At 35.3% G+C, this 72,089-nt stretch overlaps 5 protein-coding genes across 5 annotated transcripts in view; 4 read left to right on the forward strand and 1 right to left on the reverse strand.

The window, feature by feature from the left end:
• Nucleotides 1–17,974: 17,974 nt before the first annotated feature.
• LOC124634476 (homeobox protein 10-like) lies at nucleotides 17,975–20,036 on the forward strand. The gene is made up of 3 exons (XM_047170076.1): nucleotides 17,975–18,613; nucleotides 18,854–18,944; nucleotides 19,120–20,036. Exons 1-3 carry the CDS (start codon nucleotides 17,975–17,977, stop codon nucleotides 20,034–20,036), a joined length of 1,647 nt encoding a protein of 548 aa, XP_047026032.1.
• Nucleotides 20,037–21,038: 1,002 nt separating this feature from the next.
• LOC124634701 (homeobox protein Hox-D1-like) lies at nucleotides 21,039–22,248 on the forward strand. Its single transcript, XM_047170360.1, has 4 exons — nucleotides 21,039–21,110; nucleotides 21,191–21,343; nucleotides 21,459–21,567; nucleotides 21,659–22,248. The coding sequence occupies exons 1-4, from the start codon at nucleotides 21,039–21,041 to the stop codon at nucleotides 22,246–22,248; spliced, it is 924 nt and encodes a 307-aa protein (XP_047026316.1).
• A 4,662-nt stretch (nucleotides 22,249–26,910) lies between these two features.
• Nucleotides 26,911–29,092, forward strand: LOC124634491 (homeobox protein Nkx-3.1-like). Its single transcript, XM_047170088.1, has 3 exons — nucleotides 26,911–27,029; nucleotides 27,164–27,230; nucleotides 27,457–29,092. Exons 1-3 carry the CDS (start codon nucleotides 26,976–26,978, stop codon nucleotides 28,014–28,016), a joined length of 681 nt encoding a protein of 226 aa, XP_047026044.1. The 5' UTR covers nucleotides 26,911–26,975; the 3' UTR covers nucleotides 28,017–29,092.
• A 3,054-nt stretch (nucleotides 29,093–32,146) lies between these two features.
• Nucleotides 32,147–33,374, reverse strand: LOC124634702 (homeobox protein Hox-A5-like). The gene is made up of 2 exons (XM_047170362.1): nucleotides 33,246–33,374; nucleotides 32,147–33,142 (listed from the first exon to the last, which is right to left on the reverse strand). The coding sequence occupies exons 1-2, from the start codon at nucleotides 33,372–33,374 to the stop codon at nucleotides 32,147–32,149; spliced, it is 1,125 nt and encodes a 374-aa protein (XP_047026318.1).
• Nucleotides 33,375–68,547: 35,173 nt separating this feature from the next.
• Nucleotides 68,548–72,089, forward strand: part of LOC124634703 — a 12,980-nt gene continuing 9,438 nt past the window's right edge. Inside the window, exon 1 of the mRNA XM_047170363.1 lies at nucleotides 68,548–68,750. The gene's annotated coding sequence lies outside the window, so the exon portion shown is untranslated. The remainder of the gene's footprint in view (nucleotides 68,751–72,089) is intronic.

The raw sequence follows: 72,089 nt of genomic DNA on the forward strand, positions 1-72,089 counted from the left end.
GAGTGATCCTTGATTTTCATGAGTGTTATCAGGAAATGAAACCTTTTACGTTCAAATATCCAAAAGCAATAAATATGAGGACCGACATCAGGTTTTATAGTCAAAACTCAAACCAGTTTCATAAACTAGTTCTCCTGAAATTCACGTGCAGCACAAAATACTATATTCCGGAATGTTCGACGTATTTCACTAGCAAATCTCGCCGATACCAAAGAAAGTTATTAGGAACGTTCCTAACTTTCAGTGTTTCTAGCAAACGGTGCTGGGCAACTTTTATTCATTCGCTTTTGTGTTTTACATTCATACATATTGTTTTAAAGATTTTTGGTTGCGTTTTTGCAATATTTTCTATATCTTTTTACCATATTTTTTTGGACTGGATAAAATAAAATTGCAAAAAATTATTTACTTTAGGTTTATCGTTTAGGATTAAACATAGATTTTGCACTAGCGTGTACATTATGTTTTTGACAATCATATGAATACCACTAAGTGACTAAGTTTTAAAAACACTACAACAACAAATCAATCTTTATCTTCCAAACTTCTACATTAACATACCACACTATTCCCACCAAAAAACCCTAATCCTAATTCCCACCATAAAACTACAAAAAAAGCAAGTAAAAAGTTCCAAACGTTATTATGAATCTCATATCAGACTACAGCGCGATTCGGAACACGTATCTTTCATTCTGCAATCAGTTGGACCGGCAGAAAGTTCCGAAGCAATCAGTGAGCAGCTGCATGCGCTGCGATATGGAAACTCTTTGCCAAATAAGCCAGCATCAAGCCGTCATGGAATTTATTGGAACTACGGAAAAGACTTGGATGGAATTCAATTTGAGGATTCTTGTCTGTTTGTGGGGATAAAGTTTTATGTTAGCAGGTGAGGTTTGTAACTGGAATGTGTAGGGTTGGGTGATGATGAAAATTAGAATTGGTGACATTTAAAAACTTTTAGGTACTGTTTTTTTTTTTCAGGACTGCAACAGAGAAAAACAGCAGTAAATTGTAAACGCTATTCAGCCAACAACATTGCGATACTTAATTTAATTTATTTTACTAAAGTGACACAGACAAACATTACCGCTAACATTCACATGATTAAGTGTAGTAGGTAACATAAATATAAATAAATACCTTCGGAAAATTAGTCCCATCTAAAACATCCGTGTCTCGCATACTAATGCAGTTGCAACATTAATTTTCTCCATTCTTCCAGTCAAACCATTCTTCGAGCCCTCCAATCTTTAAACATCACGAAACACCTGAAAAATAAAACTCAAGTAATTTTGCAGAAAATTAACAGTTTAAACTCTGCTCAAATTAAAACGGAGAAAGGCAAATAAATCACAAGAAAAGCTAATAACTATTCAGATAATTAGTTTTATGTCGCTACGGTACTGTTTATATCTGCAAGAGTGCCTTGCAGCCTGAATATAATTGGGAATTTATGACGTCATTAAATTGATGCAGAAATAGTGCAGTGCAAACATCAAGGACGGACAGCATAGTCAGGTTTGAAGTTTGTGGAGTATTTACGGGTATTTTTACGTTTATGAAAGGATCTGTCTCATGCTAATATACTTCTTATTGAGTTGGATAGTAATCGTTTTGGGTAACTAAACATTTTAGACATTATAAAATAGTGGTGAACACCTGCCCTTACTAAATATTTCTTATTGCTTATTTCTATTTTTACTAAATTACTTGAAGATTAAAACACGACCCACTAACCTAAAAATCAATCAAGAATAAAATACCAGTGGGGTTAATGCAGATTCTTAATCAAAAATAAAGTTCGACAGCACAAATTACTCGTGCTCACATACCACATACACATAAAGCTATAAAACGTTTTACACCCAAAACATCACGTCACAAACACACACGTCACTCATTCTCACAACATAATTGCGACAAACATAATCAAGTCGTGATTACTACAGCAAAATGTTACCGTTTATATTCTGCAAACGCTACCTCGAGCTATAAATCAGTGCGATAATAATTATACACCGGCCATTTGTAGCCTTATGGCTACCAACAGAGATATATCTGATAATATTCGACGCATGACTACGACCACGTTCACCTACAAAATAAACGTCCGTTTTCCTAAAACAACCGTTTACGAACAATTTTCGAAGTAAACAGTTGTTTTTAACCGACTTCCCGAAAAGGAGGAGGCTCTCAATTCGTCGGCCTCTTTTTTGTGGCCACCGATTACTCGAAGACGACCGTTTTGCAAAATATTTTTTTTGTTTAATAGGGTATACTTTCCAGGTGGTCCCATAATGATGATTAAAAAAAGACTATTCTTAAGTGCATCAGCCTAGAAGTCGGTGTCTAGCTAGCAGATGATGATATATGTTTATTTCGTCACAGACTTCTAGGACGATACACCTAAGAATAGTATTTTTTGCTTTTGCGTTTGTTTTTGGGAGTTGGTTTTATTTTTTTGAACGTCATGAACGTCAGTTCTCTTAAAACATGTATATTCAAGAATAATTTTCGAAGTAAAGAGCTGTTTAAAGAAAAACGGACGTTTATTCTGTCGGTAAACTCAAGCCTTAGTCAAATAATACAATTATAGTTCGGCCATTCAGAGAATGCGTTCCTGACACGTCGCGATTGAACTGACTGAATTATAACATTCATTGATTATTGATATAATAATGTTGTTTTAATGCTCCTCAATTGTTAAAACGGTAAACAACCAGCAAAAATATTTTTATCGTAACTGCAACGCCATTGCAAAGTTACGTCGTCAGTTCAATCGCGACGTGTCAGGAACGCATTCTCTGAATGGCCGAACTATAATTGATGCGCTGACAAACAACGGTTTAAATCTGTGTTTGAGGATTTGAATTTCGAATTGTTGGTTTATGCCAGTTTGCGTTTTAAGCTGGCGCGGGAAATATGTCGGATTTCTTTGTGCTTACTATGAAAATACGTGCTTAATTTTTTTTATTTTTTCCATTATTTTTACGAAATATCACGACTTTGTTTCGTACAGGCGGTGTCGAGCGTTTTTCACACAATTGACAACTACCAGTACAAATCGAGACAGATTTTTGCCGCTCAAAATGTGTCGCGCATATACCTACGTGCAGAAAATCCGCAAGTGCGAAAGCATTGTTATTGTTGGTCCAAAAGAGAAAAAAGCTAACCAACTTCTCAGTCTCATCTCGATTCAGAATCAACATTTTTTCCTACAAGAAAAAAAACCTTTCCTATACCAAAAAAGACAACATCAATTACCCAACATGTAGAATAAGAAAACCTTGGTAGCCGTCAGTTCGTCGTGTCGGGCACGGAACCCTTTTCCGAGAGATTACGCGTATCATAGGCTAGCGAGTAAATAGCCACCCTCCTTACATTTATCGGCCGGCCATGTAAATAACAACGGCATTGGAATTCGTGTCCTTTCATATTCCCGAACACTGGAACTTATCATATTGTAAATAATTCAGTGTGTATTGTTGTGTGGTGTTAAATATTGTTTTAGGGGACAGTTCGTAACTTTTCTTTGGAATAATGGGCAACTATATTTAAGAACAAATTTTCCTTGCAAACACGGTAATATTTAACATGGTCTCTGTGCAAAACCCCACTGATAAAGATAGACATTGAAACGATCATTCGAAATTCGATAGATGAATGTAGTAGTTCCAGATTGTAAGCCATGCCGTCATAGAAAAAGGAACATCTAATACCCTCGAACAAAACGATGCCGAAATACAACAAAAGATCGTTCACACCAAACCATATTCATATCTAAATACGCACTCAGTTAAAAGACAAATCGTAAGCGTTGCCCGATCATCCCAGCGTCACATCCCCGCATTATTGCCCCACTACTCTCACCCTTTTTATCAGAGCCCAGTCGACCCTCACCAGCTTCCTCAGGAATCATCGCCTCAATCCCGCCCTTTAATATTGTTACATAATATTTTTAAGATAATCCGATATCTGTGCAATTTATGATCACACGAAATCAGTAGACCGAATAATGGTCTTAGGATATAAGCAGTAATATCGTCCTCCATTTTCCTGGTGGCAGGTACCGGACCGGATCTTAAACAAAATTTCTCATTTTACAGGAATTTCGTATCAATAAATAAATTCTCATTAAATCAAACACTGATATGATAGCATCTTGGAAAATAATTCCATATGAACCGTTCTTCTATCAAACATGCAATATATTCTAATGCAAGCAACTTCTTCTTTTTAGACTAAAGCTTTCGATAAATATCTACGATCAGCGCTTTAAGTAGGGGTAACATTCTTGAGCGATTTTCTTTGAAGCGTAATGTTATTTGAGCATTCACATAACAAATAATGTCACGATATATCTCAGTCAGCCATCATGCGCGGCATAACCGCATGTTTCCTCGACATGTCAACGTATTACTTCTTGCAAATACCCGCATTTTTATAGTGATGTCTGTCGGATCGACCAAATAGGAAATTGTTGCCACTCCCAAGACGCGTTCCATGTCACGAGATATGTACGCGAATTATTCAGTTTTTTACCTCCTCGAGGGATCATCCGTGTCGCATGTCAACTGACGTAACCATTAGCGCCTCGATATCGAAATGTAAACTCTAATTTTGGGCCGATAGGGAAGGAAATTCTTTGCTGACGACCCAAAATATACATGTTTGATAAGTGACGAGTGCAGATTCCTTGTTTTTACTTCTTCGGTGGGATTCCAAGAGCTTTTGTTAAGTGTTCAGCCAGTAAGAATGATGGAACGGGGAAAATCCTGGCTATGTAAAACGTTGACAAAAAAAAAACAGCCGATCCTTCATTTGAATTAAATTTGGAACGCTTGTCAGTAGCTGCCTATTGAATTGGTAATTTATTCTAAATAGCTTTTAGCGATTGAGATGTTCCGAGAGACGGCAGAGAGTTATACAGGATGAGTAGGTACTTTTGTTCTATCCATAAGTAAAGAAATCCATAGATGGATTTTTTCGTTTTCGCTACGGGACTGTAGCCATCAGAATCGATGGGAGCGGGTAATAAATCGGGCAGCTTCGTGCCCGCACTAACTCTTCGATTACTAGCGACCCGCGAACGACCTTAATGTAAAGCTTTAATGAACATATAAAATTGGATTCGATTCACGATCCTGGACTATGGCAATATAAATCGCCAAGAGATACACACGTCATTAAAGTAAATGCGTAAAAATAACAATAAAGTAGAAAACAACAGTGGCCATCGTAAAATTATTTGGTACAGCAATGGAGGACAGTAAAATGGTCCTATTTATTATTTGTTTTTTAAACGTTTCCTTCCTATTATTATGTACCCAAAACACATATTTATAATCTGAAACAAAAATTACTGTTATAAAAAACTACAACTAACTATTTCGCAGCACAAAGAAAGTAACGTTAAATATTTTTGTCTCGCAACGGACAAAAGTTTCATTCCCGCAATAAAATGCTACTTTTCATTGTGCGTCTGCAGAACAGCGCAACGTTTTTTCAGCTTGCTCAGTGTACGTTGTACAATAACCGTATGTTTTGTATTTTCGTGACGTACCGCCAAGGATTAGATTAAACAATTTGCGTTAAACAACCCGAAGACGTTCGCTCCCCTATTTTCTCAGACGCCCGACTAAAAATTTAGTTATATCACAGCTTACGACGCCGTGAACATAACTAGCTCTTATGTTTCCATCCTGTCTCACACCTTTTTATATTACTTGGCTCGTTTTAAATGTAGCAGCGCAAAGTATGCGTGCGTATTTTTTACTGTACAGTCTCGCATTAATTCGCGTTAATCTCAACTCAAGCCATGCTTACAAAATATCGCAGACAGGCTACCTACAAAGTTTCGGCACACCTATAAATCAACGCTTATATTTCCTGGAGTTTTTACAACACAATTTTTATGCACGCCATGTCTAAATAAGTTTTAAGAACCTTTTATAAAAAGTATTTTTTACGGCGCTGTATTAAAGGGATAAACGGGTTTACCTTTAATTTTTGACTGCTTTGGTTAAATCGTCTATTTGTTATTTTAATTTCTGGCGAAACGAAGCAGAAGTTCAATTAACAAAATTAGCAATTAAATGTTTACACTCCGTAAAATAATTTTAAACGCTCGAGTTTTCATAATCAAGCATTATCTCTAGGCCGGGCGTAATGACATTCACCACAAATCGCTAATCGCTTTACAAACATAACGTGCTCGGCTAGAACTCTAAAAGGTTCACACGTCAAAGGACTCGGGGAAAATTCGCAACTGAAATCTGTAACGTCATACGACATATCGAAACTGTGATACGCTGCTCCGACTGACAGAGACCGACGTATAAACTAAGTGAGTAAGACAGGGACAGCCTCACCTTTTGGTAGGTCTTATTGATCTTTCACCCGCCATTTTAGAGCGTGCCATTTTCGCTCCGGGCTTCACATGTATACCAAGGCTTGGCGCGCTGGAAAAAAAGAAAACCTTTTATTCGCCTGTCATTTTGTGTTTTAATGAAATATTCTACAAAAACGAGGATGAAGGTGGAATTTGATGTACAAAAATTAGCATTTTTGATGCTGTGAAAATGAAGGCTCGTCAAGCTTTGTGGCGTACCTAACTAGAAGAATTTACATAAAACGAATATTCGTTCCACCTAGCTTCTTTAAAATAAACCTTGCAGCTTACTGCACTAGCATAATGTGAATAATAAACAAGTTTATCACACTTAGAATTATTTTAAGAATAGAATAATAATCGGTTCCTAGAATGACCGCTTGAATGACTGGTTTCTTGTGATGCGGGACTCATAAAATGTTCACTTACCAAACTTGGGTGTGATGATATTGTGCACCCTTTAATTCACACTTTAGATAACTTTATAATTTATTCCTACGTATTTCAATTCAATTTTACAATAAACATTTAGCCATCAACTGAACACACAACACCGAAAATCAATTACATTTAATATCGCAAACGTGAAGAGTTATATGTACTTTAATACTGATATCGGACGAGTTCAAATAAACTGGGGTTAATAAAAAATAATGCCAATATTAAACTGGTAACACCGACTCATCCCGTGGGAGTTCCCTCCGCTCGGCTGTAAGCAATTTTACATTCGTAAACTCAAAAAGGTGTCTACAGTTTTAAAATTTATGTAAACTCTATGCTGTGCGTTTTTTTTTTGTTTTAAAAACAGCCTTAACATTAATCTCGTTTGGAAATGGAATGGAAAAATATATCGACTCGACTTTGTAGTTTATTGCTCGAGTTAAGGAGATATTTTAGAATTAACGTTTGATTTATTTTAGAACCTGAATTTTTCAGTAGGTACATGCGTTTATTTATTATAAAGAAACCAATATATTGATTCTTGGCCTTTGTTCTGGCAGTTCACAAAAGAGTCTTGCTCTAATCATTAGCAAAAAACTGTTTTGGTACAACCTTCTTCATAGACCAACATTATTCAGTTTAATTCTTACGCTGTGTCGGAAACACTCGGAAATATCCGAATATTTATCTCCTAAGAGGGTTATTAAGCGGGATTTCATCGCTATACACAGGGTTCAAAGAAACAGCTGCCATATTGTATTAATACTCTTAAGAATACAACAGTCACACGAATTTAGTCCCTACGCCTTGGTAATAAGAAAGCAGAGTTTATCAAAATATTGTCAAGGCATTTGCAGACGTTTAGGTACAGGATTAATTTATATCTGCATCCATTAAGGACTGCAAATGGATTTTTCCATTTGCTTTACGCATTACACTTCGTGGTGACACTGCCAAATAATTCAAACTCGAAACTAAATTCATGATTAGCATTTGGCAACTGGTCAAAGTATTGTGGTATTACTATGCTAATAACCGAAATGACCGCTAGTGTCCATGTTAGTACAGTGCACAGCTAAAATGTTATTACACTATATTATAAAGAGGCGATATATAAGCTGTTTCCAATTTGCAGCGGGATGGTTTCGCCAGCAGTTGCGACTATTAGTCGTGATTTAGCGCGACTAATAAACATAACGTTCGATACTGCGATGGGACAGTACGTGACGTAAATAGGAAATGTCCTATCCGAGCTATTAACGGTATCGAACTAACATAATTCAATTAAATTGCTTCAGTAATTGTAATTACCTATACATTACTGGTTCATCCGTCAATTGTTATCAACGGCGACCGTCACTCTAGTCTTGAATCTTCTTGATTCAAATGCATTCATCCGTCTTCATCTTTTCTCGTACGACGTCTTCCTCAGTATTTGGACGAGATGTATGTGAATAGATCAAACTATAGTCGAGTGGAACCAGCCATTTTTAAATGTGAACTGTTGTCATATCTCAGCCGTCTTCTCTCTTCTGCAAATAAGACAAAATGTTGTTAAAAATAGGGTTAAACATGTACATACAGAGACACTGGATGTGTGCATTTGACCAATTTTTTTCTAAACAAGATATTGTCATAGTTCCCTACTATACACACCCGTAATTACAGTTCAACTTAAAACAGGCATAAGTAACATTATTTGCGGAAGTTTAGTTTCAGATCGTTGAGTACAAACACTAAAAAAGGTATAAAGGTTGAACGCAGTCCTAACAGAAATGACCAGTTTAACTTGAGCTGGCAAACTGTTTGCTGCCCCTTATGTTGTAGGTACATTATATTGTTATAAGGGCGGTGGGGGAGGTCTTTGTCTACTGGTGAGATGGGATCTACATTGGCTGGGGATGTGACCCCCGGATAATTGTCGCCGTCAATGGGAACAATGACCCGAAAATATGGTTTGGTTATTTAGTAGCAACCTCTTGCTATGGGTATGGGAGTCATGTTTGTGTTATTTGCTCATGGAGTTATACTAAAATAAAAGTAATTATTGTTTCTATTTTTTATTGCAGTTCTACCTGTATCATAAGATAAAGTGAATTGCAATATGTATGATGGATTCTTCTCAAGAGTAAATCTTAAAAACATTCAGTCTTTCGTTATTTACTCTTCGGGTTAGCTTCAGACATAAAAAATAAACCATCCCTTGTATAATTGGATGATAAATTTTACAGCTGTCGTAAAATTACCATGCAACACTGTTAACGGAGAATCGAATTAAAGTTTTTTCCGTAGTCCAGTCTTTAAACTAAGTAAGTAAATATTCTGCATGTTTGTTTTATGAATGATGTCTTTTTGAAATAGCTACATATTCAATTGGTGACCATGATAAATGACTAATATTTTAGGTCCATTATTACTAGGTGTTTTATTTAAATGTAGGTGTATTTCAGGTGTGTCGTTCACAATTAAATGAAATCCGTTGATAAACCTATGTCGATTAACACAAAGAAAAATACGTAAAGATAAAAAAATGAATTTTTCAAACAAAGTAAATAGAATAAAAATGTGCGATAATTAGAACACCATATAAAAGACCCCCTTGAAAACTGACAACTGTCAACTGATCAAAACATTCGATATTCCTAACTTTATCTCTGCTTTACACATGATGTTGTAAAATAAAAAAATAGGAAATGACTCCTGTGGTTAAACCACTGAATGGATTAGGTTATTTTTTTACAATTCGCCATAGAATATCATAAAGTATATGCGATAGGATTTAATGTGATTGTGAACGACACATCCTGTACATTTTGAAATAATTTACACATTATATACTTAGTAACAATTTACATGATGTTTAAAATTAAACTACGTCACAGCCTATCTATAATTTCTAGAAACATCTACAAATGTGCCCCAAACCATTGACGTACAAAACGCTGGCATAAGTTCAGAACTAGGCGTTAACAGAACATTCACAGCATCTGTCTGCGAGACTCGCAAACCTTTTTAATATCAAGCCTTTGTTATATGCGTCTGTGTGCGTCTGTATGCGTAAACTACACGCACATACGCTCACGAAGTTGCGATGGCTTCCACAATTCCGTAGCTAGTTTTCTGGTGTTCTTTTTTTAATCAGTACCCGCTTGGTGTGGTATTTTTTGTATTATGAACAGTTTCACGAAATATATACGACCTACATGTTCAAATACTGAGCTGCAGAAAAACCAATCGGCACTTTTTTTTTCGCTGCAGTCCACTGAAAACTAGGACTGGTAGTGGTAGCTATGCTGGTGAACAAAAACTATTGTAATATTATTCTACCTTTTCTTAAACATCTTATATTAATAATGTACGTTATTAAATTGAATTATTTAAGTTATCGTTCCCTAGATAGTAATAAATTAGTTACTATAAGACTGTTTCAGCGTACCTATGAGGCGATGTCTTACAATTACAGAATAGACTAAAAGATAAGAAATAGTAGACCGTCTTTGTATATTTAGAAAATTTGAAACAAGTTTCTCATGAAAATGATAAAATCTTACCACGATTTCAGCCTAGAATTTTCGAAGACTCTGGGGCGAATAAAGTCATTTCTTTTGCAATGTGACTTTGAACAGAATGTAGCTACTATATCAAAATGAAGAAGTTGATTGAAGACAAGCTTGAAGCTAGAAGAGGTTATACATCTATGGAACATATGTATACTTATTTTCCAATTTAAAAGGATTTATTCTGCCTGTCTAATGTGTAATCTAGCACTATGCAATCATGAGACGAACCAACGTAATCAACACAAGTTTTACCCATACAGACGCTGAAGTACCATTCCAACTTCCATAGACTAGAAACTCAACACAACTTGTACATTGTAAATTTTCTAGAACAAAATTAATTCAGACGCCAGCGGTTTTACCGACCACTTGAAAATTTCTTTCGCGATTTATGTACAACGAGAACGGAGCAACTTGTACAATTATTGTGCCAACTCGCAAATCTAGCTGCAGCCGTACGGGGAAAAATTCCAAATATTTCTGCTTGTTTTGAAAGTGACGTTTGTCATCGGGAGTACTACACGGAAGTATTACAGCACTTAGGAGCAGTTTCATTGATTTGAGTCTGATTTGTTTCTTACCAATTTTATAGTACCTAGTAAATTATAAAAATAATTTACGTTCTAAGAACTGGACTGGATGGACGCAAACAGTTGTACTTATCTACAATTAGGTATATATGGACTGCCTATGCACAAATTATATGGCTTTTTCTATCAAAACTAAAAAACATACCAATTTTATATCTTGCTGAACTAAGAAAACTTGATAAGAACATCCCAGCAATAGGTATCTACTCTACAGATTAAACCTAAAATAGTTATTAGAATAAAATAGCTAAGTATTCCTGAAGGTAATTTAAATTTCATTTGGCCTGAGAGCTGCCGTGACAAAGGCAGCCAGACGGAAGCCATTTCAAGGAACGTACAACTGAAGTAGTACCTAGCTATAGAACGTCGATTTGGCTAGTCGCTGAGACTGTCTAAATGTCTACAGCTAAGTACGAAGTAACTATGCATATTTCTAGCTATGTAGGTTCTTGTGTCATGTTGGTTTTGCATACAAATCTCTTAAGGAATAGGACATGCAAATGCATTTTTGAAGATAGTTTGTGAAGCCTCATGCTTAATATTCAGAACGCTCCAAGAATCATTTCAGCAAGGTGATGAAATGGAAAAAGTAGTGGAAGCAAATTCTGGTTTGAAGGTTCTGCCTCATCAATACTGATTGCAAATATATGTTTTTTAAGGAGATATTTTACCCTGACAAAAAAATATCGACATGTGTTAAGGCGACTTTGAAGTCAACATCTATGCACATACCTACATACGTTACCTACAAATAAATAAGTTATATAAGCAGCTATGGTACTTTTAGCAAGTCGGCTAAAACCATCTAAACAGCAAAGTATGTATAGGTAAAGTTTACGCAAAGAGCAGTGCAAAGATCCTTGTCGTCCACAAGCGAAGCACTCCGCCCCATTATACGTAAGTAGTATGATATCTAACATGATTTTAAGTAAGTGCATACTTAAGCAACACTTACCCGTTCACTGAAATGAAACGGGAAATGCGATCTCGTTCAATGCTCAATAATGCTGCAGACAGTAGATAGCGTTGGTACCTAGAATCTTCTATGATTGGACAGTCATTTGTTTTGTTGCTGTAATTATTATGTAGGCGGTAACTATGACATGCTGTATACGTAATGTATAGTAATTTCAATAGGAACATTTCAAGTTCCATCAATAGTTTAGTCAAGCCATTAGCCTGAAAATCACATTCCTTAGACCAGATAATTTTCAAGGAATGCTTAACATAATATATGCCAATATTATAACGTGGTAATGTGAGTATTGAGTGGATTAACTTGTAAACATTTTCATAATAATTCGTCTGGTAATTAAACTAGATAATTAAGAAACTCCATAATTTAATACATTATGAGTTATCCCTAGATAACACAATCCTGTAAATAAAAGAATCCTAACACAATATGATGTACAAATATAAAACAAATAAACAAGTAGGTACTTACAAAACACACATCAAATGATGTCGTAGAAAGAATATAAACAACATAAACCGTAGAATATAACCAAAAGAGAATAACTACTCACATAATAATAACAGGCAAAACAACTATCAAAAGTTTTCCCAGATGGTTAACTTAATTAAAGTTATATTTTTAACGTATACCCACACGGTAATGTCAAGTTCTATAGAAAGTTGAAACAGAGGCGCTGCGTGGTTACTATGAACTTACTGCAGATGGCGCTTCGAGCAAACAGCATTAGGTTATAAAAATACTCAATGTGAAATACTAATCCAACGACAATTTTAGAAATATAATCGAAAATATATTTGAGGAAACATAAAATAAATCAGAAATAAAAATAAAAGGAGAAATGATTAGAACACTAGTAACGCCATCTTTCCAAACAATGCAGTGACTACAATGTACCCCAAAAGCCTTCAAACCATGAAAACACTGGTCTGTTTCATAGTCAGATTTCATTGGAATCCCACGGAAAGATTATATTCAAGTTGTTAAAGATGGCAGCATTTTTTTGTATCCACTAGTAAATATAAAATCCCTTTACAAAATTAAATATATAGGTAGGTATATTCACTTACTTGTCTTTTAAACATCCTTGTTAAAATAAACTTAATGATTGTCTTCCCAAAGGGCAAGTTATATAATTCCATCACTATTTCAGTAGATATTCACATAACAAACTTTAAAGCACAAGAAATATTTTTATAAATACTGCCACAAACATCACTAACAGAAGTCTAAAGCAAACTGTTGATAGCGATGCATACATCAGCTCAGCTTGAATCACTTTCCTCTTTGGCGGGAAGAGATACGAACAGATCCTCCATCCTCGTCTCTCTCGCAGGACTCCCTAACTCCGTCTCCCTCAGTGTCGATTAAAGTAAAACCATTACGGGCAGAACAAAAAAGGGTCCCCTTTGAGCAAATCGTAATATATCATCGCTTTGACGTTATGAGCTTGGGGTCTTCGGCCGAACCAGTTGGCATTGTCCAGGAGCAGTAAATTTTATTGGAGTTAACGGTTTCTATTCGATAGAAGCAAATTTTGGAAACGGTGTGGCTGTGTTCCCACAGGACTCGATGCATTTTAAAATTATCTACGAAATATAAGTTTTAAACGGTTCAAGTAGTGTCTGTAATTATAATTAACCTATTTTAGAACTGTGATTATCTTTATTTTATTGTATACCTCCTACTTAGTATTAGCATTAGCAGCGTAAATCTGTGTTATTTTAATTTACGAAATTATGCTTTGGAAATGAAACTATTTTATTTTGCTTTCATAAGTATGTACTTAAACTTTTATTTCAATTGGCATTTCACTATCAATATCAACACAGTTCAAAAAAACCATATCAATTGTACCAAATAAACTGCTTCCACATCCAATATTTCCAGCGACACACAATACAAATTTATGAGGTCATAATCTGTCTACTCAGGGTCGGAACAAACGTAAGCTGCGAGAGCTTCCATCCCTCACGGATGTAGCTCATCCATCATCCAAGACAATGGCCAGGGTCGGTTCGATGCCGAAGCAGCTGATTCTCGAACGAATACTGTAGCTGCTTTTTCGCTATTGTTGTGAAGGTCATAAACTAGGATTTTTGGATGTTTGGGATTTGTTTTGTAGTTGATGTTTTTGGAGATGACTAGAAAATTTGTATTTGTTTAAGTTTTAGAATTTATAATCTTTTAATTTATATGTACCCATTTTTACAAATACTCGTAAAATTTTAATAAAATAGCAACCATCAAATCGGTCATATGACGAAATAAACTCAATAATCTGAACACTTTTTTTATTTTTTATTTTTCCCCCATAACTCTAATAATTGAGTTTATAATTTCTGCAAATTACAGTAACACTTCGACACGCGCCATCTCGTTAAGTATCTGATACAAAGTCAATAGGTTTCTGATTGTCTCAACGACAAACATTTTTAACTATATTGCTTAGCACGTTACCATAATTGTTATGACCATTATAATCCATTTTAATTTCTAAACCACTTATTGGATTAGCGAAATCTAAACCATCGTTACATTCACACTTTACAATGTCATTTTCTTTTTAATTAAATACATTTGTATATTTTATATTATTCTATCTTTGTTTGTGTGGATATTTCACTTCATATCTTAATGAGTTTAGTATCAGGAGGCACTCGTAGGTAGGGACCTACATAGCCTACGTAAAATCTTGTGGTTTCAATATCATCAGTACTTGTGTAGCCTAATTGATCGATGACGTCATTATTAACATTTATTAAACCACACCTATTATTACTAAAAAAAATATAATTTAAAAATTACTATTGATGTTTATTAAACGCATCGAATATACCATGGTAACCAAGCCGAAAAACGATGGATATATTAAATATGCAGGACTTAAGTTTTTTAACGATCGGAGATCAATTTGATCTTAATAACGCCATCACAAGTGTCAGCAAAGATCAGATAACTATGTTAATAGTTTCTTGATAGATGGGCCAGTTTAACAGTAATAAGAACTGTAGCACACAGCGTAATAAATAACTTAAACTACTCAGCGGCGGCCCTAGCCATTGCGAGGCTACGTGCGGCAGGTCTATGCGAGGCCCTTTGTCTTACGTGAAAAGTATGTGTTGCCAGAGTAAGCTGGTGTTTTGATTTAGCTAAACGTCATGTTTGAGGAGAAATGCTCAAGTTAAACAAATTAATACAATTTTATTTTTACTACAGTTTATATGTCTTGTGTCATCGAATTCCTTAAACATGTTGTAATATTTTTAAGCCTCGAAGAACTGCTTTTTCGATATTATTATTTTATTATTCGAATTCTCAAGACTATTTCGGTAGTGGGATAAATTTCAGTTAAATTATTTTCTAATATATATTTCAGCACCGAGATAATATTCAGCTCTTCGTATTTCTGATTCAGGGCCGACAAAATAAATTAAAGTACTTAAAAATCGTGTACATATGATTCATGATGCTTTTTTCTAGGTTTACCATAAAGAAACCGGAGACAGATCACTGCAAACTTTTAAAGCGCTAGCGAAGCGAGCCCGTAATTTTTGAGTTTTGGAACAGTATCTAAAGTACCAAAACGAATTTAAAAGAGGCCGCCGTAGGTAAAGATAAAAGGCGCGAGCGTAGCGAGCGCGAAAATACATATTTTGGGACGCAATGAAACCTAAAGATTTAAGAAAAAAGTTACTGAAAAGCGCGAGCGCAGCGAGCGCAAAATTTTTGAGTCTTGGAACACAAAAATACTCAAACAAGTTTGAAAAAAACCCGTGGAAAGTTCGGTGCTTTAACTTTTTATTAGCTTGAGGACTCAAAGAGTAAGCGCAGAATAAATGAGAAATTATGAAAAAACCGCGAGCGAAAGCTAGCGGTTAGAGTTAATTTAAGTAATCATATAAAAACAAAAATAAACAAGAAAGAGATGGGTGACAGCCGGACCGCCCCCTCCGCCCTTACGCCGCTACTGCCCGCCCGCGAGCATAGCGACCGCAAAAATTTTTGAACTTTGGGTCACTAAACCACCTAAAGTTGTATAATAAACAACAGTGCAGGGTGGCGTATTTACAGAGTGTACATAGCCAAAACGCATCCATAGGAAACTGCTCGCTGATATTTTGTAATGCTGTTTTTTAATTTGTGATTTCAAAGTATACACGAATTTTGCGTACTGCTCGCGTATAATTCGTAGCTTAGACGTGCACATGCATCATTCCAATTTATACACGGTCATATTTAACTATACAAAATTTATATTGGGTAAAGCATTAAATAAAAATGGCTTTGAATCTGAGTTTGTTTATTAAAAATGCTAATTAAACAAAAATGTATGTTGCCTTCTAAATTATTAAGTCAGCCACAATTAAAGAGCATCTAAATAATACTATCTTAGCCACTATAGTTATCTTCTAAGTAAACCACTCTAAATACAACTCGGCATGATGGTTATTTTTTAGCATCTTTTGTAGCAGGCATTCTAACAGTAAACTTCTAAAATACTATTAAATGACATCATAAAATATATTTAATTAGCTTCTAATTTTTCAACTCAGTACGTTTAAAATGTAAGCAAGCAACATGCAGCAAGCATAGCTTCTGTCACGGCTCCGGTGCTGCGGGGCTCCGGCGGTCCCATGCGAGCTTATCGTCGCAGATGGTTTTCACGCTCACCACCGCAGCTTCGGCTTGCTGGCCGGCTCTGCCGGCCAGCCTTAGCCGCGTCGGCGGGCGGTAAAACTACCTGCGCTTCAGCTCGCAGGCCACCTCGCCCCTCCGCGCCTACGCGGTTTTGAATTGCACTCTAGGGGTAGGGCAGACAAGACTACGTGGAGTCGGTTTTGCAGCGATTCGTTTTCGTCACTAACTTCAATTTTTAATACAATGTTTTTTAATTGAACGAGCATTATTAATATTTAAATTAACATTAAATGCTAGGTCGTGTTTTAATCAAAATGGCGAGCATGCAACTGCTCGCGAATAGATTGGAATCGTAAAGTTTTTCGCGCCTATTCCAATGTATACACGATTAGTTTGCATGCGGACTAGCACTGTATATTATGGAACAAAGCAAGTTACTTTGGCCTCTACAAAATATATGCGAGTATTTGCGTACTGCTGCTGTATACATCGGAAGACTATGTATAAAAAGTGAATTCCAATCTATTCGCGACTAGTTTCACACGCTTGCGTACTAGCCATGTATATACTGTAAATACGCTGCAGGGTGAAGTCGCGAGCGTAGCGAGCGCGAAAATTTTTGAGTTTTGGGACATAAAAGTAGTCTAATCAAGTTAGAAGAAAAGGTCTGGTACTGTCAAGTGAACAACCGCGAGCGTAGCGAGCGCGAATTTTTTTAAATAGTTTGTTTAAGGACTCTCAAATTAAACTCGGAATTAAGCAAAAATAAAAGAATCCGTGACTGGACCGAGAGCCAGTTGTTTTTGTTACTTTGGTGTTGCAAGTTTTTGTTAAATTGAGGACTTAAAAAGTAAACGCAGAATGAATTAGAAATAAAGAAAAAATGCAATTTTTTTTTCTTGGACCAGATGTATATACACATTATATTTTTTTATATTAGTGTGGGTTGTAGCGCGAGGCCCCCCCAAGCGCGAGGCCCTGTGCGATGGCACAGTTCGCACACCCCTAGGGCCGCCACTGAAACTACTTAAAGTAATATAAATAGTTGTGACAGGCACGTTAGCTACCGAAACAGATTTCAAACTTTTATCTATTGTATGTCCACTATCGGAAACCCGGTATGTTCCTCTTATCTGTTGCACACAAATGCACCAGCCCTTTAAAATTATACACACAAACAAACAAAGTCATTACCAAATTAACGACGTACAGGTGACGAAAATGCATTTTGTAAACAAGTCTCATTCTGTACGGTCGCCTTAGTTATTGATTGCTTAGTGATTGAACAATTTTACGTGCTCCCATTAACACCAATCATAATTGTAACAAAGTATGTATTTGTGATAGTCCTGTTCGTGGAAGGATTAACAACATGTCGACACCCACCCCATCACCGCCAAGCCTGCACTCTGATCAAGATGACTCTAGAGATACTACTTCATCCGAATTCTCAAATCCGGGTATGCCAAAGTATGATGCTGTTGAACTATCCCGTAAAAACGATTGCAAAACAAGTGCAGTAACATCACATGGCGTGGAAGACATATTATCAGAAGGTGTCAGTTATAACGTTAATGACAATGTGTTTTCCGATTGCAAGCCAGAAGTCTTGTCTTCCATACCAAACTCATTTGTTCAGGATTACAATTCAAGAGATTCGACAGGATTTAGTATTCAGGATATACTTGGCTTGCACCAATCCTACAATTCAACTAATGCTCAGGATGACTTGGAGCCGAGATATGAATATCAGATGCCCAACTATGAGAACATCAGTAACAACTCCAACAACTATGGTTCAGGAACGGAAGAAGTGATTACCGATGATTGCATTGACAAAAGTGACAACATGTTTAGTGCAACCGCAACGCATATTGGAAATCAAGTTATTTACACAAGAAGCTACACCGCTAATGAACTTGTTCGATACCATGAAAGAAGTGGCAGCGATGTCGCAAAGGATCCAACAAGAGAAATCAATGAATTGCACGATTCTAGTTTTCCCGGTCAGGTAATGCTACAGTAAAATGTGCTTTAACTACATAGTCTTAAGATCGAAATGCATAGTTTTACAATGCCTCTAAAACAGACAGTGACTTTTGTGATTTACCGCAGAATAACCGGATTCTTAATTGCATTTTAATTTTCTTGTAGAAGTACCAATTAAGAATTGGGTCGAATTTACCTTATTGTAGTAGTGCAGTTAGGCAAAGTTAGACGTATTATTTATTTTTCTTTATTTACTTTTTAGAATCTATCTTGGACTAACAAATCTGCAGCGAGTACTCCTATCAGAGCTTCTTCTTCTTTATCAGCCACCGGTAAGTTCACTTCAACACCCCAAACAATTTTATGTGACGAATCAAAGACAACGTAACTTAACTACAGTGCATTTGTTTTTCCTTTCAGTAGAATCATATATCAAATAATCTTTATCAGTCTGTATTTTATGGTGCAGTGTTTTATCTCCGTCTATCATCATTTATTATTATTTTTCAGAAATGTCAACCGACACAACTTACCAAAAGGGATTTACAAAACGAGCTCGGACTGCCTACACCAGTTCTCAACTGGTTGAATTAGAAAATGAATTCCATCAGAACCGATATCTCTGCCGCCCAAGACGTATTGAACTCGCCAACTACTTACAACTTTCGGAGAGACAAATCAAAATATGGTTCCAAAACAGAAGGATGAAATACAAGAAGGATAACAAACACAACAAGCCATCCTCTTCTGTAGATGACAGCAGTCCATCAAGCTCTAAGGAAATGTCACCTAGTCAAGACCATAAGATGAGTCACGGAAGAAGCTGTGGTGGACACGATCGACACAGGCGCCTTCTCACTGACAATCATACAGCTCACCATAAAATATATCTTCAACCAAACGAAACCATTACAAGACCTCCGGAATACTCGTCAATTAATTCAATGAAATCTGTTATAAAAGGACCTCAAAATACCATTGAGCTCCCGTCATACACGCCGAACTTGTCTTATTCATCGTACTACACGGGTCCAAGCAGGGCTGCTTACTCACCGATGTCTGAGGTTTATCGATACAGTAACGATGAGTCACTGCCGTCGAATTCTAACACACTTCCTTCGCTAGCATCTGATAGCTACGTACCGAATGGAGGTAACTTGAAACTAAACGATGATTTAGTGAGGTTTAGTGCTGCGCCAACGTATTACAATCCATTGTCTAGTAGTGTAGTTATGCCTCCTACAACCACAGATAGCTATGCGTTTGGTACAACAATGCCGTCTGCATCGATACCTACTTATGAGGATAGCGGTCTTCCTACAAGAGCGTCTAACTTGGCTTTGCCTCAAGATCCGTACTTCTCATACTTGACGCCATCTGATCCATCAAATCAACATTCCTCTGCATCGACAAGCAAGTATTCGTCGTCTTATATATCTTTATAACATATCCTTTTCTATTTTTTTATATTATGTTATTTGAATTCGTATTTTATTTACTGTATCCTACTGTTTTATGTGCAACATATATAATATATTTACTTCAGTATAAATGTTAAATAATAATTATTTACAATAAATTCACAGATAAATATTTTTCTACTGTAATTTTATCAGATTTGATATGATTATGATTTTTTTGTTTTGGTACTTACTGCTGCTAAATTAATGTTGTAAGTAACAATAAATTCTAATTATATACTGTTTCTGTTGTCATTTTATTTTTTTGCATTGTGTCTGGTTCATGGAGAACCAGAGAAATTGTCTCGAAAATACCCACTGGCTAAAAGTAAACTGAGCGTAGATACCTGAAATCATAAACTTTTTCTACTATCACTCTATACATACTTATATGAAATAATGTCTTGTCCATATACTGAACAATAATTTGATTAAATTTAATATAAAAATTACTTATCACTTCTGATTAGGGACTACCTAACATCACCATAGGTCATACACAGATTTCTTCCAGGTATAAGATTACTGTCCTAATTATTGTTTACCTAAGCTTTGGCATCCAGTACCATTAGAAATTAGCCATACATATGATGTCTTCGATGTGTCTGTGTGCGATACGCAAGCTTACGGAAGCTACATTTATATGATTCATATTCTCACGATGCAAGTACATGAAACCATAAGAAACAAATACTTTCAAAATATAGCCCTTAGGTAAGTATAAACACGTTTACTTACACAATGCAAAACCAAAAATTGACGAAAACATATTTTCGATTTTTTAACCCTAATTAGGCACAAAAATAAAAGGATTAATGACAGCCAATAGGATAACACCTCACCTGAGGAAGGGGTAGCTAATTACTAATTAGCCCAGGATAGTACACATATAAATAGGAATGGTATATAGTTAATAGATATCATTCTATCCCAGTACGTAGAGCTAAAATGAGTTCCTCTCCTAGTGCAATGTACTGCGATACCAGAATGGATAACTACATTGAACAGTGTGAAGATCCAAATGTATACCAAACGATAAACCAGTACCCAAATTATCATGTAAATATTCCCTACAAATAATATCATTTGCCCCAAAAATTTTTGTCCACGGTTTTAATGATTCATATTTATCTCTGCAGGTCTGTGGAAGCACTTATTCACCTGAACATTGTGCAAGTCAGGTGCTTTACCCAGCTCTGATTCCTGAAGGCAGTAATTATGATATAACGTACGGACAAATAATTTACGAAAACAGACAGTTTTATGAAAACTCTCAGTATAATCCAATCCAGGTAAAAATAACAATTGAACATTATCAGACCATTGTAAAGTTTGGATCAACTTCGTTGTATATATTACGGTAATTTGACATTGTATTTACCTAATTGTATTTCTGTTCCATTTCAGTACGCACCACTAACGCCTGATCCAGTGCCGTATCCAGTATTTCACCTAGAACCAAGACCAAAACAAAACCAACACTATATGGATAAGAAGCATCGTGCTCAGATTACAAGTAAGTATTCTAAACATGACAAGCAGTTGTCATTGGAAAATTATTCAATCTTACATAAACATTGGCTAATATTCATTTTCTTTCTTTTCAGTCCTGCCATCATCGAAAGGAACTTTCAAGGCTGTCGTCAAACGCAAGCGCAAACGCACCGTCTTCACAACAGAACAATTGGAAGCTTTAGAACAAATCTTCCAATCGAAACAATACATCACTCGTGAAGAAAGACAAGTCATCGTCAACAATTTACAGCTTAACGATAAAGCTGTCAAAATCTGGTTCCAGAATCGACGATTGAAAACTAAAAGGATGCAAGATCAGGATTTAAAAGAACAAGAAGATTATAGTACTACAGAATATTTCAATGAAGAAAGAAACTCTCCAGAAATCGCTCGCCTCGACTCAGTAGAATCTGAAATTCGTCAAAAGACTGATGAATTTGGTTTTGTTACACTTGATGATGGAGTAATGGGAGATTTAGCTACTGTCATTGATGATTTTTTAACAAAGCGCAATGTAGAGGTTTCTGTAGAAGAAATTACAACAGACAGTAGTCCTGTATATGAACCTATTTCACCAGCAAGCAACACTGATAGTAGTGAAGATAGTTCTGTGTGTTGGAGGCCTTCAGAACCAAACGAATCGTTGCAAAGACTTTTTGATTTACAAACTATGTTGTTGTAAAATTGTGTGTATTAATTAATTTTAATTTTAAGTTATGTAAAATTGTAAAGATATTTTGATAATAAATGATATTTTAAGTAATTTCTGTACTTAATTCAATCCTGTTTTAGTATAACAAATCACACATCATTATAAATAACAAGCATCACAAGGTTTCTAATATCAAGTACAACTTATGGCTAAACTAGCGAAGTAGTGTGCTATTGCTTGATATAACTTTGTAGGCGTCTACGACTATCTACGTTTTAATTACTTTAAAGAGGACATGTATCTACATAGATATTTACAGAACTAGTATTTTACAATTATATTTTCTTTTACATATTTACAAAATATTCATCTTCTTTAAACTCAATTTCTGCTACTTAAACCTTGAATTGTTTAAATGGCAGAAAATATCTATGCGGTACTACAACTTTATAGTCCCCAGGCCGGCGAACAAATTTTTTTTTTGAGACATATACATTTAAGACTTTGTGAGTGCCTTCCTTACGATGAGTCCGACAAAGTTTTCGAATGCGCACATTTTGGTGCCGCTGCGTTTTTTAATGCTTGACTCCTGGAATTGTCGATATGATGTCACTATGACTCTTCGTACATACCTGTTTCATTTTTTTGAGATTCGTTTAATAAAGTTAACTAGAAAATGGTGGTCGACTTGTCCGATAAAGATCGTGCTGCGTTTGGAGTGTCCACCATCCTGAAAATGTCGATATGGCGTCACTATGACTCTTCGTACATACCTGTTTCATTTTTTGAGATTCGTTTAATAAAGTTAACTAGAAAATTGTGGTCAACTTGTCCGATAAAGATCGTGCTGCGTTTGGAGTGTCCACCATCCTGAAAATGTCGGTATGACGTCACTACGACTCTTCGTACATACAAGTTTCATTTTTTGAGATTTGTTTAATAAAGTTAACTAGAAAATTGTGGTAAACTTGTCCGATAAAGATCATGCTGCATATGGAGTGTCCACCGTCCGGAAAATATAGATATATTTTAAGATTTGGTATAAAGTACTGACAATTGGTGTGAAGTGTGTTAATAGTAAATGTTGCATTTAGAAAGTCGTTTCGAATGATATATATTAACTACAGGAGAGATTTATTAACTCGAAAACACCTATCGATAAAATAATCTTATATAAGCTCTAGCTTCTGAAATACTAACAGTTGCCGAAGTTTTTTTAATATGAAATGTTGCATTTAAAAACGTCTTTTGAATTATGTATAACTCATTACTAGAGATGGGATTTATTTAATTGAAAACATCTATCAATACATAATTATAATTTTAAATAAGCTCTAGCTTCTAAACTGTCACGCGGTCACTGCACTAACGTCTGAGATTGCTGATAAGGTTGATAAGGGTTATAAATGCGTTGCAGTGTTCCTTGATCTAAAAAAGGCATTTGACACCGTATCTGTTTCCATTCTTGTGCAACGACTAGAGGAAATTGGAATAAGAGGGAAGGCTCTCTCCCTTTTCGACAGTTACCTCCAGTCAAGGAGACAGCTAGTTAAAGTAGGTGACTCATGTAGCGAAGAGGAAAACATTGCATTTGGAGTTCCACAGGGCTCAGTCTTGGGCCCCCCACTGTTCCTGTTGTATATTAATGAACTCTGCAACCTACCTAACAGTGGGGGGAAAATCTTCTCTTACGCAGACGACACAGCCATAGTCTATCACGGTGAGACGTGGGAAGCTGTGTGCTATCATGCCGAGCAAGGACTAGTAGTTGTAGACAGATGGCTCAATGCAAATCTACTTACCCTAAGCGTTCCTAAAACAAATTACATTTGCTTTTCCCCCAGTATACGGTCCAAACCAAGTGCAGAATTTAAAATTAGAATACACACATGCTCTGACTCTATAGACCAAACATGCAGTTGTCAAGTCATTAAACATGTCTCTTCCATAAGATACCTGGGAGTGATGGTCGATGAGTGTTTAAATTGGCACTCCCACATTGAGACTATCACGAAACGAGTACGTAAATTCATATGGATATTTAAAAATCTCAGGTATGTGATGCCACAGGAAACACTCAAAAGGGTCTATGTTGCGCTCACTCAATCGGTTATTGCATACTGTTTACCAGTGTGGGGAGGGGCCACTAAAACTAAACTCCTTGAGTTAGAAAGAGCCCAAAGGTCACTTCTCAAAGTAATACACTGTAAACCATATAGATATCCCACATTCGATCTTTACAGAGAAAGTGGCCTACTCTCAGTACGGAAATTATATTATCTAATTACTACCTTATATTTACAAAAATCTATTCCACCTAGTCGAGATGGACGGGAAAGAAGAAGGGATGCAGTGGCTTACTCCCCAAGGGTCAGAACCACCTTCGCCCAGCGCCAATACGCAACCCAATCAGCCTACATCTACAATAAAATTAACACTAAGCTACGGTTCCACAATGAGCCTGCATTCGTGACTAAAAAGTTATTAACTGAGTGGCTAAAAACACTCACCTACGAGGAGACTGAACTTATTTTGAACAGACTTCAGTAAGCGATTTTTTACTATACATACATTTAATGAAGACACGCACACATACGACTCATAACATAATAGGCAAACACACTTACGTTCCACACACATACACACTTACACACACACACTCACACACGCACACACACACAATCACTTTAAACACAAAGAGCTGCTGCTACTCAAAATCTAAGATTAAGATTAAGATTTTTGCTTCATATTTTAAGTTTATTTTTTAATTTTACTTTTACTTTATTTTGTCTGTATTTACTTTTAAGTCTTCAATTGTAAAACCTAGTCTCAATTTTGCTACATAAGGGAAAGAGCGAGATAGCCCCAACACAAGTATTATTAATTACTTACTGGGGTTGTCTCATTTATAAAATTATTGTGACAGTTTGAGACAAATAAACATTTTTCATTTTCATTTTCATTTTTTCATAAACTACTAACAATTTGTCGGAAGTATGTTTACACGAAATGTTTCATTTGGAAAGGTTTTTCAAATAATATATAATTTGTTACTAAAGAAGTAATGGATTAGCTTGACAGAACCTACTGATAATATAATCTTGGAAAAGCTCTAGCTTTTAAAGTACTAACAATTTGTCGGAGTTATGCTAATACAACCTTGCGCTTAAAAAGATCTTTTGATTGAAATATGGCTCATAACTTCAAGTGAGATGTTATTCCTTAACACAATGTAAAGTATCAATAATATGCCTTAGGTCAGTTATGTCTTCCAAAATACTAAGAATCGGTGAGTAGTATGTTAAGACGGAATATAGCGCTTAAAAAGATCTTTCGATTGACATATGGTTCATACCTAGAGGTGGGACATTATTCCCTAACATAGTAAAACCTATCGATAATACGCCTTATTTGGGCTATATCTTCTAAAATACTAAGAATTGATAAGTGGTATGTTGAGACAAAATGTTGCGCTTAAAAAGACCTTTTGATTGATATATAGTCCATTAATAGATGTGGGATATTATTCCTTAACATAATATAAACTATCAACAATACGTCTTAGTTAGGCTACTTTTTCTAAAATAGTTATTAAAATTGGTAAGTAGTATGCCAATTTAATATACTTAAATAATGCACGTGAATAAAATTGGTAATTAAAATTGGTAAGTCGTATGCCAATTTAATATACTTAAATAATGCACGTGAATATTTAAGTCAGAAATTGACAAAAAGAATAAACTTCTTCCAATTGTAATATTTTTTTCTAATTTTCTTGTCGAACTGACTATTTAACTCAATGTATTTGTCGGACAAGTCCATATTTGCATTTAGAATAATGTTATCTATCATTGTTATTCTTGTCCGACATGTATGTATGGGGAGACACAGTGACGTCATATCGACATTTTTCGGATGGTGGACACTCTAAACGCAGCATGATCTTTATCGGACAAGTTGACCACCATTTTCTAGTTAACTTTATTAAACAAATCTTAAAAAATGAAACAGGTATGTACGAAGAGTCATAGTGACGTCATATCGACATTTTCAGGATGGTGGACACTCCAAATGCAGCACGATCTTTATCGGACAAGTTGACCACCAATTTCTAGTTAACTTTATTAAACGAATCTCAAAAAATGAAACAGGTATGTACGAAGAGTCATAGTGACGTCATATCGACAATTCCAGGAGTCAAGCATTAAAAAACGCAGCGGCACCAAAATTTGCGCATTCGAAAAGTTTGTCGGACTCATCGTAAGGAAGGCACTCACAAAGTCTTAAATGTATATGTATCAAAAAAAATTGTTCGCCGGTCTGGGGACTATTAGAAAGAGACAAAGATGTCATTATTTTTGTTTGTTTGTTTGTAATGGACCAACTCAAAACATACTGATTCATTCATCATTGACTTTACAAATTCTTTCACTGTTGGAAAGCTACACGCGACTAACATAGGCTGTATTTTATCCCGGTACGGGCAAAAGTTCCCACGGGACACGATTGAAAACAAAACGGCTAGTTCAATTATACGTCAGAACATTTAACATTCTTAAACTTTGGAACATGAAACAACGATACAAAAGATAAAAATTTGAAGGTATCTAGAAAAAAATATTAATAACGCCACCTTCACAATTTGTCATAAAGACGAGTGACCCGATAAGTTAGTCTTTGGACCAGAAAGAAGTGATCGTTAGCCGTGTGACCTGTGATTTCGTTATAAATAACATTACATTCGAATCTTGTTCAAAATGATACAAAATTTGCTTTTAACTACATTAGCTCCTTTGAAGAATAAGAATGAGGTAAAGATTTTTATAAAGTTTTAAGTTTTTTCGTGTTTTGTGATACATGATGACGCAGTTAGTCACGTTGTGTAAATGTGATACAATGGCTAGTTGGAAGTGAAAATTATATGCATATTTTTTGTAATTTCTAGATTAGCTGCTGGGAGAACCGACCGTTTACTACAGTGTGGCCGGAAAATACTCAGGAGCGGAAAAGAGGTTGGTAATTGTCCACGTTGTTATAATATATTTTTACACTGACCCCGCAAATATTTTTAGCAAAACTATTAACTTCATTGGATTTTTGTTTAGTTTTAGAAAGTGAAATATAAAACTATATAATTTAGTTTGTATCATGACCCCATTTTCACCCCATTTTTTATCATTTCTGTAAATAATCTGGAGTACAATGTGACACCAAGTAATGAAAATGATCACATTTCAGATATAACCAGAACAATCAAAAAGAGACAAAAGCGAGTGCGTACAGCCTTTTCAACTGAACAGTTGAGAGCATTAGAAAGGGCGTACTCTCGCCACAAGTACATCAATTCAGAGAAACGTGCCGAACTATCCAACACCTTGAACATCGGTGACAAATGCATCAAGATCTGGTTCCAAAACAGGAGAATGAAGGAGAAGAGGGAATCATCAGAGTCCAGCTTCGATTCTTCGAACGAATCAGTTAGTAACGAACCTAGTATACCCGCCTCACCCCCGTTAGAAACGCCTGAAATTCCATCATGCGAAAAGTATCAAAATTATCCTCAATACCCTAACCAAGGGTATGTACTACCCACTTATTATAACACCAATCAAATTTCATCAGGCTATACAATGCCACATAACTACGGGGCTTACTTTTACAACGATAATAACGTTTATCCAACACAATATTACCCGTGCGATGTAAATTATTCCAATGAAGGCAATGGGTATAGCCAATATGGCAATGAAATGAACAATTGTTGGCCAAGTCATCATCAATATTACTATGATATATAGACTTTATTTATTATTTAATTAATTTAATTTTATGACATATTTAAAGTATTTAATTAATTTTAATATATTTTTCTACAAACCTGCACTAGACAAGTGCGATTCAGCTTTTGAAAGAATAAACCCTAACATTGCCAATTGTTTTTACACACAAAAACTCTGGTTAAATGCTTAGTTATATTTAAAATTAAATAATATTTTTTTCCTTATTACTTTTTTTTCTATTTATGTTTCGCTATTGGTGTTGTAGTGTGTAGTGTGTTGTTTGTGTATTGAATAGTAGGTAGGTAAGGTGTGTACCTTCTTATTAAAGAAATATGAGTATTGTTAATACATACATATATAATATTACTATGTGTTCTTAAGTAGGTAAGTCGTGTAGTTAAGTGAAAACATGTTTATTGTGCGGATAGTTTAGTGTATTAGTTTATAGTTTAGATTTACAAAGCTACATCAAAATTTACGTATTCTAGACTATTTAGGTTATAGTTTATATATAAGATTTATATTTACAAAGTGAACAAAATAGTTTAAGGTTAACAAAATGTTCCCTTTCTATTTAGGTTAAGCTTTATTTCAATAAGTGTGAGATATTTTTATGAATAGAATTAATATAAGTATGTACATATTTACATGACATAAAAATAAACTTATTTATATATATAATATGGCATCAAAAAACTCCTCATTCATATATTATTCCACATTCCTTGTACTCGGTGAAAGCGACTGGTACCGGGAAATTGAAATATAGCTCATAAGTTGTTTTAGTTAGGTAAATAAAAACGATTTAATTTAAACAAATTCTAAATAACTTTGTTATCAATTTATAGTTTATTCTTTTGTGTAAAAAGCATTGGTTACTAGTCCTATATAGTAGTTATTATTTAGTACCCACTGCTAAAACTTTTTTCTACGTCTTGTTATTTTTCTATATTTTATCTTTAAATCTTTATTTCTAACTTAACTAACAAATAATCACAAGTGTTTGGTAACGAAGTAATTTTATGATATAGACTTAAGAAGTGTAACCTACATCTCAGTGTAAAATTATTTAAATAAAACATCAATCAAAATTATTATTTTCTTTTAATTGTCCTTTTACACACTTTGATTATACTATTAATTAGGAATACAAAATAATAAGAATTATGTATAGTTTCAAGTTTAATATAAAACTGTAAGTATTAGTTACTTGAAATATTAGAATATTTTGAGTTGAAACATTATATTCAAAGCAAGAACAGAAGGATAGATCATTATATTATTTTGTTTACTACAATTATTTTACTACCCGCCATACGATTTGCAATGATAAGTTGCTTTTAGAAACACTTGCCTATGACGTTATAACTAGTTCACATTAGTAAATTGCAATGAGCATGATGTTCATTAGCTGATGGGAATCACGTCATTAATTTGATTTCAGAGAATTCTACGTACTTTCTAATTTCTTGTTCGTCATCAAATTCCATGATAGTTCTTTTATTATTTCGTACCTAAGGCGATTTAATCAATATATTTAAAGCCTGAAGGATGCTTCTTTTTTTTTATTGTGCATTCCTTACATACAGACATTCCTTAAATTGGTTCCCCAATTTTCTTGTTGTGTTTTAAGGTCTGTGAGTCATCCATCTGAAAATTAAATATTAGATATGAGAATCAGTTTTATGACCTATCCTTACCTTTTATAAAAATAGCTCATGGCCGCGCGGGTCGATCTACCATAAGGTTAAGCAACGCTTGGTGCGGACGGTTCGTAGATGGGTGACGAGTTCTTCTGTGTTTGGAAGGCACGATAAATTGCTGTCTTTTCAATATAGTTGGCAGTTGTTACGGATACTTAAGCTAGAAAATTTGACAACCAGTAGATACTGAGGGTATCGGGTTGCCCGTATAACTAGGTTGAGGAGATCATATAGGCAATAACTCCATGTGAAACACAGGTATTCAGCTGAATCCGGCTAGACTGGAAGAAACCCCTAATATAGTTGGAAGAAGGCTAGATATAAAAAATAATTTACAAAACTATTTAAGTTATTTTTGAAGCAATTTATATCGGGTGTGTCGTTCACAATCACATTAAATTCTATCGCATATACTTTATGATATTCTATGGTGAATTGTAAAAAAATAACCTAATCCATTCAGTGGTTTAACCACAGGAGTCATTTTTCGTTTTTATAATTTACAACATCATGTGTAAAGCAGAGATAAAGTTAGGAGTATCGAATGTTTTGATCAGTTGACAGCTGTCAGTTTTCAAGGGAGAATTACAGTTGTTTGTAATGACTGACTTTTATATGGTGTTCTAATTTTCGCACATTTTTATTCTATTTACATACTTTGTTTGAAAAAATATTTTTTTTATTTTTACGTATTTTTCTTTTTTCTTTGTGTTAATGGATACATATTAACCAGTATATTAACGCATTTCATTTAATGTGATTATGAACGACACACCCCATATAATCAGCCACACGTTCAAAAGCGCTGACAACGACACGTACTAACGACAATACCGAGTGACGTATTTAAAATTGATTATGACTTATATATTATTTCACAGTATGATTAGAAATTCATTATTTAATGACAACATGACCTAATCATATACTATTAACTAATTATAACCAGGCCACGAGCGATTATCATAATGTGTCTTATTAATTGTTGAATTGGGTACTTAACGTATGATATGGGTTAAAACGTGTACTCAGTATTAATTTGATATTAGAGGCACTAAGTATACATATTTAACTGCCTCGTTAGTCTAGCTGTCGCAAGGCGCGGTTGCTGTAGATGAAGTCTCGGGTTCGATTCCCGGATCGGGTCCAAATAGCTTTCTTGGTTCTAGACACCAACACAAAGACAGCCCGAAGTCTGGAAGTTGGTGATTGATACTCCCGTACATCGGAAAGCATGCAAACGTCGGTCCTCCGCCTTATCTCTCTCCGGTCGTGTCGGATTGCCTTCCCAAGGAGCTATGAGAGTGAAGGAATAGTGAGTGTAGTGTACCTACCTGTGTCTGTGCAAATGGTTGTGCACGTATGTATGTCCTGCATAGTTGGCTATTCTCCACATATAAGAACAGCCGCCGTGGCCAATAATCGGCTAGGAGGACATCATCATCATCATCATGTATAGATGTTAAGTAATCAATAAGGAATACAAATCAGATAGCTAGTAACATGTTATAATTGAATTGTGTACCTATCTGTTTTTTAAAGTGAAATTTTATCAGTAAATAATGTAAATATTATTATTTATTTTGCTTCCAAATATACATATATCGGACGGGTTTCGTCATCAGGTTAATTAACCATGGCCATAACCATAACCACTTACTTCAATTGTAAGTATTTATTTTCTTAGTTTATTAATTCAGTCACACAGCCACGCTGCTATATTTTATCAATACTATTTTTGCACATAGGTGCATATTGAGTGAGCTAAAGGTAAGTTATGAGACTGCTGCCGTCTGCAATGATTAAGTCAATAATGCAAGAGTTAAGAAGAATTGTACCTCTCTCTGAAACGTAAGGTTATAATAAAGTCGAAGTAAATAAAATACCTTCTGAACGCATTATTAAGGACTAGCTTCAGGCCGCGTTTCGAGGGGCTATCCAACACTGAATGAAGGTAAAAGTTATGTTGGCAATCCTATCTAGCTATCTATGAATAAGCGACCATCTACGCCATAATATAAGTTCTACCGTGTTTCAGAAACCACGGATTGTAACGGTTGTACCCGTGTATATTAGATTTCAGAACCAACGACATTCTGGCTTCTGACTCAGAAGCTGGAATATCCGACAAACAGTCTTATCAAGGGATATCCAGTTGTCCTGATAACTAGCTGATTAAGGCGGCAATATAGGCCCGTCAATTCATGTAAAACCCCACCCAGAAATAGTTGGGAAAAGTCTGATATTTGATTTTACTGAATATACTATTAAGTTATGGCAGAAGATGAATTTAATTTTTATATCATCAGATATTTTTATACTCCATTAATAATATGTTTAGGACTATAGATACAAATAATAAAATTAAAATCTATTTAAAAAGTTTATTCATCTCAATATTTACAATTTTAACCTTAAAATAGGAACTTAAAACTAAAATATTATTTAATAATATTCGTCTTCGTACTGAATAGGTCTGATCCATGACAAGTCGCAACTTTTCTCAATGATATTACTGGGAGCGCTCGGTGCATCAGTTTCCACTTTAGGTTCCTCTTCTGGAGACATCTCCTGTACCTCAGGGTAAGGAGGTTGGTAAGGCTGCATCTGTAAATGCACGTGCTGGTACTGCCCCTGACATTCCTCCCCCGACATGAAAGTCTGGTACATAGTCTGTACCGAGTTCTGAACAGGCATCGAGGTCGATAAGCTGTTAGCTGGCATCGCTACAGGAGTAGACACAATAGGATATGACTCCAAGTAAACATTTCCCTGGTTGTATACCTCGTTCTTCATGCTTGAGTACTGCTCGTGAATCAGCAACGGAATATTACCCATTTCAGGAGAGGATTCAGTTGTACTGGCTTCTTCAGAATCTTCCAAACACTCGGCTCGGTCCTTCTTTTCCTTCATGCGGCGATTCTGGAACCATATTTTGATGGTGCGTTCGTTTAGACGCAGAATCTCAGCGAGCTCAATCCTCCGAGCGCGGTCTAAATAGCGGGTCCTTGAGTATTCCTGTTCTAGCTCCATCATTTGCTGGCTTGTGAACGCAGTCCTGATGCGTTTCTGTTTCTTCACTCCTCCTGCAGGTTTGTTGCTTGTCCATCCTGGTGACTGAGAAATGTATCTTCCAAGAGCCGACTGATTCTGCCAACCGGGTCCTCCAATTAGCTGACCGTTTTGAGTGCGGAGGAGATTAGGTCCATTTACTATCTGCGTGTTTAATCCTCTTGAAGGATTCAAAATGGTGTATCCATTAGGTGTTCCGTTTCTTTGGTAGGGTATGTTCATGTAGCTAGGCGGGTTGTACACGACTTGGTTGCTGAGTACATTGATGTTGTTGACGCTGCTGGTGACGTGGTACTCACTGGACACATTGTTGGTAGTCACTGGAATCGATACTACGCTGTGGGGTGGTAATTCATTCCACTCCGGGGGCTGTAAAAAATGTCAGTTCATTTATATCTTTTCAGAAAAAAAAAAATGATTTATCGTATCAATTTCTGTAATGCGTATTCAAAGAACTTGAAATTCAAATTACCGTTGTATTCTGCAAGATATTAGTGCTATCAACTTGATTCCAACGGCCGTCACTAGAAGTGACAACACCATTGGTACCATTGTAAGGATTTGGCGTCGAAGGCTGACTGGACGTAGTAGATTCGGGCATTTTAAAATAATCGGAGGAGTACTGTTCTCAACGAAAGCACAAGTGATTATAATGTCTGTCAGGATTGTGTCCGATTTTATATGTACAGAACAACCCCTAAGTAACGGGCTAATTAACAAATTACTTAAAAGTTGTCTCTTTCCTTTAGGTGATTAGCATGTTGTTATGACGTTTCTCATATCTGTTATTATTAATACTTTCTTAATAAATAGTACAGCAGGTTACATGGTACATTTGTTTGAATCATTATTATTAACCATATCAGATGAAAATCAAGTAAGCATATCAAATTAAAATCGGCCAATATAATGTACAGTTATCTGTGGAGATCAAAAGGGGAGGCCTATGTTCAGTAGTGGAGGTCCTATGGCTGAGATGATGATGATGATGATGAATATAATGTAGTGAAAAAGTGGCCGATACAAAAGATAATTTCGTCAATCAAAATTCTGACTACATTTTGTTGTGCCTAAAATATTTTCGTTTTTTTTTTATTATATTTGTATGTCTCTAACCGACCACGGGACTACAGAGTCCCGGATTTTTGGAAGGCGAACGTGGGGCCGAAGCCAACACGCTGAAGCCCTTTTGAGACAACTTTAATGAAATGGTGACACAATATTATTAGCATACCTTCTTATCATTATAGCTGAAGAACTTTATGTTACTTAACATCTTTCATTTACTACAGTAAAAGATTTTCACTAAAATGTATATTTTTAACTATATTCTAGATTTTGTGCAGCAGCCTACATAGTAGCACTATTTAATTTAACTCATAAAATAACTTACAGGCGATATGCATTCCGTCAGCGCTAAGTTCAGAACTGAATTAGAATAGCTGAAGCACAAATTCTTATAGCAGATGTAATCACTAATCTAATGGACAATTAAATGTCATAAGTTTATGTGATGTTAACTAGTTTCATCTAGGTAATTGGCACTAATATTTATTTATTTATTTATTTATTTAGGGATAAAAAACAGTTACATAATAAAACTTATCGGATAAATTATATTAAAACTAACTTAACAATCATGCAACCCATACCATTATCCACAAGTTAACAAAAGAAAAGAAAAAGAAAGTATGAAAACTGATTACACTGACAAAATTAAACAGTAAAAATGAAATATATAAAAGTACTTAGTAGATTTGCGGTTGATTAGCCTATAATTACAATTTCAGACAAAAGTTTAACAGCTTTAATCTTAAACTAAGTTAATATTGGCGCGATTATTGTTTTTGCTTATAAACTGTCTTGGTATTTATAAGTGGTTATATAGTTTGAAAAAGCGCAAACAATGACTTATATTTCTTCATGTGTGAATTAAGGATTTGTAAACTGAAAATATGATAAGAAATAAAATAATAGGTTTTAAGTATAAGGTTTAAAAATAGAACCTCTTATAACCTATCAATTTCCGACTATTTTACAAATCTGTCTGTACAATTTAATGCTTCATCTTAAAATTACGCAGATACTAACAGTGTCTAATTTTAGCAAACTACATATATCACTTAGGCTAGTTTCCTAAAAAATAATAATTAGTCCGTCTTGTAGATTGTCCAAAATTAAGCGATACGTATTTTTTCTTTTTTAAATTGAATCAGAACTTGTTAAGATATAGCGTGTTAAAGTTGAGTGTGACGTCACAAGTTGCTACAATTTTCAGGACACTGTGACGTAAAAGGCCCCCACTCCTAATTTTGAAGCGTATTATCTTTGTCATTTTATGTTTAATTAAAAAAAGAAAAAGTACGTATCCAATATTTTTTGATTATCTAAAAAGCGGACTAAATATTATTTCATTATTTCGACCCTGGACACTACCCTAAGGAACAGCGCCATCTAGTAATGGCCTTAGGAACAAGAAACAAGGCCTCCGAGCTACTCACACGACACCCTCTTCTCATAGCACGAAGTTCATCGTCCGTGAACGTAATGTTACAAACAAATTATTATACATTGATTTACACACATATTTCCTACAGAAGCATAAGATTGTATAATTTCATGATCATGTAGACAGTTTTATTTGTGTTTTACCTATATTCTCAAAGCATATAAAAAGGAAAGCTGATGGCAACACTTGGAAAGCTGGTTGGAAAACCGTATGTGCGTTTCAGTTCGTGTAAACATGGCATTCGAGTTAAGCTTTCTGAAAACAAACAGAGGGCGTTACCAGTCGCAAACTGGATGCTTTGAATCTTATAAATCTTTGGAAGTTCGTACTACAGTACTGTATGGACTTCTGTTGTAGCATAATCTACACTAATATTAATAGCTAACATTAATATTGTAAAGCTGAAGAGTTGTTCCGCTTATTTGAAAATGCTAGACCTATTTGTTTTTGTGTAACTTTTAATACAGTGTAAGATATAACATATATTAAGGGAGGCTGTTAAGCTAACTTCTTTATTTAGATGCGGGAAGTAGTGCCCACAGGAGGCGGGTGCAACCGCGGGCAGTAACTAGTATTATACATTCATGATGAATGAAAGAATATCAATCTATTTGTATTTGTAATAATTGATAATACTTATTACGTTTTATTTAGGTATATATTTAATCTAATTACGTTAACATTAACTCATACGTCATCGAATTTATCTGAGTGTTGCTTTGAGAAACGTAAACGTTATGACGACATGCATTTATAACGTGTTGATAAACTATTTAAACATGATTAAATACGAAACATAATACGATAAATACGGAAGTAGTCATGAATGAAAACTACTCACAATATCAAATTCAAATAATACTAAGGTAACAATAGTATTGTACAATAACCTAAATAGGTTGCGGTCACGTATAGGTACTGGACGCAGGCCGCTTCCAACCGGTCTTCTTGGAATACGATGGCCTTTCTGCAGAGGACATCTTAGAGCTAGGATGTCATTAGGTATGTCCTTCTCTGTATGAGAAGAGGCCTAGAACAAGACTGATGATGGTGTTCCAAACAGACTCCAAGGTCCGCATATTTTAACAAAACACATCTACCATTGCGGTAGTATATATGTGTGTATAAATGTCTGCTACACATTTCATATTCTAAAGAGGTACATAAATGTACACTTGTAAGTAGGTACATCGAAATGGTAACAGCAGCAACGCTTGACGAATGTAGAATATTTCGCCAAAGTACTTTTACTGTGGCCTATGCCTGAGTTTGCTTATATTGAATAAACGTGAGTTGAATAGACAACTAGGGTTGTCGCGCACAATTTTATATTGAATTTTTTTTTTCTTAATAAAAATGACTGACGATGGTTGATAGAATAATAAAATACGTACCTAAAAATATAATGGGTAGACTATTTTATTTTTAGTTTATATAAGCATGTTTAAAAAATCAAGTTTTTTTTAAGGTCATCTTCAATAACATAATTTAATAAATCATACAAACAAGTTACCTGCCACATATTTACTATTTGCAAACTACAAATTGGGGGCGGAGTCTACAACAAAAGATTTGAAAGAGACAGCGCTATGATCTGTCAATCACAAACTACAAAGGGGGATTATCTATTGTTACAAAATATGTTTACGATTATTCTACGTAAATTTGAGTAGTATTTGAACAGTTATCTGAGTGAATAACAATAGTATCGGTGGCGTTAATCACTTTGTTGACGGGATTTGCAGATATTCTGGTATTTTTGTTGACAGGATTTCGATATATTTTGGTCTTTATTTGTCATTGTCTATTGTAAGATAAAGGTTTGATGTTTTTGTTGTTTGGTTCTTTCCTGCTACCGATTAGAGACTTGTTTTTTTTTGGATTTTAAATTATAAAATTAATGTCACTGAGGTCAGAAAGGATTTGTTTTTGTTAGGTATTATTACAGCCTACAATTGTTAAAGTTAAGATAAATTATGTTACTCGGGTAGACTGTACCTTTCCATTAGTAAAATTTTTCAAATCAGTTTAGTAGTTTCGGACCCTTTAGAATGAAAACAAAAAATGTTTCCTCTTGATTATATGTATGTAAGTACAATATTAGTTTAGATAAACAAAGCCACGTTACTATATGTATTTAGTAACACAGAAACTATTTTGCCATATCTGCAGTTACTTCGATTACAGTATCGGATACGTTAACCAAATAAGTAAACTGACGTTTGTAATAGTAGTTGTCAATAGATTTAAAACCACAATATTATGTTTTTGTATCTGTCTTATTTACATAATACTTGTTATTTAAATAGTAATGACAGATAGTGGAGTACGCGGTTTTAAAAACAATTGCATGTAAATAATTCCTACCTAACTTGAATATTTTTTAAATGAAATAAACCTATATATTATTTTTAATTAAAAAAATAATATTCCAATTCTAAAACCAAAATAATTCAAAAATAAAATCCAATCCCCGCTACGTAACGCCGCACAGCCCTACGCGACAGCCGCCGCAAAAGATCATCAATCATAGCGGCAAGACAATCACAACCGGCGACACATCTGCCACGGTAGTACCGCGCCGACAGAGGTGCAACTCTGCATCGATACTCATCGGCAATCTTCGTTAATCATCGGTAATTTTCGTCAAGATATGCACCCAGCTGCTGTTTGGATGGAGTTTGAGGCGAGATACTTACTTCGAAGTGTGGTTCTACTTTGAGAGTAGGTTAAGACTAATTTTTGTCTATATTATCTATGTATGCTAGATTAATTTATAGTAAAAGTTGCAACTGTAAAGGGTCCTCGTGCTAAAGGGAACACCCCAAATCAGATTTTTTTAACGCTGTTCTTTATCAATATGGACGTAGTATGAATTGTGACCGTGTATTTACTTTGTAGGACTTATTCCAAACTTGCCTGTTCAATTTGGACGTTGTAGTGATGGCTTGGAAAGAGTACCTCCTTATAAGTACGTACCTAGTAGATTTATGTTAAGAATTGTTTCCTCGTGCAATGCAAGTGCGTACTACACATGAGATACCAAATAATGACTACGTGTGATTGATTTATGCACATTTTAAAACATGTTTTCGATTCTCCCTATAAGATCTCAAATAATATAGGTACCAAACGTGATATTAATACGTCCGTACCTAAACAGCCCACCAAACGATGTTACCTCATAATACTTACATGTTCGCATCATGTACCATCCCCTAACATCAATGGGGGGTGAGTTTAATAAAACAAAAGACACAGCGTGTTCGCCCGATCTGCCGTCTGTCAAATAATGATGCTCATTTGTCAAACGCAATCGGGACTGTGATGTTCTTTATTATATTGTACGAACTTACTATTATAGTAGGTATACTGTAAGTTGTAATATTAAATAAAAGATAGTATGGTTTTGTGTGTGAAGGAATTTTGTTAGTATTAGCTTATGTTGAAGGATTTTTTCATTTGGCGCTTATGGGGGAATGACGTATCTTAGACCTATGCATGACAATTAGACCTGTCAAAAGATGGTATTTTATAGGTAACATTGTCTTAGTCCCTATTCATTTATCAGCGATCTATCGTTAATCGTTTTAAGAATCTGTTCAGCATTTAAAAAGTGAAAATATTTTATTAAATAGGTATCAAGAGATCGAGACACCTGAATGATATGAAAAGTAATCTTAGGTAGGATTTCAGATGTTCCTATTTATTAAAATTTCAAATTACCACAACAAAGTGTTACTACATAAAATCTACTTCTCACACACTCTGACACAAGTAACATATAAACAAAAACTATAGGGGATGCCGGGATGCCCTTATAAAGACAAGAAATAAGCAAAGGATAGGCCTGCCGTCGATCCCATCATTTCTTTTATATTTTTTCATCAATGTCACACGTGACGCCCGAATGTCATTTTCATATGACGAAAAAAAATGTTTATTAAGACGGCGTCTTGCGATATTACAATATTGTACTAGTGAAATATGGAAAGCGATTTTTTACGAGAATATAACAAGGTGCGTATGTTCAGATTAAAAGCCAGAGGGTTGGTCTTATTAATGTTTATGTTAGCTTTTATTAAAACTTAGCTTTTTTGTAAACAAGGTTATGTGCGTGTTTAAGAATAAAGTTGAATAAACTGAGGTATTTTTTATGACTGTGCAAATTGGTTATTATATTTATTTTTAGCCCTCATATTCCTTTGATTTGGGTAATTTTCACCACCTACATACCTAATAAAAAATAGTGTTAAGTAAATGGTGACGTGTGAAAAGAGTTTTCATTAGACTAAGTCATGGAGAATTATAAACCGATACTCGTATTTTTAAATCACATGTTTGTACTTACCTACAGACAGAACCATACTTAAGCGACAGTATGATGTCTCAGTAATTAACACTGCCTACCTGATAAAATCATTACTGACTTGTAATGTACATAATTATAAAGGTACTCATTAATTGATAACCAATACAATTCTTTAGCAACATTAACACACCACGACTCACCATTACTCATCGGAACAAAACGCTTAATTGAAACATAAAACCCTATTAAGCATATTAATTAAGCTAAAACAACTATATAAAAGCCTGAGAACGCAGCATGAATTCATTACAGGATCGAATCATCGGCTGTCTATTATGCTAGGGTTGCCACAAAGCTGAATCCAGCGACAAAGGGAAGCACGGAACGAAATCTCGCGAGTCATAAATCATAGGACGACGGAAACAACCCTAGCCCGATTCTCAAACGCTCAAGGGGTTCATTTTAATGCTCCGTTATATTTATCTGGTATTATTATTTTTAATAATGCGGTGTTTTAATCTTTTTGGTTTTGGTTCAAAAAGGTTTTTCTATGATCTTACCAGAGTTCTGATACGATTCAAATTTAGAACAAAAAGTATTTTAGTCAGAATTTCGACTATGCCGCCTATCTTTGACCTTTCTAAGTGCCTGTGATAGGTCCAAGTAAAATAAAATAAAATATTTTTATATGACTTTGGTTAAAGAGAAAAATAAGTACATATTTTTTAGCTTCGATCATGTAACATGTGATAATCGAAGAACAATATATGAAACCAACCACACGTAAGTATTTCTCAATGTTTCATACCTACTCATTTCCATAATTATATTATCAGTTACTACGACTAATTAAGTTAATTTAAAATGGCGTACATATTCTAATTGAAAGTTCAAGAATTTCATAGAAATAAATTACTCATTGATTCATCAATGATTTGTCAGTTGCGTACATGAATACATTAAGTAATATGAGGTACTTAAGTTACTTACGTATATTTGTCTAAATGATGAGTATAGTTCGGCCATTCAGAGAATGCGTTCCTGACACGTCGCGATTGAACTGACGACGTAACTACATTCATTGATTATTGATATAATAATGTTGTTTTAATGCTCCTCAATTGTTAAAACGGTAAACAACCAGCAAAAATATTTTTATCGTAACTGCAACGCCATTGCAAAGTTACGTCGTCAGTTCAATCGCGACGTGTCAGGAACGCATTCTCTGAATGGCCGAACTATAGTCATCATTACCAACTTAGTTCAATAATCAATTAATCACTAATCAACCAATTAAAAAAAATAATAATCATTTGCAATCAGGTAGACAGCTGAACGTCATTAGATACGAATAATGATTAGTACTTACCTAATTATAATTAGGTAAATTAATAAAGTGATAGGTATCTGTAGTGCTCATTATAGAAAAAATGTTAATTATCAAATACCTTCGCGTGCTCATTAAATGATTTACAAATTAATGTGATAGCTAATTTGGCAGTGATAACAATTATTCGCAAAAATAATTACACTTTGGTAATTCCAGCACCTACGTTGTTAATTGATACAGTGACTAACTTTATAGAAAAAGTTTAATATTGTATGAGTATGTCTTTGTAGCTACTGAACAATATGAAAAAGATTCCTGTATAACAAGCCGCTAGAGAATTTTGCTTTGAAAAACTGAAATCCAAAATAATACTAATATAAAGTAAATGTTATGTCAATAATAAAACAGCTCTATAAAATTCACGACGTATTTGTTGAGAGTGGTTAATACCGCTTTTCATAATTCATAATTTATTCTCCATCGTGACATTATACTACGTGTATTGTGATACATAATCTGCAACTTTCAAAAAATTAGGCCGTTTACAAATGTATATTAGCATTATCAGTCCTACGTTATAGGTAATTAAAATATTGCTCTGAAAACTTAAGCAAACCAAAAATATATTTTAAGGAAAAAATCGTCCAAGCGAAAACTGCAACTGCCTTAGCTGCACCCCTGCATCCTATTGTTATCTATTCATTATTATTGGTGTATTAACCCGTGGTTACGCCATATATTGAAACTTCTATTACTAAATCAAAGTAATTTATTAGAAATCAAATTCGCAAACTAAAAAGTTTGCGAATTTGATTTCTAATAAATTACTTTGATTTAGTAATAGAAGTTTCAATATGTTTCAATATGGGATCTGTATAGAGTGGTTCAGATATGATAGGTAAAATGAAAGTGTGACAAACAAATTCGCAAACTTTTTAGTTTGCGAATTTGTTTGTCACACTTTCATTTTACCTATCATATCTGAACCACTCTATACAGATCCCATATCGATGATTAGTATCCTTGTAAAGCGTCGAGCGCGGAGAGCTCTTGATAAATAGTCAAGCGTTGGCGATAGGCCAACCTCGCGGAATAATCAAATTTTGTTCCCAACGCTGCCTCTGCACTGCCGTGTCTTTTATGGATTTTATTCCCCCTAACAAGATGCTTGAGGGTAGCGTTGCGGTTGCTTGAATTAAATTGTCGTTGATAAACTCTTGTGCTCTTTTACTTGACATGTGGAATATCAACACCGTTGTACGTAATGCGTACAGAGATGCCCTGTCATTGTTTTTTTCCATTCAGTTCCACAATCAAAGGATGGTATTAATTAATTTCTGGCGGATTTATGGAGAATTCTCAAATAACTTTCCAATTCCAATTTGAGGATATAAGCTGTCAGACTTATTGTTAATGATTCCACCCCGAGACTCCCACATTCAAACCCGATTTGAATTCTAATCAGACTCTCCAACATAATCCGTTTTGAAGCTTATTGGAAAACGCCATTCGTATGTCCCAATAAGACTATTATCTACATACGTCAATAGCCACGACGTGTTTATTTTCCTGCTGAAGTTCACTGGGCCCGTGTTCGAGCTAACAATCTTTATAAATAAAGCGAGCCCATTGCCTATTCATGACCGGGCAGAATTCGCCCCCCTCCCCGCTGTCAGCTCACCCCCGTATCAAACAAGCCCCTTCATGTCAAATACTCCGCGCCCCGCGTCTGTCAAACTCTTCGCCAGCGTTTGACAGGGATCCTCCCTCGCTCGCGGGGAGGTGGAGTGCCACCTTTCACTATTCCTAGACATTGCAATTCAAACTTTCTGCTGAAGGAATACAGTTGGGTTTGGCTTGTGTTTTGGAGTTCCACCCGCGCTGTCACGAGTCTAGGTGCAGGCGCCACGTCGAATGATGGATGACGTCAGGGAAGGTCGGCAGCATCACGCGTCATTCATGTGTACACAGGCGTAAGGGATACGTTTTTCGCGTGACGATATAATATTGGTGATATGCAAATTTGCTGTCGGCTCGCGTCGAACTGCCAACGATTGTGTGCCTATAATAGTTGGACATCGGGTTTATTAAAGACGTATTTTTTTCTTTACGTGCATATGATGTTTCCTGATATGCTTTTAGATATCATCAGCGCTTGGTTTTCTTTATAAAATTTTAATTTAATGTCTGATGAATTGGCAATGAGATTAACTGACATGTTGTATCCAATTAGTATTCGAATAAGCTCGATAAATACTAATTGGATACAATATGTAATATTGAGAAACACTTCAAACTTAGTAAAATAATAAATATTAATAAATTCTAATCGTTCAAAGTGCCGAAGGACCGAAACGTGAATAATCTCAAAGTACGTTTCATGGTTTTTTCAAACATTCTCTTCTGTAACTTAAATGTGGATTTCTGGTTCATTAAAAACTTAATCTAAATCACGTTAAAGGAGCCATAAAAGCCAGCTTTTTAATTAATACCCAGCATCTTCAAAATAGGTATATTATAAGTGTTTCTGCGGTTCAGTTAACAAGGCAGTGAGTCCCCCGACTTGTTCCTCTAATGTATACTTTATGAAAATTAAATATTTCACTCCCAGCCGGCGGTTCGCGGAGTGGGGATTACAACAAATTTGCATTATTTAATGGATACCGTGCGTGAGGATTTGTCAACAACTTCACTTGTTTTGAAAACGACTCAATGTTTTAGATGGAATTTCGGGATGTTTGTAAGGATACTTATTCTTTGTTTACGCTGAACTCACTTGCAAAGTCGGTCAGCGATTTGGATGTGTCGGTAAGGTGCAACGTTCGTATTACGTAGGTATATGAAATCGGCACTGATGGAGTATGAACTCTTAGGTTCATCAATTAATAGACTTCACTGCACAAAGAAGTGCCATCCTACTCACAGCTTTGCAGTTTATTCAGAGACCTATAAACTTGTGAGCTATTGATTGCACAGCGGAGTTTAATCATTGCTCCTCGGTTTTCAATTTAAAGAACTAAAGTTCTAGGTTCCGTGTTTGCCAGCTTGAACTAAGTTAGAGAAACAAACAGCTTGACATTCCACATTTTTCCCTTCTTTATTTTTTCATGAATAAAACAACAGATTTCTACTTCCGCCGGGTAACTTCTCCCTCCCACCTTCGATTTATTCGTCGGATAAAGAAAACTTCTTTTAAAAATGTAGGTAAAGTTCCCTTTAATATTTTCCTTCTGTTAGATATCTTGCGGCCTGCCGTCAAATTATGTGCATTTATAACTGTGTTTATTTTGTGTTTGAACGATGAGTTTTGTCTTGTTTTTATTCAAGGTTAGTTTTTAAAAGTGACAATGTTTCTTTAGTTTGAATGTTACAAGAGTAGGTCAACCACAATGTGGTCGTGGTCTCCTGCATTCGTTTCGGCTCAAAGCTGTTCAATAGCTATAGGTTCAATTTTCTTATTTTTCGTGTTCAAAATGAATTTAAATTATTTTAAACAACTTTATAAACAAAAATACTCTCATCTCACAGACAAACTCTTTTCCCAAGTAAAGTGGACCTCCAGCTATCTTTGTATGAAGGATTATGTTCTTTCAACTCTCGATACAATCGTCGATCTATCAAGCTCTGACATGAGTGGCACTCTTTAGATAGAGACCGTTGCAATTTAAATTTAAATCCTAGGAAAGCCCACTCTCCCCTCTTCTAATGGATACACAATCGGCGGTACACATCGCTTTTTAACTACTAAAATGTTTAGCTTGTTTTTAGAAGGGTACAAAATTTATGATGGGAAATTATTCGTACCTATGTAAAAAGTTTGCGTGTACTTAACTATGTATTTTACAGACTGCGAGACAAATTATGGATATGCACAAGTACCTATGTTGTGTTCAATTAATTGTCATCCGTGATTAAAATAAAAATGTGCGCTATCTGTATGTTTTATTCCATGCAATGCATGCATAATAAAAGTGACTCGTAAAATCAAAAAAATATAAAACAATATTCAAAAAAAATTATGAAACAATCTTGATCCTATTGATTTTTTTCCATAGTGTCGGATCACGTTTATAAATATTCATCGTGCAGTATTAGCATGCGGGGAGGACGTGGTAAGCCCGGCGGTGTACGCCTGTCATTATTTCGTCATTTGGACGCAAAAAGCAGCGTACCTTCGCTTCGCCCGACTCGACTCGCGCGGTATTGTATTTTCTATGAGTAGCGTGATATTTAAGAGAATATCATGTTTAGTAAATCGTGTTTGTGTGAGCGATGTGCTGTTTGTATTTGCGAAAATAGTATTTTTCTAGAATAAGGTGGAATATGAATTTGGTACAGTCGGACAAAAAAATGTTTTATAATAGACTTTCAGAAAAGATTGTTATGTTCGAACCCAATTTTATTTTTGATGAATTTTCACTGATTTCTTGGCAATGAAAAGCGTTTATATTCTAAAATACCTATAGCTGTTTATAAACGTTTTGTTTACAGTTATACCTTATAGCTCATTGGTTAACCCTTACGATTTACGGTGGCATGAGAACCGTCGCCGATGGCGCCATCTGTCACGTCGGGCGTGAATTACAGGCGCGATGAGGATACGTCAAGTGTCACACATCCACCGCGAAACAATGATTAATTTGTGAACCTACTGCGTTTATTCCTTCATTAGAGAATATTAGGCACTATTTGATATTCAAAGTATTTTGTGTGAGGATTCGATATAAAACTGATTTCGTGCATTTCTTCTAGAATATACAAACAATGTGCCAGCAATTTTTTTATCAAAATCTCAGAAAAAGCGCAGTAACCTATGGGTATCTACCACGAATTGAATGCTAGCAAAAAAATTGTTACTTACTTGTTGCAAAAATAAAAAAACTACCAAATTGAATCAATAAAATAAAATCAACATTAAAAACAAAAATAAAACTTCAAACCCGACAGAATTAATAAAAGATCCCCGATTCACTTAAAGAAATTATAATCCTTTCTTTAAAAATGCAATGAGGTGGTTGTTAAAACCGTTTGCGGGGAAATTTAAAATGCGCCGTCCCTTCCCTGGCAATTAGCGATGGCAGTGAAATTAAAACAATGGGAGCAGGGAGCCACGCAACCATTGTGGCGATGAATGCCCATGCTGATTCTTTCAGCAAAACTTGTTATAGACACCGTTATTGCACCTTATTGTCTACTATTTGTTTTTCTTAATTTTGTACCTGTGGAATTAATTCGGTGGGATAGGTGGTTTTTTGGTAGGGTGTTTTGTGCGTCGTCAGTCTTATCGTTGTTGCAGAATTTTAGTAACGTATTATGAATTGATGCGCCTGTGAATCACCCTCAGAGTGTACGACAAAACCTAAAAAATATTAAGATGCTGTGTTGGAATTCCATTTCCTATTGAATGTCCATATCACATTTAACAATATTTTTTTAGAACATCAGCCAATACCTTTATTTACCACATCTACCAATGGTTTTTTTTTGGTGAAAAAATTAAAGGTGAACTTAAAATTGTCCCCAATTTTCTCCCAACCTAATCCACATACCACGCAATCTTCAACCAACAGGAACATAAGGTATTCCACTTTCAACATAGGTTCCATATCTTGGGAGTCTATTCTCAAAGTTCGAAGACGTTATCAACCGACGACGGGTTTACGAGCAATCAGCCGCGGAGATAGGACCCCTGACGTCACATCCTGCACTTCGACCAATCGTAAGTGCCCGAGATATTGTGTACTTTATATCTGATAGAACCTAAGTATGGAGTCATACTGATAGGTATGTTCGGTACGTGGCTGTAAATATTTTTACTGTCTTTTTGAGATAATGGGAGTTGAGGTTTTTAGTATTGGGTAGAATGAGGACTGATTGCCAGCCGCATGCAAGAAATGTGGTGTTGCAATTCGCCATGTAAAATTAAAGTGATATCTTTTGCAATACGCAGTCCAAGTTTAATATAAACGAAATTCTGAAACCATGTAAGACGAAACTCGTCTAAAATTGAACCCCAATTTATTAATTCCAAATAAACAATTCCACGATGATAAGTACATTAAAACAATTTCCACAAGATATTCAGTATTTCGCCGCGTCACCGCGTCATCGCGTCCTCTTAATATTAGTATTTCGAAGGTATTCATAAATTTTCGTACACAAATCTGGTGCTGGTGGATGCTCGTTATCTTTGTCTCGGAGGGAGTGACGTTTTGTGACGTCATCATCTCACTGTCAACCTCGATTGACATTGTTTTGTGTCTATGGTTTGTTATAGTGATGAAGTTGTGGAGTGGTCGAAATTATTATTTCATCACAGAACAAATATATTTGGAAAGATGGACACAAGCAATACTAGAGAGTGCATTGTAATGAAATAAGATAATGATATATGCACTGAGTAAGAACATAAGAATTGGGTAGACCACACAACTATTTATTTGCGATAAATTATTATCATCCCATTATCTTTAAAGTAGGAAAGGCGAATGGCAAGCTTGTATGGGACTTTCGTACCGCTAATAAAACTTCGTGTTTTGGGATATTTTTTGTTTTCATTGGTGGGTAATATGATAGACAAGCCCTTTGTAAATTCCTAGGTTTTTAGAACTTGGGAAGTAAAAGTTATTACCAGTTTTGTTTTTTAAGGTTATGTACTACACTACTACAGTGTACCCATGTAGGTTTTAGCTAGGTACATAAACATTGTTATGGTAATAAAATAAATGTTCTACCTAGCTCGTCTCTTAATCAACATCCAAGAAACAACAACAACAGCAAAGAAGAACAAAGACTCTGAAAGATTTTCGTTACCTGTCAATAAAATAATTGCCAATACAAAAAAAAAAAACATTAATGGTGAAAAATAATTTATATCATTAAATTGTTAATTATTAACATAGTATGCAATAATTATTCATTTTAATGTATATATTTTACAAATGGCAACTTTAAAAAACAGAACTACGTTGAGTTGCGTTTAGTTTAACATTACAATAATGTAATAATGTCGGGACACCTTTTCACACACGGTCGGTTAGCCCCATGGCAAGTTATTAATTAACTTGTGTTATGGGTGCTAACACAACTGATAAACTACATATAGCTACATATATACATATTTATAAATACATATTGTAACACCCAGACCACAGCCAACAAGCATGCTCATCACACAAATGTCGACCGAACCGGGATATTATATAACGTTTAATTACTTGAATCTTTTAATTGGTATAATTAATTAATCCGGAGTTCTAAAAATACTATAAAAACGTGAAAATAAATGGCTTAGTTGCCTTAATAATTGGTACAAATTCTATAACTGAACAACAAAAAAAATATGCGGTACGAAATCTGCCGTTCGCCTTTGGCCAATCTAGAACACTTTTGGAAATCGAATTGTCTGTGGTTGGTGGAATACCCAACTTTTATATAAATTTTAGATCTCACAGAATCTTGAAACTACTAAACGCTGCAATAGGTACCCAAAAATAGTTTAATTAAGATCTCTTAAGAAAGATTAATAAATATTTTACGCCAATCCTCAACAATCACACAACAAAGTGCGACTGATTCCGTCTCGAGGCAAGCCTGAGCGCACTGCAGTCATTTATCATGGTACACCGTGCAGCGTACAACACGCAGACATACCAATCACAATATTATCTTTATCCAGTTTTATTGTACGGCTAGCTTTATAATTACCTAGGTGAAACACGAAATTGTCTTTGTTCACGAAGGGCCACTATGTTGCCATAATAATGTGTCACAGTCAAGTGAAAAGATGAATAAAAAATGTGGCTTCCAAGTCCTTGTGATTTCCAAGCTTTTTCAAGCTCAATTTGTACCTTGTATGTTTCTGATAAGTCATTGAGCATAGGTGAAACAAAACAGTTAGAGATAAATACTAAGTATTTGATATTCGCTTTTGAAGAAAAAATACTAAATTAGTCCTATCCGACCAGTACCTAAACCAATAAATTTTTTGTCCAGATTCAGGAAATTAATTCTCTAATTTTAACCGAACACCGAATCGGCAGTCACAGTACACCTACTATTGGTTTAGGAAGGTATCTAATAACATTTAACAAGTCAAACAAAAACCAGATTTCCACATAATTCAAATTAAGGAGACTAACGTTCTAAAACTTTGACAACGCTTAACAATCAATAATAACTGAACGAGCACTGCACCTAGTTATTACAAACTGCACTAGCTTGCAGGGCTAGTCATTTATCATGAACCATCGTGCCTTAGGGCGGAGGACCTAGCACCAACTGGTACTATTTTTAAATGCAATATTTATTTTATAGGTACTTGGTCAGGATAGCTCAAATACTGCTAATGCTTGTGTGTATGAAGTTATGATTTTTGTTGCTGGGACCAAAATAGAAGGCGTTATATTCATGAACTTAGGTAAATAATTATGTCTCGAAAGCAGGGCAATTTGCGTGATGCTTTGATTGAAGTTAGAATAAATTATGTATCACGATACTTTTTCCTAAGCTAAGTCATTCTTCTACAAGAATATAAATATTTTCTTTTTATAATTACTGGATTTTGAAAACATAAGATCCTAATTTGCCAAAATAGTCACACGAAATCTTACTTCACTTTAAGTTTCTGACTATTATCATAATACTTAAACACGTAATTGCAGATAATATATTCAGTTATTATCTCACACACATCGCTACCGTATATGAAGCTATTTTCGAATCCGGCCATTTTAGCTAATGTTTTTACGGACGACATAACATCAAAACCTGCATGCTTATTATAATAAAGACATTGACATAATTGTTTTAATGGGCCACTATTACATAAATTATTATGATATCTTCTTTTATTTAAAATAACATTATATACGGATAACAGAATCTAGTTGCTCGATTGTTATTCGAGATTTTTATCGTAAAAGCACTGTATCATTGTGAGATAATAATGGCGGATGACAACGTATTATTCGCGGTTATTCATTCCCACGAAGGCCGGTTCGATTCAGGCAATCTCAGCGGGACTCCGAAAATTTTCCCGAAAGGGATCCGACTACAATTGGATTTTTGGTTACGAAACCGGAATAATACAATCGGGTATCGTCCTGAAATCTCTGATTTGAATCATTTCAACGAGGCTTTGGTGTGAATTGGGGCCGGGAAGGTGTTATTTCTCCGGTTGCGCTGCGTCATGGCAGCGGGCGCCGTCGAGCCACGGCGTGGGCGGCCCCAGCCCTGAATAAGATATCTGTACCAACTAAATTGTGCTAATGTATGGTTCTCACTCAATAACTGGTATGAGGATATGAGAGGGGAAATACACGATACATAGTATGTTAATGATGACTAGGTTTGTACAGTATGTTAATTATTGTTCATCTTGAAAACTCAATCTATCTATAGATCAACCGCCAAACTGAAGTTTTTTGTAATATTTAAATTAAAAAAAAAGTAAATTTTGACACCCCCAAATTGATAACAGTTGACAGTCCCAGTATTTGCACAAACCTATTGGATCCTTTACCAATCTTCTTTAATCCTGATCTAATCATTCTCACAAGAATCTCCTCAACAAACCTCTCCATACAAAACAACAGGCTTTTACTCAGTATCTGAGTTTCCACATACTTACCGCGCAATAGAAAACATTCATAGATTACAATATTAAGCGCATTGTGTATCGCGTTTATCTGTCTCCGCACAATGGCTGTGCTCAAGTAGGGTAAAGCCGCTTTGTGACGTTGCTTTCATATGCTTCTTTTACATACACGGATTACAATGGCGTCTGCTTGAATCTTTTGTGTGGCAATGTTGCTACCTATGTTGTCGTTTCGTGTAAAAGTTGTGGAGAAATAGGATGTAGTTGTGATAGGTGGAGTGTGAAAAGATGCAACAGTGTGATGAGTTTTAATTCCGTGTTATGTATAATCTTCCTGTTGAATAAAACGTCTCGTTAGAACTCTTTCAGTAAATAATCAGGAAGTGGATTGGGCATTGGTACCTAACTAGTGAAACTCTTCACAAGTTTTAGGCATCTTAGGTACAATTTTTTTAGGCTTTTTAAATTTAGGGCGTCCATCCGCTTGCAGTCAAAGGTGACAAAACTGTCAGACGGTTCGTCTCAGAGCAGCTTTTGAACTAAATATAGAATTAAGTAAACTGATATTATAGACGTAACACCTACATCTTTAAATAGGCACATACATCACTCACCATATGCAACTCACAGCAACATAATAAAGATATCTTCAAAACTATTTTAGAAAGTATTTCCCATGAAATCCGCAGTGAAACTGGCAGAAGGGCGTCGAATGAAATATTGCATAGAACCTCAATACCGTTAAAGGTATTCCATTATTCTCATAAGCTAGTACTCGCTGGGTTTGTAATGTTGCCGGCGATGGTCAAAGTAAGGCGTGACCTCAGAGGCGTGAGAACGGCCCGGCACCGCCCGCGTAGAGATGCATACTCCCCCCTTCCCCCTTGGTCTTGTATAACACTGCATAGATTAGGCTCAGAAGACCTGCTCCAAAAACTTTCGTCCTCAATACACAGCTACCAATAGGACCAGAATCTGTCTTGAGAACAGGTGGCATGTCTTCCAAGTCTGCTGAAGTATTCCGGTAATTTTTTGCTTAGGTAGTGTCGTGGACTACAAAGTAGTGGGTTTTCTGCTCATATTTACTTGTTGGTAACAAGCCTTGTGCCTCGTCTGACCTCAACACCCCCCTCCCGCCTGACCACTCCACTAGTCACGAATAATACAGTCCAGAGGTGAGCTGGGAAATCTTTAGTGTTATTGCACAAACACATGAAGCGGTGAGGTTTCAAGGTGGTTGGAAAAGTACAATCGCACTCAAATTGTTTTATCGTTATGAAGTTGTAGTTAGTAGGTAATGTAGATGTTGGGAACTTCTTTGGTGTGATTGATTTGAATGAAAATCGTAGAACCTAAGACGAAGAATAAAGCTCATACTTTAATTAAGAGAAGTAAAAGTCTGCAGAATTCTTCCAAATTACATTACTAATGACAATATTGAAACCCAAAATTTTGGCTTTTTGAAACTTAAAAAAATAAGAATCTGAAAAAATACATATTTTGAATAGAACTTAAATTGATGACAACATTATATTTGACACGTCAAATTTAACGCGTCACTTTCCACAGGAAATAGCGCCATCACGGCATGAAACGTCACCGCGGGGCACTATAGTAACAAATGGGTTAGTATGCGACTAACCCTTCCGCGGCCAGTGTTTAATTCTATTAAACGCTGTCCGACCTCATTAGGCGCGGGTTAATGCTCGGACGTGCGACGCGTATTGATGAGAGGCATACGTCATCGTATCACCCTTTACGATTGGCTGCAGAGAGGCTTGAGACTGTGGTTCGATTGCCTCTGGATTGAACCTGCAGTGTAGTATAATCTTTGTGAGATCCTGAAAGACCAGACTGGTACAAAATAAGTAAGAAAAAACAATTACAGTCTACTTGAAATACTCTATGTTCAAGTATTTTCAGTAACAAAAATAAGAATAAATTGTGTTCGAAGTACCACTTTTAAATGAATACATGTTTTTAATGTTGGCTGGTGTTGAGCATACCTTAATTTGATGTAAGTAGGTAAGGTTTGAGAAATCATACTGTTTTTTTGAAAATATGATTCATACAGCTACTATTTTGGGAAACACCGAAATATTTATTTTGAATGCAGTATGGTTCAGAACACAACTGTTAATAAAATATGACATTAGCAGATGCAAAAGTTTTATTTAAACGAAGACTAAATTCTAATAAATATTATAATGTTTGGTTTGCTTATAATATTTGGCTTTAAAATAATTTAAAAAGATTTTGATTTGATTTTGATTTTGAATTTGAAAAAGATTTTGATTTTGAATAGATAATTTTACCAATTTTATTGAGCTATACTCCACTTGATAATGAGTGGCAGCCCTACAAGAAAAATTACACGCAATCCATTTTAAGATACGAAGAACAAAAAAGGTTTTTAATTTTGCATCTTCCTATGCTGGGGGAGTGTCCACCAGACTTACAGGATAATAAATGATACCCGTATTGCTCATGTTTACACCTGACCTAATTATAACAATAAACTATCGCAAAATAGGAACACTTTATCAAAACGTAATTTGCTATTTTCACCTGCCTTTATTTTTATTATGAAGAACAACTTTTATGTATGCTGTTGGTCTTTTATGTAGCCTTGTAGGTGTTACAAGGAATACAGTAATTCAAAGTAGGTTAAAACAGTCTTGTTTTAAGAAACCTAACCTTACCTTGATAATCATTATTTGACGTAAACTTAGTCTAATGGTTTCTGTTTCTATGAACGTGTAGCAAATGTATAAAGAACGGAATATGACGGTCTAGTCTGAAATACACAAACCTACATTTAGTAACACAGCGTATTTTGAAAAGTCAAGCTGTAAAATCCTATCATTTTTATAGTTCTTTATGTAACTCACTTTATATTTTTATTTTCCACATTATAAAATAAATGGACGACAAGAAATCGTAACGAATTCATACAGGCATGACGAAACATCCGTGTTACCGAAAAAATCTTGAAACATTTGGTTCCGCATATATTTTGGATAACGTTGTGCGCGAAAAACCCGCGATGACGCAATAAGACGTCTACCAAGTTACTGAGTCATATTCTGATAAGACTTAGAAGATGTAAGATTAGTGGAATTTATAATAATGTACGGATGAACCCTAAAATTCTTCTATCAAGCGTATTAAAGGAATTAGTGACGGACTCTAGACAAATGTGTTGCTTGACAGTCCAGCTTTTTGTTACAATAACATTTAATTCATGTTTTTATGACACACTCGTCTGGTCCGTGTCGTGTCAATATTTTGTCACGAATAACATTTGTGGTGACGTGAACTAATGATGTCATTAATATATTTCTAACGAAATTAACAACCGGCGCACTTTGATGTCCTTTATCTCTGCTTAAAGCTTAGCAGGTATGATTCAAAGACAGAATAATATAAGTACTTATAGAGATCTGGTCTAACTAGAAAGTTACTTATTTGATTTTATTATTGAAATGACCTTTGTAACCCTTATCATAATTATCTCGCCATCAAACTATATTAATAAAATCTACGCTCGTGCCGTGAAAACTTAATAAACTAAATTACTCACTAATTTAAGTTAGCATACAGCAAACACAGGTCCTAGTAATGAACAAAGATTTTTGATCGAATTTCGGATACGTCTGTTCTTTAGGTTGGAACGACCAAGCACCGAACAATGTTTTAATTGTAATCGCATGCCACGCCTTACCGTCACGCGAGATCGCGTTTGGCAGCACTACCTAAAATATATCCCTACCAACAAAAACCACTGTTCAGATATCGTGATAAACTAGTTCTACACGAAACTCCCCGCAACCGAATAAGAATTACAATTCAACTCGAATAATTACATCAATTATCTCGCACGTATCGATCTCCAACCCTATTGGACTGGAACCGACCAATCGCGACGATCGATACCCGATTTCAATCGATAACTCAAATAATCACTAGCATTCCACCTGCTATAAATTTTATTTCGTCTCGGACAAAAAATGTATAATTTCCTTGCGGCCAATAGGAAAAAGTTTATTAAGGTTGGTCTAAAAAAAGATGAAAAAAACGCGGCGACCGCTTGCAGCCGCTGGGGGCGGATCGAATGCTCACCACGGCTCGGTTTCAACTACAACCTGTTTTTGTTTTAAATGTATTCATGTACTGACATAAAAAGTTCAAATTCTACAACTGAATAACTGAAACTTGTCAAGTTTTGTTATCTTTTGTGTAATTTTTATTTTTGTTCCTAGAGATCCTCTCCACATTTAAAGGCAGAACTATTAGTATGCCTATTAAAATTATATATTCCACGAGCATTCCTTGGGCTCCTGAGGGGCTATACATAATTTACCAATTAGATCGATAACCGGACAACCATTACACTAGGGCTGGCAGGAATCTAGCCCGGTTCGGGTAAAGACTGATGGTGGAAAATTATAGATAATTGACCGATTACTGAGCGGCCCTAAGGCGGCACGATCGCTTCGGGACGCAATGTACTGATTATAAATGGGACCAGACATGTAATAGCATCGATTTTGATTCAGCGATGCTTATTATATTAAGTGGGGACCGAATACGAGTTTGGTGACGGGGTAATCGACTGTAATCACAGTGGTGAACAACTGCCGGCCGCTCTCAGGCTCTTCGCCTATCATTTTGTAAATGGTCGCCTCATTCGCTGTTATGTGGTATTTATTGGTTGCCTGTTTAAAATAAAAGCACATCGATCATAGCATTATGTATCAGAGGTAAGTGATATAGAACCCGTGAGAATGTATTAAACGTTTTCAGATGAGTACTTAATCGTCGTGTAATAGTGTTTTATCATTCGATAATTAATATACTTATTTCAGTGTATTAGACGCATTTCATACTGTTCTTCTTTATAAGTGAATTTTCAGTATGTGTGGGTAGTCCTATTCCTTATCCTTATTGATTATATTATGGACAACGCATTTGTTTTACCCGGAAAGTTTTTAAAGGTAAAGGTCACTTCCCTATTTCACTAAAGGAAAACCTTCGAGGAAAATCCCTGAAAAAAAACATAATACAGTATCCAAAATGCCTTTTAAAAGCTCCTCTAATATAGTTGGGCAGATAACCTGCGTCCCTGAAGGGTCATCCCTTTATTTCTGCAACAATCGCTGGGAAATTGATATTGATGTGGAAAGGGCAGGTTTTCCATAAAAATAGGGTTTATTTGAATAAAGGATGGCCGGTCGGAGCGCGCTTGACGTGTGATGGTCGGGATACTTTATAAGATTGTCTGGTACCCTCGCCTGATGCATGGCCGCCTGGCTACAAATATCGACGATGACGGACTATAACCTATATCTTCAATCTTGGCTGTCTGCAAATTGAGTGGGTTAACACTGAGATATGCGATAGAGATTGGATTCGCAAAAAAATGTGACAAAAGTGTTTAATTTTCTTTTTGTTTAGTTTTATATTTGTCTCGCTAAGCATTGGAATAAATGTACTTCCTTCACACTTAAAGCCATATTCTCCGAAAACACTAGTTTCTAATGTAAATTCTCAGACCCTTATTGGTATTAGGAAAAAGTCCTTACAGTGCGTAACTTTGAACAAATGACATCGGAAGATGAAACAAACACAGAGGGACATAATGAACTCCCAAATGGACAGATATCCACGAAAATGAAAATATTGACGGGAACGGAAGATTTATCGGCGAATAATAGGCGTGACATTACTGACGTGCACCCCCGGGAATCGAACCCGGGACACATGGCGAGCTAGCACTGACCGGGGACGAATTAGTTTTACTTTACCCCATTTCACGGAACTTTTGTCATGGTTCAAACTTATATCTCTCGGTGTTTTAACAAAATTATTTTGATTGGTCCTTTTTGACCACTCCGCGTTGATTGAAGCAATTAAATTTATTTTTGTAGACAAAAAGCGATAGCATACGAATTAATAATTTGATATAATATAGGTACATTCGTTACGGAGTAATCAAGCATAAAATAAAAGAACTGTTTCTTTGTTATTAATGTGTTTATTTGATAGGACGATAGGTATATTATATATTTCCTTTAATCAACTTTTTAGCACTAGTCATAATACAAGAAACATTATTTGGCTGGCTTAAATTGTATGTGATGCTGAAAGTACACGATACTGCAGAAAACAATATGAGACAAAAATAAAAATAAATGGCACATAGCTCTAAAACAACATGTTTAACAAAAGTTTAAGTTATCAGCAATTGCTAAATTAGCAATTACTATCCAACCTAATTTTAAACCTAGCCCCAGATAAGATACTTCCTATTCAAACTTGAATGCTTTTAAAATTGTTAGCATAATAACGTTATTCGCTATAGAGAGTTTACACAATATCTTTGGTGAATAGTCCAAAGTTTAAACGACCGAATTTAGAAGGTCCTTTGTGTACAGCAATGGCGGTGGCTATGAAAAGGATATGCGTGTCAGCAGACGTGTTTGTCAATGCAACCATTATACAGGTTAATGACAGAAGTATCATGGTAGCTTTGAGCCATAAAGGGTGGACGTTTTTGCGAATTCTCATGCAATTCTGACGTTCGAGAAGTGTTGTTTTACAGCCTACTTTGAATAAACGATTTTTTATTTATATTTTGATCATGTCTTCTAAACTAAATGTAAAGTTTTCAAAATCACGAAAACGACTTTTACATACCTAAATGAAAATTAAATTTTCTTTTTATAGATAGGATTAAGGATACCAGTGTTAATCACCTCTTTGTTTACTGAAAGTTATTTGACTTGAAAGCACGAAGTTAACTATAGTTCGGCCATTCAGAGAATGCGTTCCTGACACGTCGCGATTGAACTGACGACGTAACTTTGCAATGGCGTTGCAGTTACGATAAAAATATTTTTGCTGGTTGTTTACCGTTTTAACAATTGAGGAGCATTAAAACAACATTATTATATCAATAATCAATGAATGTTATTACGTCGTCAGTTCAATCGCGACGTGTCAGGAACGCATTCTGAATGGCCGAACTATAGTCCTACTGTTCTCTTGCGTCGTGGTGTCATTGTAAACAAAACGCTTATTTGCAGGGGTTCTGCTATTGACACACGCTGATCACTCAATTTAATATTTAAATTAAAGAAAAAACTTGCGTTACTTTATTAATATCAAAACCTTGCAAATAATACATTTGTATACCTAGCACAAAGATACATTTATCTCATAGTTGACGTCTATATTTCATCCTAGGTCTCAAGCATGCATGGTCTTTCTCTGAAAACTGAAATAATACATAGGTAAATAAATCATTTATTGTTTCTATAATAAAAAAACATAGTGCACCTTTTCTTCTTCACCACATTTGAATACCAAAGTATAAGTAGGTAAGTACTTTCTAAAGTCAAGACAGAACAACCAATAATTTCATAATAATTATAGTGCTCTATTTTTTTTTCGTAGTAGCTAAACATGGGGATATGTAAGTGTATTCTTATTTGTACAGTAAAACAAACAAGCACTGATTTAGTTATAAGAACCGAGTACACCTGAAATAAGTTATCATAATTATGGCACTCTTCCACTTAAGGTCTTGTTTGACAAACATACATTAGTCTCACATATTATTTTATTAGTTTATATGACGTCAATGTCTCAATTTACTTTCGATTTACTATAATGGAATCAGACACAAAAAAAGTAACATTGAACCTTGTAACATTTTTTAAGAAAATATTTCAAGAAGCTTTTTGGAATCGGACACTTATGCAAAACGTTACAAACTATGCCCCTCATATCATTAACATGGTTCTAACTTTAGACCAAACTACACAAAGGAAAATGAACTCTATTGTCTAAGATTCAAGGTTGTAGTTTGGACTTATGTAAATTTAGAACAAGAGCAAAGAATTGACATGTACACCGCAGTTCAATTAGGCTAATGGGGTAGGGCTCGAAGGGATTAAATTAATTAGTAAGAAAGTTTCGCTCCATTTCGTGACGCCGCCTTTGTTTGCCGCCGTGTCTTGGATTTTTGTTTTCTGTACTAGTAAGCAAATTAGATAAGTATAACAACGACATTTCCAAAGCAGAATGAATAGGAAATTGACCTCCATTTGTTATTGGAGTATTATATTCGTGTGCATTAGTTTTAAGAATATTTGTTATGTATTTATAGTATGTTTAAGTTTTTGTAGATGTATAGTATTGTATATATTAATATGGATAATTGTATGTATTAGTTTATAAGTACTGTTATGAATAATATGTGTGTATTTGTATTTTTATGGGCAGTAGTTGCCTGAAATAAAGGAATAAATAAATAAAAAATAAATATTATTGCTGATAGAAATTACTATTGCATGTATAACTATTTTGATATTCAGATTGTACCTTCATAAGTTGGTTTATGCGTTCATATCTTACTATGACTGAAAATGGAAACTAAACTATTTACTTGCACCTATCCAAGTTATAGGGCTCGTCTAACTCAACAGACAAATTACAGAGCGATAAACATATTTCTAAAGGAACTAGAAGAAGAAACTTCTATCTTTCGACCACCAATACATACAAGAAAATATTTTGCTAACAATTCTAAACAGATTTACTCCTATTAGATCTTTAACGTCGCACCCAAAATTCATGTTCACATTATCCAAATAACAAAACGCTTTAAACGAGCACTCGGCGCTCGTAACACCTAATTAACGATATTAAAATACGTCCACAACCGCAAAGGAGCGTCACAAACATTGCATTCGCACATTGTAGGCTATAAAATGCAAACGTTACCCTCCTTATTTATACGAATGAGAATTTTAAATTAACTGTGTGGCAGCCCTGGGTAGCCCGAAGGATGGCGCCGACCCGCACTCACGATGTTGCTCTTCTTGTGACCTGCTATAAAGATGATGGAAATTTCATGTAATAAGATTGCTTTTTCTTCTTACAATTGAACGTTGTATTCTGTAAAAGCTGAAACTACTTCGTAGCATACGTTTCATAAAGTGTCTGTTCGGGGGTTCCATATAAACAAGCCTTACTCTACACATGAGTTACTAAAACCAAAATCTTCATCTTAAAGTCTCTTGCAAATCCAGAAGCAATAAAAGGTATTACTGCAGAAACGTACCTACTCCTACACTCTCTACGCGTAACTTAGGGGTGAAACAAGGGTCCCGTGTGGAACAAACCAATATTTTACACGGAGGCCATTATGTCGCGTTCTTGTAAACTGCTTGCGACCACTTGTCGCTGATATATCTACGCTCACCGTATTAAAACCTGATCGCAATTCGCAAGTGCGCACCGGCCCTTATTGTGAATACCGGTTACCGAGATATTTATGCCCGTATCGTAAATTAGTGGGTACGCAAATCGGTAAATAAGTAAATAATTACTGCAGCTTCGGAGTATAAAATAACTTGGCTATTCGCTTCGGAATAAATTCATCAATCATGCGTAGAATAAGGTGGCTAGGTGGCTACGCGAAAATTAACATAGTTTTAAGTAAGATTGTTGTAGCATTTTCTATTTTTATTTCAGACCATACTGGAATAGCTAATGACTTCATGACCAACATCATATCGACCAATTGCGGTCCTCTACCACACGTAGGTCTCCCCCAGTGAGCGCCAGCGCCAACCAACCGTCAAATGTAGGTATTATTTGTACTTTTCAACTAAACTAAAAATCTGTTGCCGCCTCATAATGAACTACTTTCCTACAAACAAAAACACACAACAAAACGAACCACAACCCTTTCAAACTTCCTTAACAATACGCAATACGGAACTGCAACATCAGTACCAACTACCTACTACAGCCTGTACTCCACCCGTCAAAGACGTGAGTATTCCACGGAAATCAATGATCCATTTTATTGAGTAGCAAGAGTTATGCAGCGGAGGGCGCGCTCCTATCAATCATTGAAGGCTTTTTTTGAATTTAATAAAATAAAATTTGTATTTTGTCATCGACGCTCCCTCGCGTTTTATTGCAGGGACGGATTTGGGTGGCGGAGAAATTGTGTTCTTTTTTTTTGTCGCCGCCAGAAGTGTACCTTGTAAGCAGAAATTATAAATCGTGTGTAAATGGATACGTATTTCGACAATTACGCTTGACAGATATGCAAAAATCGGAAACTTGAAAAGAGAAATGCCAAAATCGGAAACCTGCATCAATAATGCTGTAAATAGGAGAGACATTTTCAAAATAAACGGTTTCTTTATATTTCATACTAGCTGATCCCGCGAACTTCGTATCGTTCAAACCTTCCCTGGACCTCTACAAACATTTTAGAACCAAAATCAGCTCACTCGGCCCAGCCGTTCTCGAGTTTTAATCAGACTAACGAACAACAATTCATTTTTATTTATATAGATTATGCTTTTTTCTAGATATTTTATGGATAGTAGGTACTATTTGCACAAAGTGAGTGCTGTTAATAATAACGTAATTTTCGTTAGGTAGTACCACATGAAACTATTACCATTTTGTCAGGCCAGACATTATTTTCAAACTTCAAATTACCTCACAGCTATCTAATAAAACATTTCACAAAGTCCTACTCTGTTCACCGTGAGGAGTTGGCGCGGCGGCAATGCAGCGCATCTGTTACCGCGCCCCGCCCCGCGCCGCATCCGACTCGCTTGCAATACCCCGCAACTATACGACATACGTGTGTTGTACTGTCTACTGTACACCTTCGAGATGTCACTTTTGTTCTACAACATGATGTATCTAGTAAGAATTTGTGCGTTCGTGGTTAGGTCAGCTTCAATGTCTGTTATGCTAACTAATATCTAATGGGTTGACTTGAACCTAATAGTAGATTAAACTGGACTTTCTAAAAATCACCTTTTTCTTTCATGTAACTATCTCTTCATTCCAGTAAAATAACACATACAACCATATTTGTGAGGTGATTGTCATGCGCAGTATTATCCTACACTTATAGTAACGTAAGCCTTTACAGTTATTTAAAAACTGTGAGCTATGGCTTTATTCGAGATTAAATTCACCAAAGAATCATCTTGGTCTGAGTAAATACCAGCAGGTTTACTATCACAGTTGAAGAGAAGTCTGAAATATACGTAGGTACTGGCAGTAAAGGCGCTATTCGTTCCGTACAGATCGCACCTGCGGCGTCTGCATCTTTATGAAAATATTACTACACTTGCCGAGACGTAGACACGAATAAACGTGGGTATTAGATGTAGTATGTTTCAAATAAGGACACGGGATTAATCACCTCAAGTTATAATGTGAAAGAGATTGCATTTGTTTTATTACTTATTGCTATATAAGACCTAAAGATTTTTTCAAAATTCGAATCTAGGTGTAATTTTTTTTTCTATGTACTTTTTTCGTTCTTCTCTCGCCACCTGACCCCAAACGTGATAAAAGAGTTCGGATCACTCCTATTCTAAAGCAGTTTCTAAAGTAATCAAAGCACTCATTTTACAATCTATCAATTTTATCCTACGCATTATAACATGACCATGAATTAGTTCGAACAATATGAATGATTCAAAAGTAATTTACGTGGTATTTACATAGTAATTACATTTGTTCAGTGGTTTAATTCATCTGATACTGAAAGTAATATGGATAGCTTGTGATTGCTGTTACGATTTCAAAGAAAAATCACATAATGCACGCGATTGCATATTCTCTTCATTACAGAATTTCTCGTAGCTGTAAGTCCTATTACTTGATACACTATTCATTTTTTCAAGATATTGTTAGTGAGAAATTACTTTTCCAGTTACAATTTACAGGCCACATAGGCCTTTGTGTAGGTACAACATTCCAAATCAGTACCCTTCTGTTATCAGTAAGCAGACTGTAACACCACCCTTTGATCAAACTCAAACTTGGAAGCAGGGCTAAAAAATTGACTATCTATTTGAAATCTTTTTTTCGGTGTTCTGTCTGCTCTATCAAAATTCTTGAAAAAGAGGAGATATACATAAGAAGAAACATGATAATACCTAGGTACAGTTGGATTTGTACCACTAATGTCCAATAAACAATTATGTTACAATCTAGTTACAACACTATCCTTCAAAGTTATTAAAAGAATTTGCAAATCACACTACTTTCATTTCAACTTTCATACAAAGTGAAACATAAGATCTTGCATTTTAATTAAACTTGCTCATACACAACACTTTGCGTATCCGAACACGATCGGTGCGAGAACATGGCTGGCAACACTATTGATACCATCGCACAATAAGTAATATGAGCGTATCTGCGCTTGCGCATCGTATGTGCTTCCGAACAATGAAGTTACGTCAATGAAAGATACTTACGCAGCTTTGCAATTTCAAGGTACTTTATGAGCTTCTTGGTCTGGTCTATAAATATACAAATAGAGTAAAAGTTTGGAGAAATTAAACGATTTAATCAGCCACTTGAAAATATCTATAGCTATTGAAAGATCAAATTGGGCATTAAGTCCTATGTATCTCTTAGCATCATTACAAGGTCTATGAAGATAATATCTATTAGTAGAGTAGAGAAATCCAGCACTTATAAAACTTGATGAAAAAGTTAAAAACTCAAATGACAGTTAAACAATATTAAAAGCTACCTGTATCTCACAAAACATTGCAAAAACGGACGGATGAGAGTTTCACTAATGTCATCCTTGAACCAATGAAACGGATGCACACCATTAGCGGCCCGACTTGCCAAAGTAATTTAATCAACACAACGGAAGTAAAAACAGAACTTATTACATCAAATGTTAAAGATTAAAATTGTTAACACAAAAATCTAGCTGGCGAAGTAATATTGAACATAACACACATGTACACATAACACAACACGGCACATGATACTCTCAAACATCCAACGTTCTTGGTACGTAATTTAAATAATGTGCACGGCATGCGATCGCCACGCTCTGAGGACCCGATGTTATTGCAAACCAACTTACTTAAAACACAAAAAAGGGTTATTTTCTCAAATTGTGAAGCATACGGCGGTCCATAGCTGGGCCGAAATAATGATTAATGATGGCAAATAAGCGGGTGAGCGCTCGACGCCACAAAAAGCGGTGGTCGAGGTGCACTGAACTGCCCCGGGAGACTGTTGATACATTGTAACCATTTAAAATCTGACAATAACGAAGAAATATGTTGGAAGGACGTGCAGCTTGTAGTACGCTGGTGTTGAACATACGACAGGTTTGATGACAACATCTCTGATAAAGGAACAAGAAATTAGGCAGCAGCTACTTCTATGTAAATAAACGATATAGGTGAATATTGATAATTTATTGGTACCACTTAAGACTGAATAACAGGCAATTTCTAATCTTTATAGGAATCTTTAGGTCAGAATTCAGAATTAGATCTGCCACATATCAACCAATCTCTCTAATCATGACTGAAAGAAAATGTATTTGGACACTTCAAAAAAACTCCTTATTCCGATAAAATATAATCCACAATCATATCAAACCCTAAAATAACGACGGCTGGCTCACAAAAAGCCGCGAAATAATTTCTCCCCATAATTAAGTTTTGGCTTGGCGGGTATTAATCGATCGGTGTAATTAATTCGAGTGGTAGGCGCTAGGTACGTCAGCGGCAAGCCACGACAGGTGAGAGCAAATGTACAGGAAACCCGGCCTAATTAGACGGAGAAACAACGGATTCGAGAATGAAATAAATGTACCGTTAGTGGGCTTCGTTTTGGGCATTATTTTCAGTAAAATGGATCAGCAAAATGGTTTGAGTTTTTGTGATTAGTTTATTTTTAGACATTTTCATTCTGCTTTATAAGGAGAGGTGGAGAGTCAAAAAATAATATCTATGAAGAGTCAACTTTATAGCTGGCAATTTGAAGCCTAATTTTTTAATTGAACTCTACAGCTGTTTTTTCAAAAGTACAGTATTTTTTGTAGGTCTAAGCGATACTTAATGTTACGTAGGTACTGTTTGCAAAAACAGTCCAATCACCAATGGCTCACCTACAGCTTGGGAAATTGTTGTATGTTAATAAGTTAAAATATCTGTAAAATGATGTATACGAAACCGTTCACCTTGACTCAGTACAAGGAAGTAACCCGTTGACTGCAGCCTCGTCAACAGTTGACAGACGGTCGCCCCGACCGAAGCATCTGACACTAATGACAGTTAACCCTCTCGTGCACATGTCACGTAATATGAGGCTAAATTATACCTTATCACTTGACGGGACTGATGCTTTTCTATTTTTGTTTTTGCATCAGTGGCTATGAAAAACCGTTGTCGGTTGTGTGAAATGGGCTATCGTATACGTCAGGGACATGAAAAAATATTCTCGGAATACTTATATTGTCACACAAAAACTAATCTGCAAAAAAAATACTAGAGACCACCTAGAATTACATTACCTAAAAATCACTAGGCACATAGTATAAAACAAAGTCACTTTTTCTGTCCCTATGTCCCTTTGTACGCTTAAATCTTCAAAACTACGCAACCGATTTTCATGCGGTTTTTTTTTAATAGAGAGAGTGATTAAAGAGGAAGGTTTATACTTATGTATAATAACATTCATTAAATCGTAGGGAAATATTGATATCCCGTGCGAAACTGGGCCGGGTCGCTAGTACTGGGTAGGTATATACAATTTCTAAGATCTGTATTCCAGCATTCTGGAGAGTTTGTACTCAAAGCTATTCGTTGACGTTAATTTAAAAAAGTCCAATCGGATTCTGTAAACAAGCCGAAATTCTATTATAGGTAGGTACTTAGCCACAGGTTTCCATCAAACAACCAGCCCCATTATTTCAAAAAACTCAAGGCTAGATGGAAACCTACAATCTCACATTACGTTTATAATTACAGTACATTAACGTTTGATACACTTTTATTAACCGTGTATCGTGTGAACATTAATCATTGACACTCAGCGATCACGATCTAACACTAACTTACAATTACTATAAACGGTGATCGTTATTGATGCGTTTTTTCACTTAGATATTACAGGTACTGAATATTGTTCTAGTACTGGTAATATTTTTGTAAAGATTTTTAACACCGACACCGATTATTCAACAGCCACGTTAAAGGCCAATGTGGCAACCAGTTACCAAAGGGTGGTCCGGATAACTGGGTTGAGGAGGTCAGAAAAATAGTAGATAACTGTGGGAAAAGTATTGGTAGATATGACTGTAATGTGGCTTTTCTACACAAGAAGAGATCTTTGTCCAGTAGTGTTACTTACGGAATATCAGCCAATAATAAGGATGAACCTCTCCATGTTTTGAGTAAAAAATGAGGTTGTTTCAGTTGAGGAAAATCAATCTAAGCATCATTTTAGAATTTTCAGATATACAGGGAGTAGGAAAAATTGTACATATCACTGACCGAAAATAGAAACAAACTTGTAGGGCAGTGGGCTAATTTGATAAAAAATGCTTGTGCTGTTTAGAAAATACTAAGTAGTAGGAGTAGTGGTCTAGTATGTATATACTTAGTTTATACTTAGATATCTACAAAAAATATTCCTTCATAGACACTAGATACTAATAGCATAGTGCCTATGTCGCAGGGATATGATAAAAACGGGGATTTGATCAAATCACGGAGGATGTTAGAATAACAACACGATTTTATCTTTTCCCTAAACAAATCTAGTGAATTGAACAAATCCCTAAACTGGTTCAGTGAAATGACAAAAATAATTTGCTTTGATATTTTAAAGGTTTATTTGGTAGGATATACCTACATAATTATGATAATCAGGTGTGTGCAATACAAGGAAATATTGGTATAAAAAATCACCATTACTCAGAACAATATTTTTTTTTTGAAAGAATGAACAAAAATTTCTTTAAAAAATATTTTAGTTGCGTATGATATGCCTATTTGTAATAATCACTCATTAAAACATGTAGCTGATTTGTGGCATCGTGAATTACATAAAACATTATTTTTCTTACAGGCACATCTATACGTTTTGCATCGTGCGTGACAGACACCTACGGCTTGCCTAGTGTTTGCAATGCGACCCAAACAAGAACTGACATATTTTTTTGTCATTTCACTGAACCAATTTAGGGATTTGTTCAATTCACTAGATTTGTTTAGGGAAAGATAAAATCGAGTTGTTATTTTAACATCCTCCGTGATTTGATCAAATCCCTTAGGGAATTGATCAAATCCCCGTTTTTATTATATCCCTGCGACACCTATACGCATTGAACTAATGAGTGAAACAGGTTTTGAATAACTGATGTCCGCCGATCGTAGCTCTAGAATATTTAAATAAGTTTTTAACGTCATTTAATTATTCCTTTTAAGTCTCCTGTTGAATATTCAACGATATATAAAGCTACTGCCTGAAGGCTATACTGGGTATAAACATTAATTTTATATGGTAAGTGACCATATAATAAAACATGGACAGTGGGCGGGTTAATAAAGAAAAATGTTTTGAGGAAAAAAAAATGCATCTAGTTTTTAAAGATATAGCTGAAGATGCTTGAATATATATTGCAGACGGCACTATAGATATGGATCCAAATTTACACAAGCATAGATTTGAATAATAACGAGAAAAATAAATAAATAATGTTGCTGTACAAATTACTCATTAAAAGAACACAGTGTACAGTCAACATCAAAAGTGACTTCAGTAATTACCTATATCGTAGTATCTTCCGTACTTACACTACACACATACCCACCTAAGCAAGTGTTGTAACTAAAAAAACAAGCTCATCTTGATAGTCACACGTCTGTAGCCACAAGAACGTACGAGTAGCTGGGCCCACAATGCACGAGAAAGAAGTCCTAAATCGTAGGGAGTAATTAAGGCGGCCACCCACCGCAGCGACCTCGAGGCCTTGACCGACAACCGTAATGAGTTCACCCGCCGAACAGACGCCAGACAAACCACTCTACCTACCCACTTCTTGCACCCACCAGCCTCTCAGAACAAAGATAACAAATGTAGACCATACTAGAAAATATACAACAAATCAATATTCATACCCACTGCAGCAAAATATACAATACATATCGTTATCTGTATTCATCTTTCACAAAGCTCAATAATCCATGAAAATTGCATACGTACAGTAAAGATGAATACGACGCCATATTGTTGCATTGCATTTCTCATGCAATGTCCCGTTCACAAAACAAAAATCAAACAAAAGGAAAACACCGACAAGCCGGTTACCAAAGTTTTTTACTTTATTTCAGCGGGACTAGCTCCGCGCTCCGGACCAAAAGGTTCTATCTCTCTTCCAACGCTAAACTTAAAACTTCCGTACATAAAAGGCTTAAGTTTCTCAAAACAGGTTTTCGTTAAAGACATTTTGTTTTTCAATATAAAAGCTCCGACACGAGAGCTCCGCCTACACTTGATTTAAAATTAGAACTCTTGCGTGACAAACGCCGGTAACTCGGAATTAAATGGTAAAAAGTTAAACTTTATTCACAAGCGATAGAGTACAATATTCCGCGCTAGTTTATATGCCGTAAGGTGGGTTGCTCCGTAAATGCTATTGGCCCAATCGCGGCACGTGAAACAAACAAGAAATATGAGAGTAAATGAGATGGCGCTACTCGCCCGGTAGGTGCTGGGCTTCAACAAACACTTTTGTGCATTGTATTCCTACTTTAGATATCTAAAACTGATGCCTCGTCTGGGCTACAGTATAAATGAATTTTCCAAAAATCCCCGTAAAATCATTTCCAAAATTAAAAACAATACTGTGTTTAAAAACTAAAATTTTAAACATGAATTGACAGAGACAAAACATTACCTAGAGCTACAGTGTGAGGAGTACAGCAAATATATTTAATAGGAGCGCTCAGTATTAATTTTAGCGTAAGCGACAAAAGAGCGGGGAAGAACTTAGAACCTTCTGGTCACGGAATAAGGGAGTATTTAGCTAGTTTAGTTTCTCTTTATATGTTGTATGTTGGATAGATGTTGTATGGAAGTGGGCATGGCGGCAAGCAAGCAGTGACGATTCGTTTAGTAGACAGTTGACAGTCGCCACGCCACACTGACATTGCGATAGTAACGCTGATAACAAATTTCTAGTAAATCCTTTTTTGCTGACTGTTCGTGCCTAGTGTTTTATAGACGAGAACTGTGTATCGTGAATACTTACTCGAGTTTAAGTGTAGTGCTGTGTTTTGTGTTTCTTGGATAATGACTAAGATTTTTGTGTTGACTGTAGCTAGTGGTCTTGCGTCGTGTTAAGGTGTAAGTAACTTTTTTATTATTGTTTATATATCTAAGTATGTAATAGAATAAAAATATTACAAATCTAGATATTATATCCACCTAGGTTAAATTAATCCCCAAAAATATTCAATTGTTGTCATCGAAGCAAACAAAATAAACTTTTGAGCTGGAGTGTACCTAACCCTACGATACGGTTACAGTTGATATGTACGACAGTTGTATCAATATGCCTACACATTAATTTAAACACAGATAATTAAATAGTTTTATATAAATACTTAGGTATTTAGTATCTAATATGCGTAATATTTACCTATAAGACAAGTATAAATTAATTTAAGTGATCTAATTAGGTATTGGGTGTTATTGATTATTATTTTTATACCTTATTTCAATTAATGGCTGAATAAATAAATTTGTAATTATTTATTAGGTCACCTACACCTTTTGAATTATTTAATTGAAATTAGAATAAATAGAGGACCCCTACAATTATTATATAAAGTACATATTTCTAATTGTGCTTCAGTAGGATTTACAGCAGGCACCTTCATAGATTTAGTATAAAGTTTACTATTGTGCAGGTATAACATTATATCATCCAAGAAATCTTAAAAAATTATATTAATATATCGACTTATTTAATACAAACTTTTGCATATTAATTACGTCTCCACAGATTTCACCTCTTTCCTTTTTTTGAGTATTTTTTTCACAAATATAACAAAAGAAAATCTTCACTAATTAGGTACTGAAACTAAGGACCTAAGGACCAGAATGATTTTGTGTAGGTAATGAAAATGAAATATAAGCGTTTATGACGGTCTGACACTAATTGGGAAATTGCCTACATAACAATATTAATTCTAAAACTGTAAACTGCCTGTTATTTATAAACTAACAAACTAGAGTCTCCATTGAGTTTAAACAACTGAACGGACATGCTTACAATTTACAGCAAGTTTTTTCTTACAAGAAGTCTTTGTCTGCACTGGGCAGGCATATAGGACTTTGATCAATATGTAATTGCATATGACATATCCAGACTTCTAAGAGAAATCACATAGGTATAACAAAGACAAATCAAAACCAATAGATATGAAGCAAGAGTTCTTCTAAAAAAATTGGTCTTCATTTTTGTCAAACTCCAGAGCTCAATACTTAATCTATTCAAAACTAATTCCACATATTCTAGGTATATTTGAGCAGAATTTTCCAAGGCTTTATATCTAGTCGGCTAGGGCGGTCCGCTGGGCGGTCGTAGATCCGACACGCCCACCGCCGCCGTCGCTTTGAATACGCCTTACGTACCGTCGTGTGAATATATTTCAAATTTTATGAAGTATATATGTTTTTTGTGGGATGCATACAAGTGTAGGATTAGTAGGTGTTGGTAAAAATGTGATGTGATACTTTTTTGTTGGGTTGTGTCCTTGTTTTAAGTTTTGAAGGTAAAAGGAGAATTATGTGTAATGTGTTGTTTGTGTGAACGTGTGAAAAATGTCATGTTAGAGGTAGCTAGCCTAGCTTTAAGAAATATAAAGCTCAATCATGTCATTCGATTTATAGACCAAAATCGGGACTGCAAAACTTTAGCTCCTTAAACAACTGATTTCCGTGTGTGCTTTCATTTGCTATCGGACAAAAATGTAATGTATTACAAATAGTTCCACGATATTAAACCGTTATTTAACCTTTATATTAAATTAATTATAAATAATATATCTAGAGTAAAAACAAAAGCTAATCTGCCTCCTAGAAGTTTTATTGTTTGACGTATCACAATAAAGCCGTAAAATATATGCTGACATTAATTTTTCATCTAAAAAGTTTAAAACACTGTTTAGACACATAACCTCAGTTATATTCACATCGCAAAGTCAATAAAACACCTAATAAATAGGTACAATGTTCATAACATGCCTTCCCAACTGTTAGTGCGTGCTCCGAATTTATATTGCAACGTAAACATGTGTACCAAGTGTTGTGCTACTAAAGGATCACTTTGTTCTACGTTTTTGATCCTTTTGGGTTATGAAAGGACCAAGTATGTGTTAGTTAACAGCTTGGTGTGAAAACTTTAGATCCAAGAGATTTTAGAGCATTCGGTATAATATATAGTATATTCGGTATAATTGTGAATTGCACGTTGGTGCTGATGACGAACGTGTTTTCCGCTTTACTTTGATATTAAACGAGGGTAAACAAGTAGTAAATCTTTCAGTTGATTGAAAGATTTTGATTAATAAGGAGAACGTTAAAGTACGTATTTGAATCTATGTTTGCAATTGCTCGCGCTCTTTCACATCATTTTGCCTGAGGACTAACACAGATAGATAGAACATCAATGGAGCTTTCCACTAATAACAGATACATATCACCAGGGATACAGAACCATAAAAAACTTCTTGACAGTAAATTAATAGTCGATTTACTTTCAAAAAGTTCTTTAATAAAAATGCTGCACTCAGAAACCTACATGGAGATTTCCCTGTTCTACTTAAGACACTACAAGTAAGCAATTTCCTAGATATCCACATTTATAAAACCCAACAAAATGTAATCCCTATATCTCTTCACAAATCCACACAACATCGTAAACAGACAATACCAAGACGGCTCTTAGTAAGTGTATACCAATGTCGAGTAACAACCGAGGGTGTCTCACACCCCTTCCGTGATCCATCACCGGTTCAATCACTGAAACTCTTCGTGGCACTCTTAAAATAATTACTGGCTTAATGCAAAAGTTAATATTGTCTGCTGCAGTATCTGTAGGTTATAATGAATCTATAGTAATGTTATAAAGATGAAAAGTTTGTTTGTTTTCTTGATGAACCAGCTAATCTCGGGTCCTACTGACGATGGTGATTTGAAAATTCTTTCAGTGTTAAAGAGCGCCCATTTATTGAGGAAGACAAGAAGAACGGATATACCTATAGTTACTTAATAGGCGACGTTTCTTAAGGGGCATGAAAGTAGTGCCTATGGAGCACAGGTGAAAAAGCTGGCAAAATCTACTAGAAAACATTTTTGAAGGATTGAAAACAATCCGTTTCCCGTGGTTACACACGTGGCCCGTGGTCACTTCTTCTCATGATGATAATGAAATATAGCTTTTGTCTCCCTGGGATAGTGTAGCTTCCCAGTGAACATTTTTTTCAGTACTTTCAAAGCTTTTAAGAGACGAGACTAAAAAATCTTCTTTATAATTATTACGAGACAAATACCTATTGATACCTCCATATAACGTAATCGTTGCAACATAATTTACCTACATTTATGTATGTATCTATTACATGTCAAGTATGTATGTTTGTACGTTTGAACACTAACAGAGACTTATGTGAACAGTAA

This window comes from Helicoverpa zea, chromosome 11, assembly GCF_022581195.2.
Source record: "Helicoverpa zea isolate HzStark_Cry1AcR chromosome 11, ilHelZeax1.1, whole genome shotgun sequence".
NCBI classification, from domain to species: domain Eukaryota; kingdom Metazoa; phylum Arthropoda; class Insecta; order Lepidoptera; family Noctuidae; genus Helicoverpa; species Helicoverpa zea.

What these genes read in the sequence shown, in the direction of transcription:
- LOC124634476 (XM_047170076.1), top strand. Translation starts at nt 17,975, where the DNA reads ATGTCGACACCCACCCCATCACCGCCAAGCCTGCACTCTGATCAAGAT. An exon ending in ATTCTAGTTTTCCCGGTCAG is followed by an intron (nt 18,614 to 18,853) that starts GTAATGCTACAG and finishes TTTACTTTTTAG; the next exon opens with AATCTATCTTGGACTAACAA. An exon ending in TAAGTTCACTTCAACACCCC is followed by an intron (nt 18,945 to 19,119) that starts AAACAATTTTAT and finishes CAACCGACACAA; the next exon opens with CTTACCAAAAGGGATTTACA.
- LOC124634701 (XM_047170360.1), top strand. Translation starts at nt 21,039, where the DNA reads ATGGATAACTACATTGAACAGTGTGAAGATCCAAATGTATACCAAACG. An exon ending in ACCAGTACCCAAATTATCAT is followed by an intron (nt 21,111 to 21,190) that starts GTAAATATTCCC and finishes TTATCTCTGCAG; the next exon opens with GTCTGTGGAAGCACTTATTC. An exon ending in CTCAGTATAATCCAATCCAG is followed by an intron (nt 21,344 to 21,458) that starts GTAAAAATAACA and finishes GTTCCATTTCAG; the next exon opens with TACGCACCACTAACGCCTGA.
- LOC124634491 (XM_047170088.1), top strand. Translation starts at nt 26,976, where the DNA reads ATGATACAAAATTTGCTTTTAACTACATTAGCTCCTTTGAAGAATAAG. An exon ending in CTTTGAAGAATAAGAATGAG is followed by an intron (nt 27,030 to 27,163) that starts GTAAAGATTTTT and finishes TGTAATTTCTAG; the next exon opens with ATTAGCTGCTGGGAGAACCG. An exon ending in TACTCAGGAGCGGAAAAGAG is followed by an intron (nt 27,231 to 27,456) that starts GTTGGTAATTGT and finishes ATCACATTTCAG; the next exon opens with ATATAACCAGAACAATCAAA.
- LOC124634702 (XM_047170362.1), bottom strand. Translation starts at nt 33,374, where the DNA reads ATGCCCGAATCTACTACGTCCAGTCAGCCTTCGACGCCAAATCCTTAC. An exon ending in ATATCTTGCAGAATACAACG is followed by an intron (nt 33,143 to 33,245) that starts GTAATTTGAATT and finishes CATTTTTTACAG; the next exon opens with CCCCCGGAGTGGAATGAATT.